Source organism: Ranitomeya imitator, chromosome 2, assembly GCF_032444005.1.
Source record: "Ranitomeya imitator isolate aRanImi1 chromosome 2, aRanImi1.pri, whole genome shotgun sequence".
Lineage (NCBI taxonomy): Eukaryota > Metazoa > Chordata > Amphibia > Anura > Dendrobatidae > Ranitomeya > Ranitomeya imitator.
This window is the reverse complement of record NC_091283.1, coordinates 789,697,160-789,769,248: the sequence shown is the minus strand read 5'-3', so window position 1 is coordinate 789,769,248 and position 72,089 is coordinate 789,697,160. Positions and strand designations below refer to the sequence as shown.

Sequence of the window (72,089 nt, the reverse complement as noted above, 5' to 3'; positions counted from 1 at the left end):
AAACTACAACAGCCCTGTTCCACCTTTTAAACTATTTCCCTGGACAATCTTGCAGTGAAAAGGCTGTTTTATCGTGATCAGCAGAGCAGTCCTACAGGTAAAAATGGTTTCCCTGCAAAATAGTGATTGTCCAGTGAGATGGTGGCAAGACGGCAGCGTTACTAACCTGCTGCGGTGTGAAATGCAGCCTAAGAAAGGATTTGCACTTATTATATTATTAGAAGGACAAGACCTGATGTTACGGACGTCTGATATGGCTCCTGTGTGTTATTCCCCAGACATGAAGATTTCTTTAGGATGCTCCCGGTACCAGAATACTGCAATCCAGATGGGAAGTTCAACCTTGCATCCCACATGCCATCATTCTTTGTACGTCCAGACTTGGGCCCCAGGTTGTGTAGCGCGTATGGTGAGTTTGGTTTAATTATAATAATGAAAATAATAATAATCTGCTAAAAAGTCTGTGAAAGAATTAATATCTGGATGCTGGAAATGTAATAGTAGAATAAGGAATGGTGAGGTTTCCTGCATTCATTTGCTTCACCTTGATGAGACTAGGACCCATGCCATCAGTATTAGATTGGGGAACGTGTCTCTGAGGAGCGTGCAGCTGTATGACCTGGCACATCTGCTACTAAAAAAAAATGTTGGAAGCGTACATGTCATTCTCCAGAGCGGTCAGACATATCCAGTAATGTGCAGATTTAGTTTTAACTTTTTTTCCTTCTTTTTGTACATTCAGGAGTGATTGCAACCAAGGAGCATGACACCGGAACAACAAACCTTCACATAGAAGTGTCAGATATGGTGAACATCTTAGTCTATGTTGGAGCCGTTAAAGGCAATGTGGCTGCTTGTAAATCTGGTATGTGACCATAGCAAACCAAATCATTACCTCTCTGATGTGTAACCCCTTTTCCAACACCTGCTTTAATAGGAGTGGTATCTCTGTCTATTGGAGCTTTTTTTTCCTTTTTACATTTTTTGGCTTCTAAATCATGCCAAGAACCATTACTCTACCTTCATATGTGATCACAAACTTAAAGGGACACTGTCACCTGAATTTGGAGGGAACAATCTTCAGCCATAGGGGCGGGGTTTTTGGGTTTTTGATTCACCCTTTCCTTACCCGCTGGCTGCATGCTGGCTGCAATATTGGATTGAAGTTCATTCTCTGTCCTCTGTAGTACACGCCTGCGCAAGGTAATCTTGCCTTGCGCAGGTGTGTACTATGGAGGACAGAGAATGAACTTCAATCCAATATTTCAGCCAGCATGCAGCCAGCGGGTAAGGAAAGGGTGAATCAAAAACCCCAAAACCCCGCCTCCATGGCTGAAGATTGTTCCCTCCAAATTCAGGTGACAGTGTCCCTTTAAGAGTTTCACAGGATTTATCCAAATGTAAACAATCTGTCATCAGATTTCACAATACAAACTGCATATGTTATTGACTCGCTCTTTAGGCCTGAAGAGTCTGATGTGCTTACTTTAACCCCTTAGTGACGGAGCCAAATTTTTTAAATCTAACCAGTGTTACTTTATGTGGTAATAACTCTGCAACACTTCAACAAATCCCAGTGATTTTGAGACTGTTTTTTCGTGACACATTATACTTTATGACAATGGTAAATTTAGTTCAATATGTTTTGTGTTTATTTACAAAAAATATCAAAAATTTGAGAAAAATGTTAAAAAATTAGCAATTTTCAAAATTTGAATGATTATCCCTTTAATCCAGATGGTCATACCACCGCCAACCATTACTAAATAACATTTTCCACATGTCTGCTTTACATCAACACCATTTGTAAAACATTATTGTATTTTGTTAGCATTTTAGGAGGTTTAAAAATGTAGCAGCAATTTTTCATTTTTACAAGGAAATTTACAACATTTATTTTTTTAGGGGACTATCCAGGTTTGAAGTGCCTTTAGGGGTCTCATATATTGGGAAACCCCAAACGTGATACCATTTTAAAAACAGCACCCCCTGACATATTGAAAACTGCAGTCAGGTAGTTTATTAACCCTTCAGGTGCTTTTCAGGAAATAATGCAAAGTGGCATGACAGAAATGAAAAAGTGTATGTTTAACACATAAATGCCGCTAACTTCTGAACAGGTTACAACAGCCAGCAGACTCTAAGGCTGCTATTTGGTCGTGAATTGCCATCGCAAACATCAGGACCACACAATCATGATCTGAGGGCACCAATTGGGATAAAGAGGAAGCGCCCACACTCTGTTAACCATTTATAATGATGTAGTCACTATTGACAGCAGCATCTAAGGGGTTAAACAGATATGGACAGTGCAAACACTGATCGTGGCTAATGCAGCAAGTTGTCACCTATAGTGTACAGCTGACAGCTGCTGGATTGTCACCTGTATGGGGAGGCTATTCTCTTATATCTCAGGTCAGTTAAAAGACGTATTGGCGGTCATTAAGGGGTTAAAAATCTATGTAAGACTGGCTGTATAATCCTTTGTGAATGTTCCTAATACTGCCTAATATTAAAATGAGCAAGCATGGACATTCAGGTATTGACTTTCAAAGTAAGTACACCAAGCCTCTTCATGTGCAAGATCTGTTTAATAAAATATGCAGTGCAGTTTGTAGTGTGAAACCTGGTGACTATTAGGGTACCGTCACACTATACGATTTACCTACGATCACGACCAGCGATATGACCTGGCCGTGATCGTAGGTAAATCGTAGTGTGGTCGCTGGAGAGCTGTCACACAGACAGCTCTCCAGCGACCAACGATGCCGAGGTACCCGGGTAACGAGGGTAAACATCGGGTTACTAAGCGCAGGACCGCGCTTAGTAACCCGATGTTTACCCTGGTTACCAGCGTAAAAAAAAACAAACAGCACATACTTACATTCTGGTGTCCGTCAGGTCCCTTGCTGTCTGCTTCCCGCACTCACTGACTGCCGGCCGTAAAGTGAAAGTGAAAGCACAGCACAGCGGTGACGTCACCGCTGTGCTCTACTTTCACTTTACGGCCGGCAGTCACTGAGTGCGGGAAGCAGACGGCAAGGGACCTGACGGACACCAGAATGTAAGTATGTGCTGTTTGTTTTTTTTTAGTTTACGCTTGTAACCAGGGTAAACATCGGGTTACTAAGCGCGGCCCTGCGTTTAGTAACCCGATGTTTACCCTGGTTACAAGCGAACGCATCGCTAGATCGGTGTCACACACACCGATCTAGCGATGCCAGCGGGAGATCCAGCGACGAAAGAAAGTTCTAAACGATCTGCTACGACGTACGATTCTCAGCAGGATCCCTGATCGCTGCTGCGTGTCAGACACAGCAATATCGTAACGATATCGCTGGAACGTCACGAATCGTACCGTCGTAGCGATCGAAATGGCAGTGTGTGACGGTACCCTTACACTTAAGCGATTCTCTTCTGCGTAGATGATCCCTTTCTGGGACCCCCCACTAATAGGTCTCAAGAACAAGGGGTCTGAAATATTCCCTGGTGAAATGGATGTTTTAGGACTGCTTGAGATACCATGATATGAAATACATAGGGTCCTATCCTCTGGTTTGGCGGATTTATATAAAACCTTAAAGAAGTTTCCCATCTCCAAGATCCTTTCCTAATATGTAGTAGGTGTAGTAGTAATAATAATATTAGCAAATGGCTTCGATTAGAAAGGCAGTATAGTTCTTCTGATTCGTTATGTTGCTTACCCCATGTGCAGGGCATTGCAGTAGCTTAGGTGTCCATGGTTAAGACCACCAAGGCTACGTTCACATTAGCGTTGCGTCGGGCGCAGCTGCGGCGACGCATGCGTCATGCGCCCCTATATTTAACATGGGGGCGCATGGACATGCGTTGTCTTGCGTTTTGTGACGCATGCGTCATTTTTGGCGCAAGCGTCAGGGCGCAGAGGACGCTGCAAGTTGCATTTTTTTTGCGTCCAAAATCAAGCCAAAAATGGACGCATGCGTCACAAAACAATGCGTTTTTGCATGCGTTTTGCGTTGCGTAACCGACGCAACACACAACAACGCAAATGTGAACGTAGCCTAACATAGTGACAGTTATCCATTAGAGGTCGTACCCATGGATATCAAAGCTACTGCAATGCCCTGCACATGGGGTAAGCAACATGGCGAATCAGAAAAAGTATACTGCGTTTTTAATTTTAGATATTTGCTAATATTTTTATTACATCTACTATATATTTGGATAATATCTTGGAGATGGGAATACCCCTTTGATCTACATAATGCAACAAGATGCTTTTAAGGCTTTTTATGAAGTCAGGAGGATGTACAACATATGGTGTGTGGTACAAGGAAGGAAGGAATCCACATGTGTAAAGATCTGATGGTAAAATATAAATGTCATTGATAGATTTCTGAAAACTATAGTGTTTTGACCATGCTAATCAGTTATCAACTTTTTCTGAGACTTCTTGAAAAACTAAAATTGGTACAAGATCGGTCGCCTCAGGCAGCTCCTTGATTCCTTCTTGCACTCGATTTGGCAAATGTGTTGCCAGTTATTTTATAACCACCTTTCCTGTTTCAGCTGTAGTCAAGAAGTTCGAGGAAGAAGACATGGATGAATGTTTGAAGAAAAGGCTGAAGGACCCCACTGAGGCTCCTGGTTCTCTCTGGCACATTTACGAGACTAAAGACGCAGACAAAATCCGAGAGTTTCTACATAAGGTAAAGGCTCCACCACTGTGGCACAGACTATGTTTCTATAATTGGGTGACTCTCCTATGGCATCTAGAAATAGAGGACATTTCCAGAAAACCAGTAGTATATTTCATTTCCAAAATCTTCTAATTAGAAATGAGTGGATTTCTTTGCTGACCCATGGATCATGATCCAGGTCAGTGCTCTGTGGCCGTGGACCAGAACTGCATGCTTTTCCTTGCCCTCTTGGAGCCCAGGCTTGGCTTATGGTTAGTTGTAGAGGTATCGCCAGTGCGCCATACAAAGGACTCCACACCAGGCGGTGTATGAAATGCTGTGGCAGGGTCCTCGGAAGCTCAGGAAATTTGTACAGTTCCCGATCACGACCAGAGAGCACTGATCTAGACCATCTGTACTTCCATTGTTATAACCTAACATTTAGCACTTGTAATGAGGGAATTCGGTGAGTAAGGCTATGTGCACACGTTGCGGAATGGGGTGCAGAAATCTGCAAAATCTCCTGGCAGAAACCACAGGTGCAGATTTGCCGCGGATTTTATGCAGAATTGATGTGGATTTTCTGCGGTTCTTACCACTGCGGATTTCTATAATGGAAGGGTGCAGAAACGCTGCAGATCCACACAAAAGAAGTGACATGCACGTCTTTTAAATCCGCAGCACAGCTTTTTTTTTCCCCCCATAGATTTACATTGTACTGTAAATCACAGTGCGGATCTGCAGCGTTTCTGCGCGGAAAAATCCACTGCGGATCCGCACTAAATCCGCATCGTGTGCACATAGCGTAACATGGAATATTTATGAAAATAACAACTGGAATAAGCATCAAGGAGGCAATGGAGTAAAATCTCCTTGTTCTAGAGCTGCTGAGCACGTGCCAGGGGATCTGCAGTGTGTCTGCCAGTGCTGCACTTAAGTATCTGCCATTGCTTCTGCTTTCCTTGGGAGTGTTGAGAAACTTTGTCAGATATTTTTTTTCCTATGACTACATCCTGTGTTAATTCTCAGAATTTCCATTTTAGCATAATTTTACACAAGCAAAATGTGGTCTTCACAGGGGACTACAGAGTAGAAAGGGATTCTGTTCTGTAAGTGTTTGGCACGAGTGCTAGAGCGGGGAAGAAGTATAAACTTCTATACGGCACGGATCTTTCCACAACAATAAAGGCGGATCTTTCTCTCTTCTCTTTTTAGGCCGCAAAAGAGCAATGCCTCGAAATCCTTCCTGACCATGACCCGATACGAGACCAGAACTGGTACCTGAACAAGAAACTCCGCCAAAGTCTCCTCGATGATTATGGTGTGAAGAGCCACACACTTGTCCAGTTCCTCGGTGATGCAGTCATACTGCCTGCTGGGGCCATTTATCAGGTGAGGTGGTGATAGGAAGTGTTAGTTTATGCCTCAGATTTGATGTAGATGGAGTACAAAGGTGGCATGTTCCAGCAGATGCCGAATTACTGCGATAATCTTCCTGGAAAGAATTGCTTCCATGGAAGAATATCGTCGTAATATGAAGTCACAGGGATGCCACGTGCCATCATACAAGGTTTTCAAAGACCTGATGTGAATTCTAGCCATTTATGGGGCAATCAAGGTCTCGTTGATATGATCCTGATACAGCCGGTGAATGGCGCTACGCATCCCCTCGTCAGCCGTGGAAGGTGACACTTACACGTTTTTCTCTTTTGTTTGCGACAGGTGCAAAATTTTCACAGCTGCATCCAAGTGACTCAAGACTTTGTGTCCCCAGAACATCTTGTTCACTCATTTCATTTAACTCAAGAGCTGAGGCTTTCTAAAGAAGAAATCAATTTTGATGATAAATTGCAGGTGAGAAGCGTACAGGCAGCGTGTTCTGCTGTCCTCGCTCACATTGGCAAGAGAGCAATGTTATTTTCTAACGATTATTCGACAAATATAAATGTCTGGCAAAAATGAGGTCAGGATTTTTAGCATAAAAACAAGTTTGATTCACGGTCACCGTGTCCATGGTCCGCTCTATCTCTGTGCTGAGGTCATATCAAATGAAAGAGGAAAATGTAGGTTAAGACGGAAATATAACAACATCCTCTATGTTGAAGATCACGAATTCCCACACAGGGGACTTGTCTACAATGACGTGCAGCAAAGCCTGGGGCTAGAACAATGCCACATTTACTGCATAAATCTCATCTCCTCTGCTTGAACAAGTGCAAATAAACATATCCATCCTGCAAACAGCAGTCTCCCAAGATCTGGTTGTCCCACAGCAAAAAGCCACAGCGTTAAGTCTGGTACTATTTTATAGAAAACAGTATCTATATGTGCGTTGTCCTTTGAACCCTAGTAATGAACACTGCACATCATAAATGGATCCTTACTGATGGTAAAGTCTTCAGCATCAATTTCTGCCACATAACTGATATAACACTAATGTGAACAGTGCCTATGGTTCATCCATAATGTGTGTAGTGTATAAACGCTTCTCATTATACATAACACTTATCTGTTGGCCCCCATTCAACTGTTAGTTTGCCCTATCCTATCCCTCAGGATCGCTGCCGGAAGCTGGGGACTGGCTATCTGTTTTGTTTGCAGCGGGTCTTAGCAACCAACTAAATACTAATGCTATGTGCACACATTGTGGATTTGGCTGCAGATCCGCAGCGGATCTGCCCAGTTTTCCATGCAGTGTACAGTACCATGTAAACCTATGCAAAACCAAATCCGCAGAGCACATGCTGCAGAAAATTCAGAAACGCAGCAGTTTATTTTCCGCAGCATGTCAATTCTTTGTGCGGAATCCGTGGCGGTTTACACCTATTCCATTATAGGAATCCGCAGGTGTAAAAACGCAGGCAAATTCTGCACAAAATCCGCAGAAAACCTGCAGGGAATCCACAACGTGTGCACATACCCTAAAGAGGTTGAAAGATTGAGATTGCAGTATTCCATACAAGTGGCATTTTGTGTTTAAAGGGACTCTGTCTGAACAGTCATTCTGGGCAGACAAAGTACATTATGGCGGGGCCAAACATTAATATACACCTTGCCACCTGCTTGTTTACCTTCTATTTCTACCTTCCTCTTTGATTGACAGCTCTGGCTTCATAGACTCAGCGAATGGTGGAGATGGAAAACAGGCAGGTGGGAAGGTGTACTGAACTGCTGGGCCCCGCCATGATGCACCGAGTGCCTGCACTTTTGTGAACAGTCATTCTGGGCTGACAGTCCCTTTAATGTAGAGAAACCACTTGTTATATTAGTTGTTTTTAGCTATTTAAATTGTTATTTATTTATTGCAAACAGCAGAATGTCTGTACATTTTGTTACTAAACAGAATTTGCAATGGGGGTAGAAAAAGGTTTCTGTGAGAGCGATTTGTTGTTTAAATACACCCTTACATTTTAGGGCCGGTGTCGGCAGCCTGTAGCGCCCGATGTGTTTTAAAAGTTCAACACTCGGCATGCTTGGCATCCTATGGTAGAGCATAATAACACCAGGAGAACCAAGAGTCAAAACTGGCCAGAATAATTCGTAAAAGGTAATATTTATTGAAAACTAAATTACATAAATACAATAATAACCAACAATAGTCAATGGTATATAGACATGATAGCAACTGTATCCATAAGTACATCCAATTGTCCAGGTACAAGACCACTAGAGTAACATGAGCGTATCCTCACAAGTGTCAAGACATGTATTTACCCACATATGAGCAATGTCCCTATGGATGTGTGGAAATCAACCCCAACAGTGAATTACTAATGGCCGTACAAAAAGGTGACCACACATCTCAAAAATCAGAGTGGTAAATTACCCATGTGTGCGGGAGGGTCCTGTTCGGGGAAGATCCGGCGTGTCACGTTTGTGCACCTGTTACATCACGTGATCGGATGTAAACTCCTTATAAACCGGATAGAGATTCTAGTTAAACCATGCCCCCTGAGGAAGCGGCAAAGTTTGAATGCGAAATGCGCGTTGGGGTACGTGATCCAGGACCGATACAGGACCCTCCCGCACACATGGGTAATTTACCACTCTGATTTTATTCAGATTATGCTGCCTGTCGTTTTTGAGATGTGTGGTCACCTTTTTGTACGGCCATTAGTAATTCACTGTTGGGGTTGATTTCCACACATCCATAGGAACATTGCTCATAAGTGGGTAAATACATGTCTTGACACTTGTGAGGATACGCTCATGTTACTCTAGTGGTCTTGTACCTGGACAATTGGATGTACTTATGGATACAGTTGCTATCATGTCTATATACCATTGACTATTGTTGGTTATTATTGTATTTATGTAAGGCTGCGTGTCCACGATCAGGATGGCCGGCGGTATCGTCGGAGCGGAAAACCCACTCTGCGGTAAGCCCCGCCCCCTTTCTGGGACGCGATGATGCCGGATGTGTTCATAGCACACATCCGGGATCATCGTTCCCCACACATAGGGCCCTGTGCTATATCTTGCGGCGACGCAGCGTCGCCGCAAGATATACGGACATGCTGCGATCTGAAAAGACGAGCAGCATGTCCGGAGTCGCAGGGCCGCCGCGTGCGTGTTACCACGCATAGTGGAGACGGGATTTCATTAAATCCCCTCCACTATGCTGTAACATCTGGACGCTGCCTGTCTGACGCTGCGGCTCTATGCAGCGTCAAACACGCAGCGTTTCCTGCACGTGGAAACATACCCTAATTTAGTTTTCAATAAATGTTACCTTTTACGAATTATTCTGGCCAGTTTTGACTCTTGGTTCTCCTGGTGTTATTATCTGTTCAATGAGTCGCCAATATTTAGATAGTATTTTTATACTGATGCTTTTTTGTCTATGGTAGAGCATGTTGGGAATTGTAGTTCCATAACAGCTAGAGTGCCATTCTCGTGTTTTGTTTGGCAAATAGAGATGTGATGGAGGGCTCCTGCTCCTCGGGGTTTTACTTGCAGAAGCAACTGGATATAATGACCCAGTTTTCTGAATTTTTTTGCCAGGTAAAAAACATCTTGTATCATTCAGTCAAAGAAATGCTAAGATCCTTGAAGATTCACGAAGAGGAAATGGAAGACATGGAAGAATCTTAGTTGTTGTTTTTTGTTTCTGCTGGAGATGAAAAGATTCTTGTGTCGGGAGAGAATAATTCAGATAAAGGGACACTGAGCGAGCCGCTGTTCTATCATCAGTGCCAAGAAACTCTTCTCCAAGTATTTCCATGTTACTGACACCACACCAGTATAAGACGGTCACAGCAGATGTGGTCGGCCTCCTCCGCAGGGCCGGACGCTCATTACAGGTCTCCCCAGCGCTGCAGCACGATCGGAGCCATCACACCCATGCTACAATGTAACATACTGTACATTAAGAGTTTGTGAAAAAGAAGAAAAATGTCAGATTTAAATGTATTTATTTTTTTGAAAAAAAGAAAAGAAAACAAAAAGTTCTACGCTTATATTGTTGATCAAATGTAAATGTGACTTGTATAGTTTGCTAAAAATATTTGGATATTTTTCACTACATTGACACAATAACTGTGAGGGTAAAACAGAAATCACCAGCTATTGCCTGCATTTGGAAGCATTCATAACATGATCTGAAAGATTACTGCCAAATACCTGTAAACTTTGTACAATATAAGATATAACACGGTATTAATAAGAAGACACTTCAGTGATTTATTGAAGCCTACTCAATGTATAATTAGACATTTAAAGAAGATGTAATTTATTTGAAACAAAGTTGTCTCATTTTTGGTAAAGAATTTGTGACATTTTGAAGCTAAATAAAACTTAATATGCTCTGTAAATATATACATATATACATTCAATGATGTATTTTTTTAAAACATTGGCTTGCTTTAATTTGTTAAAAGTGCAAGTGTTCCACATGCTTTGTACATTGAAGTTCAAAGGGGTTTTACATTTTCCATTAAAAAGAATTTCTCAAATGTTTACTTGAAGTACGTGTGTGTTGTGCAATCGGCGAGATCCCCTGTCCCATGGGATGTAATGTACGTAGCTGCAGAAAAAGGCAGGCGACAGAAAACCTTGGCAGCTTCATTTACGTTGTTGGGTAATGGGGTGTCTGCAGTTTTGTTTGCCCACTTTGAGTCCTACCATCTCATGAGTTTAGATTCGTGTAGCCCCAGTAATATAGCTGTAGTTACACATGCAGATTTTGAAGCAATAGAAATCACAAGCAACATAAAGTGCTGCCAAACCTGCATGTGTGAATGAAACGTAAACTTGGATTTTCATGCCACTAGAACTGGTATACAGCTGTGACTTGATGGCCCCATAGCGGCGGTGGCCCCAGGCAGCTCAGATGTGGGAAACTCATTGCTGGCTTTTTATTCTTACACAGTGATGGATCCATGGTGACCCCTTCTTACTGATTGAGGGATATCCGACCTCCCCCACCTATCAATATTATATTTATTTTTAGGGCCCCATTGATTACATGATAGATTGTACATGAGAAGGGGTTACATACAGGATACAAATATAAAATACGGTGAGCAAACGAACAATGACATACTGAAACCGAGGGGAGAGGACCCTGCTCTTGTGGGTTCACATAGGGTAATGGGGAAAGACACCGTAGACTTGGGAATTGCAGCAGCTCAGGTGGTGCTGATACAGCAGCGGGGTCATTGCAGGCTGTAAGATTTATTGAAGAAATGGGTTTTAAAGTTCGGTCAGAAAGGTCTTAATATTGTGGACAATCGGATTTGTTTGGGCACTGACTTCCAGACGTTGGGGGGGATGCTTGGGACAAGTTATGGAGGTGATTGGATGAGGAACATAAGAGTGTGGAGGAGAGAGACAGGGCGCTTGAGAGGACCAGAAAGTATGTGTTGGGTAGGTATTGAGAGATTAGTTTGAAGATATATGAAGGAGACAAATTATGGACGACCTGGTAGGTCAAAGTTAGTATTTTTAACTGTATTTGTTGGGGAATTGGAAGCCAATGAAAAGATTTGTAGAGGGGGAGAGGTGGATTAATCAGTCAGCAGAGTAGAGGGGAGACTGGAGAGGAGCAAGAGTATTAGCTGGGAGGCCACAAAGGAGGAGATTGCAGTAGTCAAGGCGGGAGATGATGAGGGTACGTACTAACATTTTAGGAGATTCAAGGTTGAGGTAGATTCAAGGTCGAGGAAATGACTGATTAGAGATTTCCTAAAAGAAAAAACTAGACACGACTCGTCATCCTGAAATAAAATATCTTTATCATAACTTTTAAATAGATAATGACGCCCCATCACCAAAAATGTCAACCCATTATAAAGTCCAACACGCTCTTTGTTCTTAGAATGACCCTAAAATGTCAGACTTGAGGCACAGCAATCCAAGAGAATAAAGATCCTTATCCCCTTTACCCCCAAAGGTGGTTTGCACGTTAATGACCGGGCCAATTTTTACAATTCTGACCACTGTCCCTTTATGAGGTTATAACTCTAGGACGCTTCAACGGATCCTGATGATTCTGACATAGTTTTCTCGTGATGTATTGTACTTCATGATAGTGGTAAAATTTCTTTGATATTACCTGCATTTATTTTTTTAGGGACCAAGTCACTTTGATGGTTCTATATGATAGAAAATACCCAAGTGTGACACCATTCTAAAAACTGCACCCCTCACTGTGCTCAAAACCACATTCAAGAAGTTCATTAACCCTTCAAGTGTTTTACAGGAATTTTTGGAATGATTAAAGGGAACCTGTCGCCCCGAAAATCGCGGGTGAGGTAAACCCACCGGCATCAGGGGCTTATCTACAGCATTCTGTAATGCTGTAGATAAGCCCCCGATGTTACCTGAAAGAGGAGAAAAAGACGTTAGATTATACTCACCCAGGGGCAATTTGTCCTGAGTACGCTGATACCCCATATGTTGGGGTAACCCCTGTTTGGGTGCATGACAGAGCTCGGAAGGGAAGGAGCTCCATTTGACTTTTCAATGCAAAATTGGCTGGAATTGAGATCGGACGCCATGTTGCATTTGGAGAGCCACTGATGTGCCTAAACAGTGAAAACCCACTAACCCTAAGCATAACCCTAACCCGGACACACCCCTAACCCTAATCCTAAGCATAACCCTAACCACACCCCTAACCCTGACACACCCCAAACCCTAATCCCAACCGTAAATGTAATTCAAACCCTATCCCTAATGGGAAAATGGAAATAAATACATTGTTTTTAATTTTATTATTTTTCCCTAACTAAGGGGGTGATGAAGGGGGGTTTGATTTACTATTTATAGCGGGTTTTTAGCAGATTTTTTCTCTTCGCCACGATAGCACCCACTTGAGAGAGGGGATCCGCCCCTAGGAACAGGAAACCCTATGGAGAGAATAAAAGGGGCGGTCCCCCTCGCTCCCACAGTTGGTTTCCTGTTCCTACGGGAGACCTGGAGAGAAGAGGATTCCCAGCCTGGACGCCGCTTGCGCTGTTTACCTGCATAGGGACGGCAAGGGCTCCAGAGCTGGAAGCAGCGTCGGGGGTCCTATGGCAGCTTCCCCCCTCTGCTGGCAGGTACCGTGAGGCCAGGATCGGGGAGTCGCCTGGCTCACGGAGACGCATCCAGCAGACCTGCAGGGCCGGACCGCTGGGGTAAGAGCCCTGTGTCGCCATCTTCGGAGGCGCACAGGCAGCGTGGGGCCCGGTGTTTTCTCCCCCGGAAGTATTGCCACAACTTCCGGGGTGACGTAGGAGGAGGACGGCGCCTGCGCGATTGCTGGGTGGACGCGCAGGCGCGCACAGCAGAGCCGCAACCCGGATGTGGAGTTACTTCCGGGTGCGGCAGGAAGAAGATGGCGGCCCCCATTTACAAAAGGACGCCGGCGCTGAGACCCGGCGTCCATCATGGCATCTCCTAAGGACACAGCGTTACCTTCATCTGAAGTCACCGCTGTTACACCTGGAAGCCGGACTAGCAGCAGCCGCAGATCATCGTCTAAGAGCGCCAGAGAAAAAAGATCGGACCGGTCAGCTCCTCCATCTGTGCCTCCGTCTCCTCCTCTCCAGCCGGTATTATGACTACAGCTTCAAGGGTGAGTGTTTGTCTACCCTATTTAAGCTGATTACACTCCCCTCTTTTATCTAATTCCCTAGGTTAAAAGAACAGGGAAATCTAAACATAAGCAATGTGCTTTATGCTCTCAGCCGCTCCCGGACACCTATTTAAAAAAGCTGTGCCATTCATGCATCGAATCCACCTTACGTGAGGAGTCTTCAGTAAGGTCGGAAGATATACGTAGCATGATTAGAGAGGAATTACGAGCCTTTCGAAGCTCGGACAAAGTTCCTGAGAGTAGTAAAAAATATACCTCTCCTACATCTGAACAGTCATCTGAGGATAAGAATTCAGACGATTCCCAAGAGGTTATATCCTCGGAGGGTGAGCAGGATACATGTTTCCCTACAGACAGTATTGACAATTTAGTTAAATCAATACGTAATACCATGGGTATAGAAGATACTAAAACCCTTAAGACACCACAGGACGTGATGTTTGCTGGCCTGTCTGAGAAAAAGAGACCCTCCTTTCCTATTATTTCAGCAATAAAGGACTTGGTTAAAAAGGAGTGGGAAAGCCAGGGGCAAAAAGGGTTGCCGTCTTCCTCAAAACGTCGCTATCCCTTTAGTGACGAGGATTTCTCCAAATGGTCAAAAGCCCCTAAAGTAGATGCGGCAGTAGCATCGACTTCTAGGAAATCTCTTCTGCCTGTAGAAGATTCTGGTTCTTTGCAAGACCCGCTTGATCGGAAAGCGGATTCCCTTTTAAAAAGGGCTTGGGAATCCTGCGCAGGAGCTTTAAAACCGGCTATTTCGGCCACATGCACGGCTAGGTCCATGTTGGTCTGGTTGAATGACCTTGAAGAAAACTTGAAAGGAGGCCTTTCCCGCAATAAAATCATATTATCTGTCCCGCTAATTAGAGGAGCTACTGCCTTTCTAGCTGATGCGTCAGCTGACTCCATCCGATTATCAGCCAAATCGGCAGGTCTGACCAACGCGGCTCGCCGCGCCTTGTGGTTAAAGGGGTGGAAAGGGGACCCACAAACGAAATCCAAGTTATGTGGTCTCCCATGCCAGGGTGAGTACCTATTTGGTACTCAGTTAGATGAAATCATTACCAAAGCGGGTGAGAGGAAGAAAGGGTTCCCCAATAACACTTATCTTCCATCTTATAGGAGAGCGTTCCGAAAGCCCATGTTCAGCAGAAGACGGGACTATAAAAACCAGGACTGTTGGGCTAATAAAGACTTTAAACAAAAAGGAGCCTTCTTCGGGAAACGCCCTTTCAAACCTGAGGAAAAACCCCGCTAGGACAGATCTACCCATTGGTGGTAGGTTGTCCTTCTTCTCTACACAATGGCTGGCAATAACCTCTAATCCATGGGCAACTAACCTCATAACTACGGGCCTAAAATTAAGATTTTCTCAAGTCCCCCCGGACTCATTTTGTCTGACTTCCTTAAAGTCACCATTACAACAAGAGGCATTGGAACAGGAAATAATAACTCTCCTGTCCAAAAGAGTATTGGTGGAAGTCCCTTTTCATCAAAAAGGAAAGGGGTTTTATTCCCCTTTATTTTTGATTTCAAAACCAGATGGGTCTTATAGAACAATAATTAACCTTAAGAGACTAAACGTCTTCTTAGAGAACCAAACTTTTAAGATGGAATCTATTCGGTCAACTATTAAGCTTCTGTTTCCCCATTGCTTCATGGCAGTTCTTGACCTTAAAGATGCATATTATCATCTTCCAATCTTCAGTGAGCATCAAAAATATCTACGGGTGGCAGTTATGGTCAAAGGTCAGATTCGGCATTATCAATACACAGCAATGCCCTTTGGTATATCAATAGCCCCTAGCGTTTTCACAAAACTTATGTCGGAGGTAATGTCATATTTGAGGTTAAAAGACACCCTCATAATACCATATTTAGATGACCTATTGATAGTCGGGAACTCTCTTTCTCAATGTCATCAACGTTTAGCTGATTCAATTTCGTCCCTACAGGGGTTAGGGTGGTTAGTAAATTGGGAAAAATCTAGATTGTCCCCCACAACTAAACAAAAATTTTTAGGGATTATTCTAGATTCTACAAATCAAATGTGCTTTCTTCCCGAAACAAAACAAACAACAATCATAAATAAAGTACAATCAGTGATTAACCACCCTTTAATTTCCCTAAGAGAAGGTATGTCCCTTCTTGGTTCCTTCACTTCCTGTATTCCAGCTGTTCCTTGGGCCCAATTCCATGGCAGGAAATTACAGTATACAATTCTTCGTGAAGAAGAAAGATTACATGGCCGATTAGATGGTCATATTCCCTTACCAACAGATGTAATACAATCCCTCACTTGGTGGTTAAATCCGGATCATTTTGTCAATGGGGTTCCCTGGGTGGTTAAACCATCAAAAACTATCTTCACTGATGCCAGTCCTAATGGTTGGGGAGCACACTTAGAAGATCAAATAGTGCAAGGTCTGTGGTCCCCTACAGAATCGGATGATTCCTCTAATAAAAAAGAACTAAAGGCTATCTATCATGCCATATCTGAATTTCTTCCGCAGCTACACGGAACGCATACAAGAGTCTTTTCAGACAACATGACAGCGGTAGCTTATATAAACCACCAAGGAGGAACGAGATCAGAAGCGCTCATGTCTATAGCCAACGACATTCTAACCATTGCAGAGGAGCACCTTCTGTCCCTATCAGCGCTACATGTGAGAGGAATCGACAATTCGAGAGCAGATTTCCTCAGTCGCCACATTCTCCACCAAGGAGAATGGGTTCTAAGTCGTCGTATCTTTTGCATGATAATAAAAAAATGGGGCACTCCCGAGATAGATCTCTTTGCGACAAGACAATACAGGCAAGTCAAAAAATTCGCATCATTGTTCCGATCTGACAATCCAGATATCTTCGACGCTCTACAAGTGCCATGGGTATTCAAGAAGGCATATGCCTTTCCCCCGCTGATACTACTTCCGACAGTGATCAGGAAGATAAGGGGGACAGAGCAAATGTGATCTTAATCGCTCCGTTCTGGCCCAAGAGGCCATGGTTCTCCTGGCTAAGAGCCATGTCAATCTCAGACCCATGGATCCTTCCGGAGGATCGGGATCTTCTTTTCCAGGGCCCCTTCAACCACCCTCAGGTGAAGGGTCTACGACTAAACAGCCTGGAATTTGAGAGGCAGCTGCTAAAGATGAGAGGGTTCTCAAACAAGGTGATTGACACTTTGTTATTAAGTAGGAAAAAATCCACTACCTCCATCTATGCAAGAGTGTGGAGAAAATTTCTAAACCTCTACCCAACGGCCCTATCAAACGAAATTCATATTCCTATGATTTTAGAATTTCTTCAAAAAGGGCGCGATTTAGGCCTGGCGGTCAGTACCTTAAAAGTACACATTTCTGCACTGGGGGCTTTATATGGTCACGATATCGCAGGTAATAAGTGGGTAGCCAGTTTTGTTGCAGCTTGCCAGAGGTCAGAGACAGTTCGAATTCCCCATGTACCACCTTGGGATGTTAACTTAGTTCTTGAGGTTCTTACAGACCACCCCTTTGAGCCACTACATTCAGCTCACATAAAACATGTCTCCCTCAAGACAGCTCTTCTCGTCGCCTTAGTATCAGCGAGAAGAGTAAGTGACATACAGGCACTATCGATAGATCCTCCCTTCATGTCAGTCTTCCCAGATAGAGTTGTCCTAAAAACAGACCCTTCATACTTACCCAAAGTATGCACTAAATTTCACAGATCACAAGAAATTTTCCTTCCCTCCTTCTATGATAACCCTACAAGTCAGGAAGAACAAAAATACCACACATTAGATGTGAGGAGAGCCATATTAGCCTATTTGGATAGAACTAGCGCCTGGAGGAAGAGCAGGGCTCTCTTTGTTTCCTTCCAGGGTCATAGAAAAGGAGCTGGAATCACGAAGGGTACTTTATCTCGGTGGATTCGAGATGCAATATGTCTGGCCTATTCATCCAAAGGGGAGAATCCGCCTGAGACCGTAAGAGCACATTCCACCCGAGCGATTGCATCATCCTGGGCTGAACGAGCGGAGGTTCCGATAGAGCTGATATGTAAGGCCGCAACCTGGTCTTCTCCTACTACCTTCTATAATCACTATAGATTAGACTTGTCTTCCTCATCTGACTTGTCCTTCGGTAGATCGGTCCTTAACACGGTGATCCCTCCCAAATGAATATCTCTGAAAGTCTCTCAAGTGGGTGCTGTCGTGGCGAAGAGAAAACACCGGATTACATACCGGTAATGCTCTTTTATAGAGCCACGACAGCACCCCTTCACTTCCCACCCTTATAGGTTTATTATTTAGGAGCACGGTTAAGGGTGTTTGGTTCTTGTAGTTAGCCATGCTTAAGTTAACTAATTATAAACGATGATATTGAATGACCTACTAAAATCTGGTGGGCGGTTCCTCGCAATCTCTGTAAACCCAACTGTGGGAGCGAGGGGGACCGCCCCTTTTATTCTCTCCATAGGGTTTCCTGTTCCTAGGGGGGGATCCCCTCTCTCAAGTGGGTGCTGTCGTGGCTCTATAAAAGAGCATTACCGGTACGTAATCCGGTGTTTGTGATTGGCAGCCGTCACACACTAAAAGACGCTTTTTATTGCAAAAAATTGTTTTTGCGTTTCCTCATTTTGAGAGCTATAATTTTTCCATATTTTGGTCCACAGAGTCATGTGAGGTCTTGTTTTTTGTGGGACGAGTTGACGTTTTTATTGGTACCATTTTTGAGCACGTGACATTTTTTGATCACTTTTTATTCCGAATTTTGTGAGGCAGAATGACCAAAAACCAGCAATTCATTAATTTCTTTTGGGTGGGGCGTTTATTTAGTTCCACGTTTCGTAAAATTGATAATGCAGTTTTATTTTTCGGGTCAGTATGATTACAGCGATACCTCATTTATATCATTTTTTTATGTTTTAGAGTTTTTATACGATAAAAACTATTTTATATAAAAAATAATTTTTGCATCGCTTTATTCTGAGGACTATAACTTTTTTTATCTTTTCACTGATGACGCTGTATGGCAGCTCGTTTTTTGTGGGACAAGATGACGTTTTCAGCAGTACCATGTTTTTTATATCCCTCTTTTTGATCGCGTGTTATTCCACATTTTGTTCGGCGGTATGATAATAAAGCTTTGTTTTTTGCCTTTTTTTTTTTTTACTGTGTTCACTGAAGGGGTTAATTAGTGGGACAGTTTTATAGGTCGGGTCGTTAAGGACGCGTCGATACTAAATGTGTGTTTTTATTTAGATAAAGAAATGTATTTATTGGAACAATATTTATTATTTTTCTTTATTTAGGATTTTTTTTTTTTACCATGTAAAATTTTTTTTTAAACTTGTTTACTTTATCCCGGGGTGGGGGGGGGGCATGACTATATAGTGTCAGATCGCTGATCTGACACTTTGCAATGCACTGTGTCAGATCAGCTTTCTGACAGGCAGATAGCTGACCCTGCGCAATGCTTCCCCATGCTGCCGGAATGCTGCGATCATGTTTGATCGCAGTGTTCTGGAGGTTAATGTGCCAGGAGTGGTCCGTGTCTGCTCCTGGCACATAGTGCCGGATGTCAGCTGACACCCGGCCCCGATTGGCCACGGTCCCCTGTGAGCGCGGCTGATCGGTGATTACGTACTATCCCGTTGGTGGTCATATGGGCCCATACCACCTCGACGGGATAGTACGTCATATGTCAGAAAGCTGTTAAATACCCCCATCACATCTTACATTTGGTCACTGGACCTGAGAATTGCTTTAACCCCTTCATGACCGGGGGATTTTTCGTTTTTCCGTGTTCGTTTTTCGCTCCCCTCCTTCCCAGAGCCATAACTTTTTTATTTTTCTGTCAATTTGGCCATGTGAGGGCTTATTTTTTGCGGGACGAGTTGTACTTTTGAACGACATCATTGGCATGTCGTGTACTAGAAAACGGGAAAAAAATTCCAAGTGCGGTGAAATTGCAAAAAAAGTGCAATCCCACATTGTTTTTTTGTTTGGCTTTTTTGCTAGGTTTACTAAATGCTAAAACTGACCTGCCATTATGATTCTCCAGGTCATTACGAGTTCATAGACACCAAACATGACTAGGTTATTTTTTATCTAAGTGGTGAAAAAAAATTCCAAACTTTGCTAAAAAAAAAAAAAAATTGCGCCATTTTCCGATACTCGTAGCGTCTCCATTTTTCATCATCTGGGGTCGGTTGAGGGCTTATTTTTTGCGTGCCGAGATGACGTTTTTAATGATAGCATTTCTGTGCAGATACGTTCTTTTGATCGCCCGTTATTGCATTTTAATGCAATGTCGCGGCGACCAAAAAAACGTAATTCTGGCGTTTCGAATTTTTTTCCCGCTACGCTGTTTAGCGATCAGGTTAATACTTTTTTTTAATTGATAGATCGGGCGATTCTGAGCGCGGCGATACCAAATATGCTTAGATTTGATATTTTTTTTTATTGATTTATTTTGATTGGGGCGAAAGGGGGGTGATTTAAACTTTTATGTTTTTTTTATTTTTTTCACATTTTTTTAAACTTTTTTTTTTAACTTTTGCCATGCTTCAATAGCCTCCATGAGAGGCTAGAAGCAGGCATAGCACGATCGGCTCTGCTACATAGCAGCGATCTGCTGATCGCTGCTATGTAGCAGAATTGCACGTGTGCTGTGAGCGCCGACCACAGGGTGGCGCTCACAGCGACGGGCAATCAGTAACCATAGAGGTCTCAAGGACCTCTATGGTTACCATTCACAAGCATTGCCGACCCCCGATCATGTGACGGGGGTCGGCGATGACGTCATTTCCGGCCACCCGGCCGGAAGCGGTAGTTAAATGCCGCTGTCTGCGTTTGACAGCGGCATTTAACTAGTTAATAGGTGCGGGCAGATCGCGATTCTGCCCGCGCCTATTACGGGCACATGTCAGCTGTTCAAAACAGCTGACATGTCCCGGCTTTGGTGCGGGCTCACCGCGGAGCCCTGCATCAAAGCAGGGGAGCCGGCATCGGACGGTATAGTACGTCCGATGCCGGTAAGGGGTTAAGTAAACTGTTAAAAAAAAAAAAAATGTTGGAAACACTTGCACATCACAGGAAACCTCCCTCCCAGTTATGAAAACGTCAGGAATAAAAATTTGCCCAGTTATCAGGAGCGATGGGGAATCATTGTTGCCTGCTTTGGTGCAAGTGCATGTGACATCAGGAGCGCTGGAGAGGGACAGTAAGATCATCCCAAAACGGGAATTGTTCTGCAGGTGGCATCCAACTGATTCTTCAGTTCTGCTCAAGTCTTTACCATTACTGGTAGCACAAGGTGATATGACAAAGGCATTGACAGTGCAGGGGTCCGCTGATACCCTGATTTCCTAGGACACTATCTGCCATATCCTTAGATGTGAGGAGTGTGTACAGGCCATGCGCATTACGGAGCCACAAAATTAGTGGTTGTCACATTCGCACAAATTGGATCAGTCTGTTTTTTCAAATTTTTACTTTGCTTTTCCGGGTGATGTAGAATCTGGCCCTCAATTAATGAGTTTGTTTTCTAATGATTATTGATACATCACATTGTTCTCAATAAAGTAGGCAATTTATATAAAAAATGTTGACCTCAGGATTCCATTATCTTGAGTGTTGTATATTCAGGTTTGAGAAAAAAGGCTCTGGGCAAAAGCTGGCAAAAAAAAAAAGTTTTCCTTGGTTTCTTGTGTTTTCTAAAACGCCACAAGTTTCACTTACCTGATCTGCACAAATCCTGAGATTTATATTCAAGAAGTCATCTTCTTGAGCGGGTTTTAACGTTACTGGCTGTATTGTGGGGAAAAAAAATAAACAACAAATACGAGGGGCGATCCAAAAGTAATGATAATCGGTTATTTCTATTGCACACAGAAATTAAAATAAAATGTTTTCTTCTCTCTTAGGTACCCACTAGTCCAGGAAAAAAAAATTACTTAAATAGACCACGATTCCCGGGAGCTACATTCATTTGAATATGAACTGCCGAGGAGTGAACATCAAAATGGAAAAAAACGAGCTCAGAGCTGTCATCAAATACCTCTGCTTGAAAAAAATGACTACCAAAGACATACACAGCGACTTGGTGGAAACATTGGGGGACTCTTCTCCATATTCCACAGTTGCACGCTGGGCCAAGGAATTTAAGCTGGGAAGAACATCGACGGAAAATTAACATCGTGAAGGACGCCCATCCACGTCCCTCAATGAAGAAAACGTGAAAAAAGTTGAAGTTGTATTGGCAGACCGGAGAGTGACTATCAGGCATGTAGCTGAGGTCACAGGGATCTCATATGGCAGTATTCAAAGAATCCTTGCAAAAGAATTGCATATGAGAAAGGTCTCCGCGCGTTGGGTGCCAAAAATGTTAACCGACGAACAAAAGAAGAAACGAGTTGACATTTCAATAGCAAATCTCGAAATGTTCCAAGCAGACAAGGAAAATTTTTTGTCACGTTTTTTGACCATGGACGAGACCTGGATCCACCACTTTGATCCCGAAACTAAACAACAATCGATGACATGGAAACGAGCCGACGCCGAAGAAATTCAAAGTGTCAAGCTCAGCAGGGAAGGTTATGGCATCCATTTTTTGGGACGCTGAAGGAATTATTATGGTGGACTATTTGGAGAAGGGAGCCACTATTACGGGCTCCTACTACGCAGAACAAATAAGAAGATTGCGGGAGGCTATTAAGGAGAAAAGGCGCGGCAAACTGCGGGCTGGAGTGCTGTTTCACCAAGATAACGCGCCGGCTCACAAAGCTGCTGTTGCCATGGCTACCATTCAAGAAGCGGGCTTTAAACTGGTGGAACACCCCCCCCCCCTATTCACCAGATCTAGCCCCCAGTGACTTCTTTCTCTTTCCTCGGCTCAAGGAACATCTCCGGGGCAAGAAATTTGACGACAATAGCGATGTGATAACCGCTGTTGGGGATTTTTTTGAGGGTCAAGATCAAGAATTTTTTTCGAAGGGAATTCTAAGTTTAGAAAAGAGATGGACTAAATGTATAGACTTGTTAGGAGACTATGTAGAAAAATAAATTTATTTTTTGACTATATTCATTGTGTTTAGTATTGATTATCATTACTTTTGGATCACCCCTCGTATATTTGGTATCAATGACCCCGGTTCATTACGACCGATGATTTTCTGATAACTGGAATGAGATTTCTTGAGTAGGGAACCGCCACAGATTGTTGTGAGTTAGACTAGCTGTGCTTTCCTGCTTTCGACTTGCCCCAGCTCCGCACATTTCGGCAGAGATGGGGAAACCTGGTGTGAAGACTGCAAAAGTCCCAAAGAATATCGGTAAAACATTCAACTCGCCATGCCAAAAAAAAGGGGCTCTCACAGCTAAAGGTCTTAGAAAGTTGTGATAGAAGCCAAAATTATTTTTTTATTTTATAAGTTTCTGATTTTTTATTTTTCAACACTTAAAAGAAAATTATGCAAGTTTGGTATTGTTGAATTTGCACCTGTAAAATCATGCTGTTGGGGTGTCTCGTTTTTTTTTAACTTTGCAATTATTAATATATGGCATAATTTTGTTGCGCGATCTCACGCCAGTCTGTGTGGCCAAAATAAGATTTTCAGATGATAAATAATTAGCCCTGCTTTATCATCCACGTGCTGCTCAACACCAAATTACCTGTGTTTTGGGCGAATTCCATATTTTATGATTTCCTTGTGATCAGAAGTGGCTTACCATGTATTCTATGAAACCTCTACACGCGCAAAGTAAAAAATCTGAGCATCACCATCTTACCGCTCCAGTAAATGACAGTGGTTAGTTGAAAGTAGGAAGCCAATTGTGGGGGCTGCATCCGATTTTGCTCGACTTTGAAGTGGGATGAAAGCAGCAGCGTGCGCTTGGCTGGATCAAAGTGTTACTTTTGTGACCTTTCAAGGAGACTTCCAGAGCTGCAGTACTTTCATATTCCAGCCAGCTCTATAATCATCGCTGCTATGTACCATGACACTCCACTGAGTAAAGGTGGTACCCTACATCTTCCTACGGTCTGTCACTACCCCATTATACCAGCCATCCACCGCAGTTATCGGGCCCACAGGAAAATCTTACAGAAGCACATTTCTGAGCTCTCGCTTTCTTCTAGTTCTGTTCCTGAAAGCTGTGCAATTCCTAAAAGAAATTATGGAGTAAGAGAAGAATTTCTCTATTGATATATTACAGAGCCGTTATCTGCATAACATGAAGTTCTTGGGTTACAGAATGGAACCCCCTATTGGGATGTTGGCTTGAACACTAGAAAACTATTTTAAATACTTTTTTTTATCCATGTAAATATGAAATCATGGATGTCAGAACGTCTGTATCCCTTACTCTCAACTCATTAAAGGGGTTGTCCAGTCCAAATTGAGAAGTCTGCAGTCCTGTGTGTCTGCAGACTTATGAATCCCCCAGCGCACACACTATGTGCTGCTGGGATTCGCTGGTGTCTGACCTTTGACCGGAGGGTATGTATACGTTATACATAGTGAGCAGCGAATTTGTTCGAAAAACGATCGCCAAACCTAAATTCGGCATGAATATGGCACATTTGGATTCATGACCGGAAACAATTGGGAAAAAATCGGAAACATTTGGTAAAAAGTGCTGAAAAATATTTGCGTTGCCGCTAAAGTATTTTCAGCACTTTGGCTACAATAATGATCTTGTCTTTGCTCCATTCAGCACAGAGGGACTGCTCTGTCCTGATGCTGGCACTGTTAGCAGCTAGATTTTAGTTAGTTAGCTATCCGGTTGTTTCTTACTCAGGTAGTTTAGTTGGGTAGTGTCCTGTGTGGCTGTGAAATCGACCTTCCAACAGATTTCTATTTTTTGTCATTACTGAGGTCCACAGACAGACAGCAGGGCACATGTCATTCAAGTGTGTTGTGCACTGCTTCTATTGTTCCCCATGCACGAGTATAGCTTTCCAAATCTTATTTTTTCACTAGCTAAATGTGAAACCGCCTGCTGTATCCCACCTTGTCACTTAGCGCTGTGGTGACATTGTTCTGTGATTCGTGAGCTGTTGTGCAAGAAAAAAATATTTTTTGTGCAGTTGCTACCGTGATTCACCCTGCCATATCTCACGTTATTTGGTGGTGGTGAAATTCCACTGTCTTCATAGCTCATGCACATAAAAAAAAAAAAAATTCTGTTCCAAAATGTGATACAGCTCGCCATGAAGCTGTCTGCAGATCTCACGTACATTAAAAAAAATATTTTTTCTGTTGCTAAACGTGATACACCCTGCCATATCCCGCTTTGTAATTTTGTGGCGGTGATATGAAGCTATCTGCAGAGCTCATGCACATTAAAAAATAAAATATTTTATTGCTAAACGTGATACAGCCTGCCATATCCCACCCTGTCATTTAGGCTACTTTCACACTAGCGTCGGTACGGGCCCGTCGCAGTGCGTCGGGCCGACGTACCGATGCATGCTGTGAAGTAAAATCACAACGGGGGCAGAGGATGCAGTTTTACAACGCATCCACTACCCCATTGTAAGGTCTGGGGAGGAGGGGGTGGAGTTCCGGCCGCGCATGCGCGGTCGGAAAAAGTGGACCCGACGGATAAAAAAAACGTTGCAAGCAACGTGTTTTTTTTTGTCCCGACGGACTGCAAAAACACGTCGCACGACGGATGCAACGTGTGGCAATCCATCGCAATGCGTCGCTAATGAAAGTCTATGGAAAAAAAACATCCTACAGGCAACTTTGCAGGATGCGTTTTTTCTTCAAAACAACGCATTGTGACGTGCATCGAACGACGCTAGTGTGAAAGTAGCCTTAGTGGCTTTGAAATTGTTCTGTGTGCAGAGCTGTTGCAAATTAAGTATTATTATTTATTTTTTTTACAAATGTGAAACAGCAGCCAAGATCAGAGTTTGAAATAGTTTTGAGCCTATGTTCTGGATGATACGGGCCCCATCCACACTAAAAACTTTTTTTTTATTACTAACGTGATACAGTAGGGGACATCTCATTTTGAAATTGGAGCATCTTGTCTATGTTATACAGGCGTCAACACCCCCAAAAAAGCCTTCTGTTACTAGCATCATACAGTAGGGGAGTTCTTAGTTTGAAGTTGTTTGGAGCATATCGTCTTTGTCATACAACCCTCATCCACATTGAAACAATTATTCTGTTACTAACATCATACAGTAGGGGAGATCTCCTTTTTAAATTGGAGCATATAATCTCTTATACAGGCATCGTCCACACTGAAACAATTCTTTAATCTGTGGCTAATGCAATTCAGCATACCACATTTTACCTTCTCATTTAGTGCTGCTGAAATTCAGCTGTGTGCAGAGGTGGTGCAGAGTTTAAAATCTAATTTTTAATTGCCAATACTGTGCTCCTAGCACACTATCTGAGCAACATGACTGGGAAAAAGTGAGGTCGTGGTGGAAGGGGGGGATCAGGCTTGGTGTTCAAGGTGTATGTGGGGTAGATGGTAATGTTTGTGAAAGCACTAGTGAACCAACAATGTGATGTCCTATCCAAAGACCTCTAACAACTTCTGTTGATGGATATGTAGCATTTAGTGTGCTGCATTGTTCTCGCATAATTGCAGTCTGTGATATCTTTAGTGGGGCTTCTGTGCCTGCTGTTGCTGCTGCAGATGTTAACACTAATTTGTGGAAATGTGAGCAGTCCTGCTTGGTACTTCTGCTGGCTTGGGTGTAGTGGAAGACTCATCGGTCCCTATTATACTATTTCTACTGTGGTGAAATTGATTTCACGTTGTTGGCGTTTGCTACTAATTTTTGGAAATGTGTAGACTACTGGTTGTGTCTCCTTCATGTGTGTTGCCTGTAGCAGTAGGCCTCCAATCCCGGCAGTCCTCCACTCTCTTTGAGTCAACTACCAGTGTTGCTATCCTTAGGTTTTTCTGACAGTATTACTCTATGGAACTGATATTTGTGCCACCTTAGTGTGGCTGAGCATCAATTTCTACATTTTTTTATCACTTATATAGCGCCATAATAACACTCAAGCTTTCTTCCTCCATTCCCTCCTGACAACCACGGACAACACAGAGGGAATCATTATCATCTTCATCTCCTAACTGTTGCGCTTCCGTCATCTCTTCTTTTTCCTGGTCCTTCTCCATTTGTTCCTTACATGGCAACTACTTGTGAGACAACAGACCTGAACTTAGATATTGTTAACCCTAAAGGTATCCTCCCCTGCTTCCTCCTCTTCCCCCGGGACCACAACCACCTCCTCACTCAGACTATTTAAAGTGTGCTCCAGCATGTAGATGATCGTAATAGTGATGCTGATGATGGCATCGTTAGCACAAACCATCTTAGTAGCCATTTCAAAAAGTGTAGAGGTCCGTCATCTGTGTCCACTCCGCAAGTGTGAATTGCATCACGTCCGTACTGCATTGTGCTAGACTATGCAAAATGTCATACTGCACAAGGTCTTGGTGCTGCTGCAACATATGCAGAGTTGAATTCCATGGTGTGGTCACATTGCATATCAACCGGTTAACCGATAGTCCGAAAGATCTCTATACCAACTTAAGTGAAATGGTGGAAGTGAGCACACGACAGTGGTTTCTGCAGCAGCACATCCAGGCTGGGACAGTGACTGAGAAATTGCTGTACCATCAGGTTGAGGACACGAGCCATGCAAGGCACTTGTGTGAGGTTGGCCCGGCATAGGGCCGCTGCCAGGTTTGCACCTTTATCGCACACGACCTTCCTTGGCTTCAGGTTGAGTGTAGATATCCATTGCTCAAACTCGGTATGGATAGCTGTCCACAACTCTTGATTTGTATGTCTGCGATCTCCAAGGCATATTAATGTAAACACTGGCTGATTATGGTGAGCCATGCCTGCACAGTATGAACGTGGGAGGGGATTCTCTGTGCAGTGTTGGAACGTATGTCTCTTTAAGGCAGTGGTTGAGGGTGTAGGTGGAAGCCCTAGAGGAAGTGGAGGAGGCAGAAGCACTGGAGTTAGATACAGAGGATTATTCCGCAAGCCCTGGGGATTCCAAGATATGCTGTCAAATGCTTAAGTTCCCCATGCTCTGGTATGTATTTGTTGTTTGTTCTTCCATCATAGCTGTTTAGTAGTTTAGTTCTCCAACCCGTTGTCTATTAGTTTAGTTATCCACCTTATTGCATGTAGTAGTTTAGTTCTCAATCCCCACTTGCCCTGCAAACCTTGGGGATTGAGAACACTTAAACAACAGAATATAACTCCAAGTAAATCAAACTTCTGTGAAATCAAACTGTCCACTTAGGAAGCAACACTGTTTGACAATCGATTTCACATGCTGTTGTGCAAATAGAATAGACAACAGATGGAAATGTTTGGCAATTATCAAGACACACTCAAAGGAGTGGTTCTGCAGGTGGGGGCCACAGACCACATCTCAGTACCAATGCTTTCTGGCTGATGTTTTGGTCACTTTTGAATGTTGGTTGTGCTTTCACACTTGTGGTAGCATGAGATGGACTCTACAACCCACACAAGTGGCTCAGGTAGTGCAGCTCATCCAAGATGGCACATCAATGTGAGCTGTGAAAAGGTTTGCTGTGTCTATCAGCGTAGTGTCCAGAGGCTGGAGGCACGACCAGGAAACGTGGAGGGGGCTGTAGGAGGGCAACAACCCAGCAGCAGGATCACTACCTCAGCCTTTGTGCAAGGAGGAACAGGAGGAGCACTGCCAGAGCCCTGCAAAATGACCTCCAGCAGGCCACAAATGTGCATGTGTCTGCACAAACGGTTAGCCACCTCGTGTGGCTGGCGTGTGTCAGCAGTTCCTGCAAGATGAAGGCATTGGACTGGCCTGCCCATGCCCCAGACCTGAATCCGATTGAACACATCTGGGACATCATGTCTCGCATCATCCACCAACATCACGTTGCACCACAGACTTCCAGGAGTTGGCGGATGCTTTAGTCCAGGTCTGGGAAGAGATCCCTCAGGAGACCATCCGCCGCCTCATCAGGATCATGCCCAGGCGTTGTAAGGAGGTCATACAGGCACGTGGAGGCCACAAACACTACTGAGCATCATTTCCTTGTCTTGAGGCATTTCCACTGAAGTTGGATCAGCCTGTACTTTGATTTTCCACTTTGATTTTGAGTATCATTCCAACTCCAGACCTCCATGGGATATTCATTTTGATTTACATTGATCATTTTTATGTTTTATTGTTCTCAACACATTCCACTATGTAATCAATAAGGACTTGCAACTGAAATATTTCAGTGATATCTAGGATGTGGTATTTTAGTGTTCCCTTTATTTTTTTGAGCAGAGTGTGTGTATTTTATATATATATATATATATATATATATATATATATAAACACAGCAGCACATGTACATGAATCAGGTCATGTGAAAACACAAATATTCAATATGAATTATGCTTCTCAAAAGTATTTTTTTCAAATTGTTTCACAAAAATTTTTTTTTCATAAAACTTACAGTAATAGATGAAATGAAGATTCTTAGAACATAAATTGGCCAATTCATGTGTGCCCATCAACCATGGCAAGGTGATCTCCTTCTGATGGGTCCTACTCTACCACACATGCCACTTTTGGGCCACAAGCCTACAACTATGGACAAAACATGTCACTCTGGGCTAAACCTACAATATATGAGCAGGTAAAGTTGATTACCACCACCTGCAAGGTCAGTGGGAGGAGTGCAAGATCAGTCTGGATGCAGCCAACATCCAAAAACTAAATAGAGAAAAAAAAAAAAACAACCAGCACTCCTAATGTGAACACGTGCAAGCTGTGTTCTTTTTTATCTATATTGCAGCTTGCACGTGTTCACATTAGGAGTGTTGTTTATATATATATATATATATAATCTTATTCTCTACTTCTGTGAACATAACTCGCCATCGAACTCATGCAGCCTTTATCTACCCCCCATTTCCTCAAGATGGTTGTACCATCATTGTAAATACGCACCTGTAATTGGTGTCACCCCCACCTCATTGTAGATTGTAAGTTCCGAAGAGGGTCGTCATTATTTTTGCTTTGTTTGATTATCTTAAACTTTAACATTTGACTTTTTAAATTAACTGCTGACTTATAAAGCTATGCGGAATTTGTTTGCGATATATATAAAGATTATTATTAGTAGATTGAAGATGGTGAAGTTCAAGCTGTTAGCTTTGCCATGCGTAGGAGGAAAGAATCTTTTACGTGAGCACAACTGCACAAACGAGAGTTTGCTGTTGTGCTGACACAGGGTGGAGTAGGGTGAACACGACAAGCTGCTGGAGAGGTGCAGGCGGAGATGTTACGGTGGATTAAGAAAGATGGGCTGAGCTTGGTATGTGAGATCAGTCAAAAACAGCAGGCATGTCCAATTCCGTATCAGCTGACAGGCTCTCAGTCACCCCAACTGTAGGGGTAAACAAGTGGAGATTCTTCAGCCGGAGACCTGTGTGACAACACTTGCCACGGTGAAGGAGATTGCCTTGTGCAGGCATGTACTACGGAGGACAGAGAATGAACTTCAATCCAATATTGCGGCCAGCATGCAGTCAGCGGGTAAGGAAAGGGTGAATCAAACACCTGAAAACTCCACCCATATGACCAAAAACCGGTCCCGCCAAATTCAGGTGACAGGTTGCCTTTAATGTGGTGGAAGAGGAGCAGAGTGCACTTGATGCAGCACTTGGCATCTACAGGAGCACATGTTCTTTATAGCCCTCATCTACTAAGATTTGTGGCGAGTAACACGTTACCTTTCCGACACTCCCGGATCAATAGGAGGGGTGCGCCTATTAATGAATCTGGAGCGTCTGACTCCAGCATGGCCCGTCAGCAAGACCGGCGTATAAACCACCGATCTTCATTAATTGGGGCCAATGTACATTAGCAAGATTTTTTTTTCTCCTGCCAATTACATTCTATTTATTAAAACTTCTTTGTCTAATGGCGTAACTTACAGCTCGTGGCCCCCCGGGAGAAATTCTCCAACAAGGTCCCCAATTATCACCCTTCTATAATAGTATTGGCCTTCTGATATGGGCCACAGGGACCTTTTGGACCTCGCCAGGCTTCAGGCCAGGGTATGACTACCACCGTTGCTCTCTCTATAGTTACACCGTAATACCCTTACTTGTTACAAACAAGACTTCAGAGTCTTAGAAGATGTATAGCTTTAAAAAAATAAATATAAAAAATTGAAAAATAAACAGCATATACTGTGGAACTGATCAACTGTATTGTACTTATCTGGTAAAACATTACAAGCTGAAAAATTGCATAAAAGTCTCGGTGGCTTTGCAATATAGAACATTGCTTTTAGACATTAAAAGACTAGACAACTAGAAAAAGATATATGCTTCCCCATATGTAGCCGACATATTTTTCCTTTTGTGTGATGGATTTGTAAAAATAATCAAAGAGGTGGTAATACTGCATGTCACCACTAGATGTCAGCACAAACTAAATTGTTAAAATGCGCCACCCATACAGTATATATGTAACTGCGCCAGCAGCAATAATTGTAAGGATCGAGAAAAGGATTAATGGGAGGCCACGCAAATGCCAAACCGGCAGAGATATCACATATTATTCCTGAGCAGACAACACATTGGTCGGATTCAGTGTTTTTAGCCAGACGCAATAATGTAATAATATGGAAAGTCGATTAGACTAGGTCAGTTTGTCTCAATGAAGGGGCTCCATTTGGTGGGAAATGTTTTGGGGGTTTCAGAAGGAAGACCCCTATGGTTAGCTGAACGGGGGATCCAGGTGTGGTTTAAACCCAGCCTTAGTTTACAGTCATTCATTGAACTTATATAATAACACAGCCATAATAAATTATTACGGTCAGCACTCAGCTTGTCAAGGTTTGCACTTGGAGCCGAGACGTTCCCAAGACTGCAGAAGAGGGATTTCTTGTCCACAAATGTCACAGCTGATAATGTCACTTGCTAGATAGACCAGCTGACGAGTGACCCGTTAGTAATGCCAGGGGGCCAGTGAGGACACGATAGACGGAGCAGGTTAAATGTTCATTCTCCAGAACCAGAAGAGTCCCTGTAATATCGTGTGACGATAACGAGCACTACAATTAGAAAAGACGAACCAACGAGCCGTCACTGCACTAGAGACCAAAACAGTAAAGAGAAGATGAACAATTCAGTGGTCCACTAAATGAGGAATTTTCAAATGTGACGTCTCGGTCGTATGACCTTTACCAAAGTCACATCTAAGTGCAACCGCGGAAATGGCACATCACACAGCGCAGCCCTCATTTCCCTCTTCAGGCCCTTAGATGCGTTCGTTTGATAAAGGTCTCATGATCGAAACGTCACACTTGTACATAGATCATTTGGTGGACCACTGAATTACAATTAGGCTAGGTTCAGATTGCGTTAGTGCAATCCGTTTAGCGCCTAGCGCTAGCGGATTGCGCTAATGCAATGTGTTGTAAAGGGGTCGCGTTAAACGACCCCGCTCTCACAGATCTCCGATCTGCGAGAGCGGGGAACGGACCGCGGGCGCGCCTCAAAACACCGGCACATCGCTAGTGATGCGCGTCCCCATTGCGGTTAATGGGTGCGCTAACGGACGCGTTGCACGGCGTTAATTTCGCCGTGCAACGCTGTCCGTTAGCGCGGTCCCATTAACGCAATGGGAACCTAGCCTTAGCATTCACCATACTCACTTTGAATGCCGGATTCGCTTTACGATTTGGTTTTACAGATTGGGATCCTATTGGTGCAGCTGCGCCCTTCATATAGGAGTGCCGTATTCTACTATATATAGCCAGATAGACCCAGTGCACAATCTAGTGTGCTGTCCAAAAAATTGCAGCAGATCCATCAATTTAAACCTTTAGGCTATGTGCACACGTTGCAGATTTCCTGCAGATCTGCAGCTTTCTTTTCCGCGCAGAAATGCTGCAGTTCTGCAAGTGATTTACAGTACAATGTACAGTAAATCAATGGCAAAAAAAAATGCTGTGCTAATGGTGCGGAAAAATCTGCACAGAAAACGCAGCAGATTCAAAAAGGACCATGTCAATTCTTTTTGCAGATCTGCTACGTTTCTGCACCCATTCCATAATAGAAATCTGCAGGGGTAAAAAAAAGGAAGAAATACGCACAAAAATCTGCAATGTGTGCACATACCAAAAAGAGGAGCAGACTCTGACCTGCATTTTCTGCCAAGAAATTCAGAATCTGCACAGAAAATTCCACAGTCAAATCTGCAACGTGTGCACATAGTCTTAAAGGGAATCTCTCAGCAGGTTTTTCCTACCTTATCTGTGAGCAGCATAACATAGGAAAAGAGAAGCTGAATCCAACGATGCATGACTTAGATTACTGGGTGCAGCAGTTCAGACACAATTAGAGACTCTAGATTTAGAATGAAGCAGAGCCGAGAAAGCTAGCTCCCCTCCCATCAAGCTCTCCATGTACAAACTCCAAAGATCTGACCAAGTTGTAAAGAGACGGGTTAATTTTTTTAGAACTTAAAGGCATCATTAGTGTTTGTACTGGGACATGAAGATGGTTCTGGAGGTTGTGACCACGATGAGAGCTTTGTGCAAGACGTACGTAATACTGAAGGTAAATTTTAGGGACATGCATCTCTCCTTATGAAGATCTGTGGTGGTGAGTGTTTAGCTTTCTATTGATAGGCAGTGAGGCAACGCTTATCTACTGGGGGCACAAAGTATCTGGACTATTACCTAACTCACGACCAAAACACTTTGGTGCCTAAATATCCAACAAAATTTTCATTTGTAGTTCAATGTAAAAAATGTGCAATACTACAATATATACATTGTGTATTCTACATCAGGGGTGTCAAACTGCATTCCTCGAGAGCTGCAAACAGGTCATGTTTTCAGGATTTCCTTGTACTGCACAGGTGATAATTTAATCACCTACACAAATAATGAGTTGGTGATTAAATTATCACCTGTGCAGTACAAGGAAATCCTGAAAACATGACCTGTTTGCAGCCCTCGAGGAATGCAGTTTGACACCCCTGTTCTACATCATTGCTGTAGCAAAAGTCCCCATTGTACTGTAAAGTGTCCCCTGCCACTGGCTGCCATATGTGCTCACTTTGGGCGCTATGTTTAGTGACAGTGATAAATCCAATCACTTTAATGGCAAAGAACTATAAAATAAGATTAAAAATAAGTGAACGTGCTCGAATAAGGTGTTATCAGACCATGCTCAGGTGCCAACCAGCTATCTTCCATGTGCTCAAAAAATATGTTCGACAGCAGCAACAAGTACAGGGTTTGCCTAACAGGTAATCCCTGCATGTATTGCAGCTGTCAAACAGCCACGAGACATGCAGCTGCGAGGAATCAAACACATTTTTTGAGAACGCCAAAAACATTCAGTTACCACCCGAGCGTGCTGCGATAACGACTTATCCGAGCAAGTTTGCTCATCACTAAAGATTAATCATTAAAGTGGTACAATTATGTATTTCCTATACTAGCTGCATGGTATATTGTCAATTAGCATGCGTCTGTATATGGCCTTAAAGAGGAAGAGTCAGAAATTTTTGTTCTTATCGTATTCCCACTGCTCCAGGGTATGGTTTTTTTTTTTTTAATCCGCCATGCGGATCCAGATATACAGGCCTTTTGTATTAGCGTTACTTTTTACAGTCATTACCAAGAGGGTGTTTGCAATGTATCTGTCCACTTGAATGAGGCAAAAGGAGTTTAAAATCTAAATTTGTGGACTCCGTCAGATCTCCTTTCTGGCAGACAGAATATTAGAAGATGGAAACTCCAGAAAGACCAGAGTCCAACATTTCATATTTTCGGGGCAACATACTGAATACCATTTTTTGGCCCCTGTCATGAAGTGATCAATGGAGCAAGCAATGCGAGATGAACCCACCCGGAAAGGAAATAACATCTGCTAATTCAATCTTCTCCACAAGATTTCTTTTAAGCTACCCACCCGATTACCTGGCACTCAGGTTGGCATCTTCTTGTTGTCAGCTACAAGTTACTGAAAAAGGAAGTAATTCCCCTCCAGAAATCTCCACTTTCCCCACAGAATCCACAGACACTCCAGATATAAACACTCTTTATTATAGTCAATCAAATACTGCCATTCGGCATATCTTGCGCCCATGCACTGTTATATCGAGATACTGACATCTTTTCAGCAAGTATTTGTGAACAATGCATAACCACATACTATAATATACAGCAACGTTACAATGCACCCCGATTTTTTTTTTTTGCAATTTTGTAAACTGATTATTTAGAAATATCATGTAATTTGGTTCCAGAAAAGAAAAAAAATGATCTACATGTGTCATCGTTGGTTTGAGGTTAAGATCTAGGAGTGCAGTGTGGCACGAGCAGTTGTATGTCCGCTGTACACACGTGATTTCCGAGTTTACAAAATCTGTGCATCCCAAAATGTGTCCACTCTGACCGCATGCGTGTGCGGAGAATACAGAGGTTCTGCTATCACAGATAGATGTCCTGCATCCTCGTTATAGAATCCCATATATAACTATATATATATATATATATATATATATATATATATATATATATATATATATATATATATACTGACACATATATAACATATATCATATATCACTTTCTGAAAAGTTTCTTTAAAAAGTTACTCCAGTCATTTGGTTTGGATTAAAAACAAGAAAACTAGTATTGTTTCACGAGCTCGCTTTTAACGCTCCTGCATGATTTCTTTTTCCATCTGTTCCACCTAGGACCTCGGATTTTATATTTCACAGTGACTTGCCTTCCGATGTACTAAAGTTCCTCCCTTTCTATGGTAAACTCTGGCAAAGGCGCAGAAGCCCTTCCGATATTGCTTCCAAGATGGTCTTCCCCGTGATTGTCCTCAGATTTAGTAAGTCACGTCCCTAGCTGTCCATAAGTCCTTTAAACTCTGTGATTTGCGATTGTATATCTTCTGGGAGCTCAAGGGGAGGAAGATCTGGTAAAGGAATGTCTAGAGGAGGAAGATTAGGTATAGGAATGTCCTTCACCTTCCCAGTATTTGCTACAAAATTCTGCCATGTAGACGAGGGGTTTGGAGAACTTGGAGTTGGTTGCTGTAGACTCCACAGTTCAGACTTCTCCACAAAATCGGTGTCCATGTCCAACTCCTTCTCTGGATTCTGCTGCAGTCTCGCCACCTCTGCCCGAAGCTTTCGATTCTCTTTTTTCAGTTTCTCATTTTCGGCCAGGAGGGTGTCCACCAATAGGTTCAGCTCTTTAATCTTGGTGGCCTGCTCCTCCAGTTTAGTTTTGTCATCTTTAGGGACTCGATTTGCCTTGAAAGGTTCCAGTGGTTCCTTCCTCTTCTGCAGCAGATAGAGTAGCGAGTCTGGTTCTCGGTCAAGGACACTGTGGATTTCCTGTACAGACTTCCCTGGGTTAGATCTGGTTTTCTGGCCTGCAGAAACGAGTGCATTTTGGCTGTCAATATCATCTGCAGATGATCTGCATGACGTGTGGAGATGCGCTAAATACTCCTTTTCCGCGGCTATTGCTTTTTGTTGAGCACGGAGTTTGTCTTCTCGTTTGGCTCTTTTCAATCTTTCCTGAATTAAGAGCTGTTGCTTTATATGACTCTCCCGCTGCAGCTCCAATGACAGCTGAGCCTGGAGCGGAAAACACATGTAGACAAGGTTTAATCAATGTAGCAGTCAACAACAACATGACCAATGCCCCAAACTCTCCTAGAAAATCAGTATATCTGTAGACACAATAAGACTTTAACCTTTTTTATATGTTATACCTTTGGGCACAATTCTTTGTAGACTCTCAACACAAGTCTTTCAACTAATGATTATTCGTAAGTTTTTAGACTATGAGCCTAAACAAGAATGTTTCCATTCACTGATAAGAAACAGATGTTAAAGTGAACCGGACATGCTGTCCCAAGTACAAGCAGCTTTAATCCGCCATGTCAAAGTGTAGATTTAACGCTGACATTTTACAGATAACATTTGGATGCCGCGTGGCGACCACGCGATTCGGGTGACTAGTCCAAGAGGCTGATCCCTGGTTACTAGTTCAAGAGGCCTATCCCCGGTGGCTAGTTCAAGAGGCCGATCCCTGGTGACTAGTTCAAGAGGCCGATGCCCGGTGGCTAGTTCAAGAGGCCGATCCCTGGTGACTAGTCCAAGAGGCCGATCCCTGGTGACTAGTTCAAGAGGCCGATCCCTGGTGACTAGTCCAAGAGGCCGATCCCTGGTGACTAGTTCAAGAGGCCGATGCCCGGTGGCTAGCTCAAGAGGCCGATCCCCGGTGACTAGTCCAAGAGGCCGATCCCTGGTGACTAGTCCAAGAGGCCGATCCCTGGTGACTAGTTCAAGAGGCCGATGCCCGGTGGCTAGCTCAAGAGGCCGATCCCCGGTGACTAGTCCAAGAGGCCGATCCCCGGTGACTAGTCCAAGAGGCCGATCCCTGGTGACTAGTCCAAGAGGCCGATCCCTGGTGACTAGTTCAAGAGGCCGATCCCTGGTGACTAGTTCCTGCTCTCTTTGAGTGACAGGTCTCTTCCCACACACACACGTAAAAAGATCTGTCATTCAAGGGGAGCAAGATCGGGAGACGCCACTGGGGACAAGTCAACACGGACGCATGGTCCCCTGCTGGATTTTAAATATACGTTATCTGTAAACTGCTGAATTGTTTCATAGTAGAGCACACTTGGATGAAATGACGGAGCTGGACTCCTGCAGCATGAATCACCCGTCAGGTTCTCTTTAATTACAAACTGTATTGCAAAGTGCATTCCATCATTGCATACTTTCATTATATGTAGTGATTAAAGGGTTATTCTCCCGTTGCTAGACAGCAGTGCACCGCTCCTCTACCTCCCGGCTGGCTTTGGCATCCTGACTAACAGACACACCTAAATATATCCCATATATAGGGCCATGAAGCAATATACCAATAAATCACCGAAAAAGAATACCTTCACATATGGCCAATAAAATTAACAAAATCTTTATTAAATATTTTAAAAACACATATAGCGGTAAAACAAGTACATAACCACAGGCACAGGTAACAGAAGGTGGGAACCCCTGGTAATGACTCCAAAAAGTGCAAAGAAGTATATATAATAGCTCACACAGGTACTATATAGTAGTTGACAAAAATACCATGTCTAACAGCTGTGTGACCATGCACAATAAGGCACAAGACGTAAAACAATGTACAATACAAGTGTATATAAGAATTAGTGTAATAGTATATTTACCAAGGAGCACTCCTGGGGACCCACCACACCCGACGCGCGTTTCGCATGGAAATGCTACGTCCAGGGGTCAGGGGTCCTGACTAACAGTTCAAACCAGCAGCACGTTTTTACCACTGGCCCGAACTGTCAGCACGACTATGCTGCAAGCAGAGGCAGATACGCCCCGTCAGCGTTGGAGGAGTGCAGCGTTACCAAAACTGGCAGTACCCAGAAATCCAGCCATCTGTAGAGCAGTGTTTGCAAGCTGTATAACAAAGGGTTTGTAAGCGCTCCACTCCTTGCCTAGCACATAACTTACTTATTTTATTAGCACTTTGCAATTTTTACCACTTAAGACGAGACAACCTCTATAAGCTTTACAAGAAATTGGATATTCCTCTTAGGTATAACAAAGGTGGAATTAGATTTTCTAAAAATGTGGCAATTAAAGACATGGTTACTGCTGTACCATCTTACCTGCTCAGACTGTGTCAACAGTTTGGCCTCCAAGAGGTAGGCTGTAATAAAGAACACAAATCTGTGAACATGGCCACGGTGTGCGGTAATGTAACGGCACTAAAGACCATCTGACATAAAGCACAGAACCTGGAATTACAGATGTCCCACTCATATTGACGTTCCTGTAGGATTAGGCAAGATCTCCAGCCGGCAGGATCCGCTCTCCTTCAGTCCACTGTCACTCGGTGTATAATATATCATATCTACACCATCATTTTATTAAGGTTACTAAAAAAAAAAAAAAAGTGGTCTGGACAGTGGAGAATCCATTTAGGCCAATAATGAGCCCAAACCATTGATACTAAAGCCCCCCTCCACCTTAACGGTCTGTCAACCAAATCATTGCTCGGCCGGCAGTCCTCTCTCCTGACGATACCATACACAGGAACAATTGGGGAGAGCAAAAAGTATCGGCAGGCTGAAATCGGATATGCTGGATACTTATCTTCCCGACAATCATCTGTCCGGGCTCCCATAGACATTAAGACTGCTGGACGAACCTGTCAGTATTGTCCTATATTGATCTAATGTGTATGGGTCGCGTTCGCACTACTGTACTAAAATTTGGGTAAATCACGTGCACATGCCGGCTCTGTTTGCTCTTCTGTGAGTAGATTGGCAGCTGCCTGATTTTGACAAGCACTAGCCTGGTCCATACAACCCAGACAAGTGCGTGTGTGACTACTCTCACACAGTATGTACGACACATTGCTCATATGGACCTGTTAGGTTTAGTGTGAGGGCCGGTGTTAGGATTGGGGGGTGGGGAGAAAACTGGCAATTGCTGAGCCACCATCCCCTAAGGGCCCCCTGCATGACCGTGCCCTGCCGGAGGATTGGTAGGCCAGATAGTCTCAGGGTTGCCTGACTTTAAAAAAACAGGCTGAGGTCCTTACCCTGTGGGAGTCTGGAGGAACAGAGCAGAGACTGGCGAGGCGCAGAAATTGGCCCATTATATTTAGTGTGCACTGCACATATCATTCTTGCGTGTATAGTGTATTATGTGCACAAATATATGTAGTATAATTTGTATAAAGCACAGCTTGGCTGTATATATATTAAGAAACTATATGCTTATACTATTTGTATATAATGTCAATTGTGCATATAGTACAACGTATGAACTGTGTGTATATACACTATCTGTATACAGTGTGTGTATATTATAAACTGCGTATATGTATATATATATATATATATATATCTATATATATAATTGTCTAAGGGTTTTTCCGTCTGTCTGTCTGTCTGTCTGTCTGTCTGTCTGTCTGTCTGTCTGTCTGTCTGTCTGTCTGTCTGTCTGTCTGTCCTGGAAATCCCGGCTCTCTGATTGGTCGAGGCCGCCAGGCCTCGACCAATCAGAGACCGGCACAGCATCGACGTAGAAATCCCGCGTCTCTGATTGGTCGAGGCCGCCAGGCCTCGACCAATCAGCGACGGGCACAGCGACGATGATGTCATAAAGGACGTAGACATCCTGCGTCTCCGATTGGTCGAGGCCGCCAGGCCTCGACCAATCAGCAACGGGCACAGCGACGATGATGTCATAATGGTTGCCATGGCGACGATAATGTCATAAAGGTTGCCTCGACCAATCAGCGACGGGCACAGTCTGCCGCAAATTCCGGAATCATCATTGTCCATATATTACAGGGACATGCATATTCTAGAATACCCGATGCGTTAGAATCGGGCCACAATCTAGTATATATATAATTGTCTAAGGGTTTTTCCGTCTGTCTGTCTGTCCTGGAAATCCTGGCTCTCTGATTGGTTGAGGCCGCCAGGCCTCGACCAATCAGAGACCGGCACAGCATCGACGTAGAAATCCCGCGTCTCTGATTGGTCGAGGCCGCTAGGCCTCGACCAATCAGCAACGGGCACAGTCTGCCGCGAATTCTGGAATCATCATTGTCCATATATTACAGGGACATGCATATTCTAGAATACCCGATGCGTTAGAATCGGGCCACAATCTAGTGTAATTGTGTGTGTGTGTGTGTGTGTGTGTGTGTGTGTGTGTGTGTGTGTGTATGTATGTATATATATATATATATAATTGTCTAAGGGTTTTTCCGTCTGTCTGTCTGTCTGTCTGTCTGTCTGTCTTGGAAATCCCGGCTCTCTGATTTCCAAGACAGGCCTCGACCAATCAGAGACCGGCACAGCATCGACGTAGAAATCCCGCGTCTCTGATTGGTCGAGGCCGCCAGGCCTCGACCAATCAGCGACGGGCACAGCGACGATGATGTCATAAAGGACGTAGATATCCCGCGTCTGATTGGTCGAGGCCGCCAGGCCTTGACCAATCAGCAACGGGTACAGCGATGATGATGTCATAATGGTTGCCATGGCGACGATGATGTCAAAGGTTGCCTCGACCAATCAGCGACGGGCACAGTCTGCCGCGAATTCTGGAATCATCATTGTCCATATACTACGGGGACATGCATATTCTAGAATACCCGATGCGTTAGAATCGGGCCACAATCTAGTATATATATATATATATATATATATATATATATATATACATATATACATACACACACACACAGTCATGGCCAAAATTATTGACAACCCTGCAATTCTGTCAGATAATACTCATTTTCTTCCTGAAAATGATTGCAAACACAGATTATTTGGTATTATTATCTTCATTTAATTTGTCTTAAATGAAAAAACACAAAAAGAATTGTCCTAAAGCCAAATTGGATATAATTTCACACCAAACATAAAAAAGGGGGTGGACAAAAGTATTGGCACTGTTCGAAAAATCATGTGATGCTTCTCTAATTTGTGTAATTAACAGCACCTGTAACTTACCTGTGGCACCTAACAGGTGTTGACAATAACTAAATCACACTTGCAGCCAGTTGACATGGATTAAAGTTGACTCAACCTCTGTCCCGTGTCCTGTGTGTACCACATTGAGCATGGAGAAAAGAAAGAAGACCAAATGTCTGAGGACTTGAGAAACCAAATTGTGAGGAAGCATGAGCAATCTCAAGGCTACAAGTCCATCTCCAAAGACCTGAATGTTCCTGTTTCTACCGTGCGCAGTATCATCAAGCAGTTTAAAGCCCATGGCACTGTGGCTAACCTCCCTAGATGTGGACGGAAATGAAAAATTGACAAGAGATTTCAACGCAAGATTGTGCGGATGTTGGATAAAGAACATCGACTAACATGCAAACAAGTTCAAGCTGCCCTGCAGTCCGAGGGTACAACAGTGTCAACCCGTACTATCCGTCGGCATCTGAATGAAAAGGGACTGTTTGGTAGGAGACCCAGGGAGACCACACTTCTTACCCCGAGACATAAAAAAGCCAGGCTGGAGTTTGCCAAAACTTACCTGAAAAAGCCTAAAACATTTTGGAAGAATGTTCTCTGGTCAGATAAGACAAAAGTAGAGCTTTTTGGGCAAAAGCATCAACATAGAGTTTACAGGAGAAAAAAAAGAGGCATTCAACGAAAAGAACACAGTCCCTACAGTCAAACATGGTGGAGGTTCCCTGATGTTTTGGGGTTGCTTTGCTGCCTCTGGCACTGGACTGCTTGACCGTGTGCATGGCATTATGAAGTCTGAAGACTACCAAAAATTTTGCAGCATAATGTAGGGCCCAGTGTGAGAAAGCTGGGTCTCCCTCAGAGGTCATGGGTCTTCCAGCAGGACAATGACCCAAAACACACTTCAAAAAGCACTAGAAAATGGTTTGAGAGAAAGCACTGGAGACTTCTAAGGTGGCCAGCAATGAGTCCAGACCTGAATCCCATAGAACACCTGTGGAGAGATCTAAAAATGGCAGTTTGGAGAAGGCACCCTTCAAATATCAGGGACCTGGAGCAGTTTGCCAAAGAAGAATGGTCTAAAATTCCAGCAGAGCATTGTAAGAAACTCATTGATGGTTACCGGAAGTGGTTGGTCGCAGTTATTTTGGCTAAAGGTTGTGCAACCAAGTATTAGGCTGAGGGTGCCAATACTTTTGTCTGGCCCATTTTTGGAGTTTTATGTGAAATGATCAATGTTTTGCTTTTTGCATCATTCTCTTTTGTGTTTTTTCATTTAAGACAAATTAAATGAAGATAATTCCAAAGAATTTGTGATTGCGATCATTTTCAGGAACAAACTGAGTATTATCTGACAGAATTGCAGGGGTGTCAATACTTTTGGGAATGAATATATCTATATATATAACTAGATTGTGGCCCGATTCTAATGCATCGGGAATTCTAGAATATGCATGTCCCCGTAGTATATGGACAATGATGATTCCAGAATTCGCGGCAGACTGTGCCCGTCGCTGATTGGTCGAGGCAACCTTTATGACATCTTCGTCGCCATGGCAACCATTATGACATCTTTCTGTGCCCGTCGCTGAATCAGAAACGTGGGATTTCTACGTCCTTTATGACATCATCGTCGCTGTGCCCGTTGCTGATTGGTCGAGGCCGCCAGGCCTCGACCAATCAGACGCGGGATGTCTACGTCCTTTATGACATCATCGTCGCTGTGCCGGTCGCCTGGCGGCCTCGACCAATCAGAGAGGCGGAATTTCCAGGACAGACAGACAGACGGAAAAACCCTTAGACAATTATCTATATATATAATTGTCTAAGGGTTTTTCCGTCTGTCTGTCTGTCTGTCTGTCCTGGAAATCCCGCCTCTCTGATTGGTCGAGGCCTGGGGGCCTCGACCAATCAGCGACCGGCACAGCGACGATGTCATAAAGGACGTAGACATCCCGCGTCTGATTGGTCGAGGCTGCCAGGCCTCGACCAATCAGCAACGGGCACAGCGACGATGATGTCATAAAGGACGTAGAAATCCCACGTTTCTGATTCAGCGACGGGCACAGAAAGATGTGATAATGGTTGCCATGGCGACGATGATGTCATAAAGGTTGCCTCGACCAATCAGCGACGGGCACAGTCTGCCGCGAATTCTGGAATCATCATTGTCCATATACTACGGGGACATGCATATTCTAGAATACCCGATGCGTTAGAATCGGGCCACAATCTAGTATATATATATCTATATATATACGGTATATATAATTGTCTAAGGGTTTTTCCATCTGCCTGTCTTTCTGTCTGTCTTGGAAATCCCGCGTCTCTGATTGGTCGAGGCCGCCAGGCCTGGCGGCCTCGACCAATCAGCAACGGGCACAGCGACGATGATGTCATAAAGGACGTAGACATCCCGCGTCTGATTGGTCGAGGCCGACAGGCCTGGCGGCCTCGACCAATCAGCAACGGGCACAGCGACGATGATGTCATAAAGGACGTAGACATCTCACGTTTCTGATTCAGCGACGGGCACAGTATCGACGTAGATGTCATAATGGTTGCCATGGCGACGATGATGTCATAAAGGTTGCCTCGACCAATCAGCGACGGGCACAGTCTGCCGCGAATTCTGGAATCATCATTGTCCATATACTACGGGGACATGCATATTCTAGAATACCCGATGTGTTAGAATCGGGCCACAATCTAATATAATTATATATATATATATATATATATATATATATATATATATATATATATATATATATATATATATATATATATATATATATATATATATATATATATATATATGCACTCATACTTGATACTGAGCAAATCGAGGTGTTTTGGAAAAGTTTATTTCCATTTTTTCATTATTTGCCTCTCAGTAACATGTCCATCCATCCTGCGATTTCCATAGTTCCAAGACTTTTTCGTCTTGGTGTTGCAAATCACAATATCCTGCACTTACACTTACTGCTATCAATGAGGAAATAAATGGATGCCGGAGGAATGTTCTGTCACGCTGAATGTACTTGAGCAAATCATCAAGATCTACTGCTGGCAGCTCCCTTTGCAATTACAGACCAATGACGTCCCAGATGTGCTCGATAGAAGACAAGTCTGGAGACGCTGCAGGCCATGGTAGTAGACTTGAGGCCACTCACAGTACACCCGGCATGACAATATTGTGTTAGATCACTGTTAATGGCACCATATTACCTCACATAAATGGGTAATGTTCTGCCAATAACATGATATTCTACATTAGGACAGTATGATCGAATTAATGATTTTTCTGTCCCCACCATCATTCATTGACCTGTTTGACCAGTCTAATAAATGTCCAATCAACTGTAATACAGTCAATCGGCGCTCATTTAATGACTCTCAAACCTTTTACGGCAGAAAACTGGCATAAAGGCCTTAAAAAGTAATAACATTTTTTGCACAATTGGGAGCTGTGCAAAAATGTTGTGACTTTTGGCATTTTCATGCCAGCATAAGCTCTGCTGAAACATGCGGCGCTGGACGGAACAGGATGTGTCCACACATCCATCAAAAGTGCTAGAATTTGTGCACCAGAAATGCTAACCCAGTCCCTGAGACGCGCGCCACTCAGAGGAAGCACGAAATTCATTAAACGCCATGAGCCTCAATGACTGCGGTGCCTTCTACACCAGTGGGTGTGCGCTATGCCAGTTTTGATCGTCTCCTATAGCTTTCTGTGTGATGGTGGTATACCCTAGCATTTGGGCCAGCACTTTTAACTTTGCCCAAGGACATACAGTTAGGTCCATATATATTTGGACAGAGACAACATTTTTCTAATTTTGGTTATAGACATTACCACAATGAATTTTAAGCAAAACAATTCAGATGCAGTTGAAGTTCAGACTTTCAGCTTTCATTTGAGGGTATCCACATTAAAATTGGATGAAGGGTTTAGGAGTTTCATCTCCTTAACATGTGCCACCCTGTTTTTAAAGGGACCAAAAGTAATTGGACAATTGACTCCAAGGCTATTTCATGGACAGGTGTGGGCAATCCCTTCGTTATGTCATTCTCAATTAAGCAGATAAAAGGCCTGGAGTTGATTTGAGGTGTGGTGCTTGCATTTGGAAGGTTTTGCTGTGAAGTAAACATGCGGTCAAAGGAGCTCTCCATGCAGGTGAAACAAGCCATCCTTAAGCTGCGAAAACAGAAAAGACCCATCCGAGAAATTGCTACAATATTAGGAGTGGCAAAATCTACAGTTTGGTACATCCTGAGAAAGAAAGAAAGCACTGGTGAACTCATCAATGCAAAAAGACCTGGGCGCCCACGGAAGACAACAGTGGTGGATGATCGCAGAATAATCTCCATGGTGAAGAGAAACCCCTTCACAACAGCCAACCAAGTGAACAACACTCTCCAGGAGGTCGGCCTATCAATATCCAAATCTACCATAAAGAGAAGACTGCATGAAAGTAAATACAGAGGGTTCACTGCACGGTGCAAGCCACTCATAAGCATCAAGAATAAAAAGACTAAACTGGACTTTGCTAAAAAACATATACAAAAGCCAACACAGTTTTGGAAGAACATTCTTTGGACAGATGAAACCAAGATCAATCTCTACCAGAATGATGGAAAGAGAAAAGTATGGTGAAGACGTGGTACAGCTCATGATCCAAAGCATACCACATCATCTGTAAAACATGGCGGAGGCAGTGTGATGGCTTGGGCATGCATGGCTGCCAGTGGCACTGGGTCACTAGTGTTTATTGATGATGTGACACAGGATAGAAGCAGCTGAATGAGTTCTGAGGTATTCAGAGCCATACTGTGTGCTCAGATCCAGCCAATGCAGCCAAACTGATTGGTCGTCGTTTCATACTACAGATGGACAATGACCCAAAACATAAAACCAAAGCAACCAGGAGTTTATTAAAGCAAAGAAGTGGAATATTCTAGAATGGCCAAGTCAGTCACCTGATCTCAACCCAATTGAGCAGCATTTCACTTGTTAAAGACTAAACTTCAGACAGAAAGGCCCACAAACAAACAGCAACTGAAAACCACCACAGAGTAGGCCTGGCAGAGCATCAAAAAGGAGGAAACACAGCGTCTAGTGATGTCCATGAGTTCAAGACTTCAGGCAGTCATTGCCAACAAAGGCTTTTCAACCAAGTACTAAAAATGAACATTTTATTTAAAATTATTTAATCTGTCCAATTACTTTTAGTCCCTTTAAAAACAGGGTTGCACATGTTAAGGAGCTGAAACTCCTAAACCCTTCATCCAATTTTAATGTGGATACCCTCAAATGAAAGCTGAAAGTCTGAACTTCAACTGTATCTGAATTATTTTGTTTCAAATTCATTGTGGTAATGTCTATGACCAAAATTTGAAAAATGTTGCCTCTGTCCAAATATATACGGACCTAACTGTACTGTCTAAAACAGGCCCTTGGGCGGCAATACTGCTGTGCAAGGGCATGTAAAAGCCACCAGCTCACCACCAACCACCAGTCCTTCTATTCTTCTACATCGGGGGGAGAACGGGGACCCTCTAACTAATGTGTGATGTCCCTGGCAGTGAGCACTGTAGCATTGTCCTCTTGTTCCCAAAGTAAAATAAATATATCTGTCTGAATCTATGTGTAATAATAAATGTGGACTAATACCCAGACAGTGGCAGTGTGGTACGCACCAGCAGCTTTCCTGTGACATGCAATGGCCTCTTCATATTTTCCTGTAGCCAGAAACCGGTCTGCTTTTCGGCTTTGTTGATGTGCCTGTGAACATGAAGAAATGATTGGATGATCAATAACTTGCTTCATGAAAGAGATGATTTCCTAAAACTAAACGTTCTCTCCACGTGCAGACGATATTGTACTTCTACAGGTGAGGTCTCTCAATATAGAGGCTAGCCGCCCAGGTAATATATGTCTGGGAACCGCAGTCTATAAAAGCTCATTACCCCCATAGCCTGAGGACCGCATTCAGGGGCGGCAATAAACGGTAAGGGGTGCTCATCTAAAACATGTCCTGTTGCCTTTTGCTTGTGGGATCAGGGTTTCTTTCCCACCACCATCACCATTCAGCAGCACGGCCATACACAGCTGAAGACATCTGCACATACATCTGGGGAATCATTACGATCATTATGCTGTGGCGTTATAGTCAGGGCATCCTTCCAACAGGCTTACGTGAGCAGATAAAAGTTCTGGATGACATGATACGAGGGCAATGTATTACATTCGTCTGGAGAATGCATAAATGATTAACCTTACCTAGCGTGACAGAAAGAAAACAAATGAGAAACGGCAGAGGAATGTCCTACACCTACACCGAGCGGGCGGAAAATGCATCCGCACCAACCCTCCGCCTGGAAAACACATGACGCTTCCTGCAAATAAATAACCTATTATTTACGAGCATAGCAGCACATTTTCTCCTGCCGTCCATTATAATAGTTGTGAAAGAGTCCCTCACCCCAGCCCTAATCCCAAAAATCCATAAAACCATCCCTGTCCGAGCCTCGTAAGTGAGAAGGCAACAATCCCAGAACTGCATGTCCTAATATACTATATACTGGGCAAATATTGGAGAGCTGGCCGGTCAGGCCTGTCCCCACGACTTACAGACAGTCACAAAAAAGGATTGGCATGTTGAATTCACACCTTAATTTTCCACAATATCCGGGAGAGGCCACGGCTGTGGCCAATGTTCATTGAACGAATAAGTATGGCCCCCTTTAGTTTTCCAGGTTTCTCCCAAGCATGGCACCCTCCTCCTCAACAGCAGTAGTGCCATGGTCCAACTCATCTACAAGATGATGTCTAGGAGATGAAATTGTTGAATAACGCGTCATAAGGCAGTTATGATTTTGATTGGTTGGGGAGCGGAGTTGGTGTGAATCGATCTATAGGATCAGCAGCCATGCCAGTAGTCTGTGGACGCTGGACAGCAGTCCTGAGCACCACCACCTGACCACATCTGTGGCTCATCTTTTGATTTTTCGGCCTGGCGTGATGTCACATTTGCAGTCACGCTGTAATGATGATGTTGTTCCAAGCCGGCTATTCAAAAGATGAGCCGTGGATATAGGGGGCGGAAATATGGCTTCTGTACAGACGTCAAATATTACTGACCTGAGTGCTTGACTGTGTCCTGCAACTCTACTCGAGAGCGATCACTTGGAGAGAGGCCCCCATACACAATAGATAAAAGCTGGCTGAACACGACGATTTTTGTGTATATTGTGTATGCTTGACTGTTCCCCGACATATGATGCCTGGAGAGAAGGATCTGGCCTGCTGAATTACGGTCAGCGCAGAGAAAATCCACTGCCAGAAGCATCTGTCGGCGGCCTCCCAGAGAGCGTTCCTGCAAATGGAGGAGTCCAGGGAGGTGGAAAACTAATTTGCACAACTTATCACAGTTTTAGGCTAAAGCTGGAGTCACACACAACGATATCGTTAACTATATCGTTGCAAAATCACGCTTTTGGTGACGTAGCAACGATCCCGCTAACGATCTTGTTATGTGTGACAGCGACCAATGATCAGGCCCCTGCTGGGAGATCGTTGGGGAATGATCAGGACCATTTTTTGGTCGCTGATCACCCGCTGTCATCGCTGGATCGGCGTGTGTGACGCCGATCCAGCGATGTGTTCACTTGTAACCAGGGTAAATATCGAGTTACTAAGCGCAGGGCCGCGCTTAGTAACCCGATATTTACCCTGGTTACCATTGTAAAAAAAAAAAAAACAAAAAAACAGTACATACTCACATTCTGATGTCTGTCATGTCCCCCGGCGTCCACAGGGTTAAAACTGCTTTCAGCAGGAACGTTGCTGCACGCGCTCCGGCCGAGAGTTTCCCTGCACTGTGTCAGCGCTGGCCGTAAAGCAGAGCACAGCGGTGACGTCACCACTGTCACGGCCGGCGCTGACATAGTCAGTGCAGGGAAACTCTCGGCAGCAGCGCGTGCATTAGCAGCGCTCCTGCCGAAAGCCGTTTTAACCCTGTGGACGCCGGCAGGGGACGTGACAGACATCAGAATGTGAGTATGTAGTGTTTTGGTTTTTTTTTTACTTTTACAATGGTAACCAGGGTAAATATCGGGTTACTAAGCACGGCCCTGCACTTAGTAACCCGATGTTTACCCTGGTTACCCGGGTGCTGCAGGGGGACTTCGGCATCGTTGAAGACAGTTTCAACGATGCTGAAGTCGTTCCCCTGATCGTTGGTCGCTGGAGAGAGCTGTCTGTGTGACAGCTCCCCAGCGACCACACAACGACTTACCAACGATCACGGCCAGGTCGTATCGCTGGTCGTGATCGTTGGAAAGTTGTTCAGTGTGAAGATACCTTAAGTCGTTTAGTGTAAAGGTACCTTAAGTTCAAACAAGCTGAAGTCACATCTGCTCGCCCACATAACAGACGGGCGAGGAGCTGCCTACGATTTACATGTACTAGCTTGGTTTGTAAATCAGGACAGATTAGTATATGCTGCGAGGTAAATGCGGAGAATAGACCACATGCACGAACACATGGGCTAACACTGGTCCGTGCGTGGTATGTTGCTCACACATGCGTCACATGGAGCGAAAATACGCTCATGGGAACTTGGCCTTAATCCAAACGTTCACCTGTCAGGGGTAAAAATGCTGCGTAAAACAACCACGTTTTACATGCATTTTTACTTGTGTTTTTTCCCCCCTTATTCCTTAGAAAGGGTGAAAAATGCTGCAAAACAGCTGAGAAAATGGAAGTGCTGCAGAGTTCAAAAAACGCCCAGCAGCTCCGAAAAACTCAAGGAACAAACAAAAACAAACAAGTGGGTGCGTGAGATTTTTAAAACCTCATTCACTTTGTAAGTACTGTAACAACGCAGCGTTTTTGCCGCAAAAAGAAACAAAGCAAAACACTGCAAAAACACCATGTGTGAACATACAGAAGAAGACAATAAGGGTAACTATTGCAAAAATGTGATCGCTGTGTTCCAAACTTAAAGGGAATCGGTCACTAGAAAAAACACTATTAACCTACAGAAATGGGGCCAATCTGCAGGTTAATAGTGTTACTCACCTGCCCCACGCCTGCACTTAGCTGAACGCTGCGGGAGAAAATGAGCTTTATTCCCTCCGGCAATGTTTGGATTTCAGTCACTGGGCTGTATATAGTGAGCGGTGACTGAAAGCGGGCCCTGGCTCTGACTGACACTGGCTCTGCATTGGGGCCGGGGCCCGTTTACAGTCACCGCTCAAAATACACAGAGCAGTGACTGAACCCGCGCCGGTGCCGCCCTCATGAAACCCATCGCTGCCAGGGAGAATAAAGGTGAATTTCTCCCAAAGTGCCAGTGCCGGGCAGGCTAGTAACGCTATTAACCTGCAGATTAGCCCCATATCTGCAACTTAATAGCGCTTTTTTTTCTGGTGACAGAATCCCTTTAAGGCTCGTTACGATGGTAATGACGCTCCTCCCGGTCTTTGGCTACAGACACAAAGGGACCTGCAGAACAAGAGCCATTCATCACCGAGCTCTATTGTTCACAGCCTTGCAATTAAATGTATCCGCATGATGGAATTTGTTCAATATGTTCTTAATTCAACAAAGTTTTATGCTTTTCCTGCTTATCGCGACAATGTGTTTGTCCAATTTAAAAGCAGAGTTTCCGCACTAATCTTCTTTACACTTTTTTTTCAGCATTTTAAGGATCTGTTCACATTTCATTTTTTTGTTAATTACACGCATTCATCCAGTAGCAAGACGCTAGGCGAGCACGCGATTTCTTACTGCCTAGGAAAGTGGAATCTGCTAATCAGCTAGATTTACTATACAAAGAGGACAAAAAAGTCACAAAGCGAATCACTTTGTATGTCGTGTGGTCTATACTTCACTATAGAATGTAAAGTCCAAAGTGAAATCCCCTAAGGCTAGGTTCACATTGCGTTAGCGTATCTGCGAAACAGTTTGCACTAACGCAATGTCCAAAAAGGGATTGCGTTCGGCAATCCCGCTAGCGCAGATGCCCGATCTGCGCTAGCGAAGAACGGACCCTGAACTCTGCAAGCAGCGTTCGAGGTCCGTCCGAAACTAACGGCACATCGCAGACGCATGCCAAAAATGGCATACGTTTGCGATGCGTTAGCACATTGCAGTCAATGGGTGCGCTAACGGATCCATTACATAGCGTTAATTGCGACAATTGCGCCATGTAACGGAGTCCGTTAGCGGACACCCACTAACGCAATGTGAACCTAGCCTAAGAATTTTTTCCTGACGTTTTACGGACATTTTTTGATCTTCATTAACCAATGACTAGACCAATAATGTTTTTTTTTTAGGTGGAAAAGTAAATAATAATGCTCGGGAGTCTTCTGGGTGTCTTTTTAGCCCCCAAAACATAGGGTGTACCTATCAGATCAATGGTGGCACTGGCGGCCGATTCCTCATAGACAATAGATTGGCAGTGGAGACTGTTTAGTGTAAAGATGGCCACACATTAGGTGAACACCGGACAACCCTGCCGACCCAGGTAAGACGGGATGACCATCTATTATGTATGGAGGAGTTTCGCCCCCTATGGCAGATCTTGGGAGAAGTAGGATCAGGCATGTTGGATTTGAACATGCCCAATTGGTAGAGGTGTCTGACAGCGGCATATAGCCTTATTCTCATTGAATGCACGACTGCTCAGCTGATCCGAGTGTATGGCGGCGTCAGATGACCGCTATTGATGGTGTGAGGCCAGATCTAGGCTTAAAAAGACTGAATACTCTCACCCCGATCTAAACAGAATATACAGTATACTCCATATCATCTGAAGAACACTCCACTCTTCTGTCTGACTAGGATGGTCATGCTGGGAGCTGTAGTCCTTTCAAGATGGTGAAAAGTTGCAGCAGCCAAAAACAGAGATGCTAAAACAGCTGCCAGTGAGCCGGTACGCCAAATCTCCATACACTCATTCATGCAAGAAATCCCAACTCAGGGGCGCGTCACGTCTCATTAATTCTAGAATTCAATCCTGATGATGTAATTATTCAGCCCAGAATAGTAGCGGAGCCGTTCTGCGGCACGTGTACACTGAGCGGGATATCCGGCACCGACGTCACCATGTCCGGTACACAGCTGCTAATAACCCGGCATATTCCAGCCGGTATCTATAATGCTCGGGGCAATAGGGCAAATAAGATATGAAGGTCTGAATAAGAAAATGGGCATAATAGCAAAACTAGGTCAGGGGTCTTCCAAGCTTATTATAACTCAGGCATTATATACCCCCCGGTCTCCATTTACTTCTCCGACGCCAGAGATTGGTCACATAAAGGCTCATTCAGATGTCTGAGGATCTCGGTCCAATTACGGACCACATTGCACGGACTTAGGCTACACTGACACTCGTGCCTCTTATGTGAAAATCATGAAAAAAATAAAAAATAAATCAGGATTGGGCATTCAATTTAAGAAAATGAAATCAAAGGGCGCTTTCACACTGTGTCCCCGTCGGGGCGTAAGTCCAAAATCCACCGCTAAATGGGCTCTGGACACATGCGGTGACGGGGCCATAGACTGTAAAGGTGATGGCAGAGCAAGCGTGCGCCCTGCTGTGTACTTTTATCAGGCGTGAACGCCTACAGGAGGTGGACACCCAGACACAGGCTACTACACCGGAGTGTCCGCCTCCTGTAGGTGTACGCTCCCAAAAATGATGCACGTCAGTACACATACTCGCTGTGTCGACACCTTTACAGTCTATGGCCCTGACGCTGCATGCGTCCGGACCACATTTTTTGCTAAATTTTGGATGTACACCCCAACAGGGGACACAGAACGCAATGTGAAAACAACCTAAAGAGTAGCATTTCTCTTTGTGGAGAGTGACAAGCCAGGCCTGGCATGTCAGAGTGAGGAGACTTATACAACACACCTTGCATGGTGTATAAGTCTCCTCACTCTGACAGGCCAGGTCTGGCTTGTCACACTCCACAAGGAGAAGCATTACTTCTTAGATCCCAGTCTTAAGACTCTTCCCTAGCCAAATCAGATCTCATACCCCAAAACACGTGTCTGCAAATTGAGATTCTGGTTTAGCTTTTATTCAAAGTTATATTGTAACTCTAGTTCGAGTCTATACTGACTTTTAGGATCACTACTTCCAATAGTTGGTGCTAAACTTCAGGTTGTCTTCCTCTCTGAAGAGGCAATTTGCTTAAAGGGAACCTGTCAACCCCAAAATCGAAGGTGAGCTAAGCCCACCGGCATCAGGGGCTTATCTACAGCATTCTGGAATACTGTAGATAAGTCCCTGATGTATCCTGAAAGATGAGAAAAAGAGGTTAGATTATACTCACCAAGGTCCCGGTCCGATGGGTGTCACGGTCCAGGGCCTCCCTTCATCAGATGACGTCCTCTTATTGTCTTCAGGCTGCGGCTCAGGCGTACTTTGCCCTGTTGAGGGCAGAGCAAAGTACTGCAGTGCGCAGGTGCTGGGCCTCTCTGACCTTTCCCGGGGCCTGCGTACTGCAGTACTTTGCTCTGCCCTCAACAGGACAAAGTATGCCTGCGTCGGAGCGTGAATACAAGAAGAGGACGTCATCGTAAGAACCAGACCAGACCGCGACGCCCATCGGACTGGGACCACCCCTGGGTGAGTATAATCTAACCTCTTTTTATCATCTTTTAGGTTACATCGGGGGCTTATCTACAGCATTACAGAATGCTGTAGATAAGCCCCTGATGCTGGTGGGCTTAGCTCACTTTCGATTTTGGGGGTGACCGGTTCCCTTTAACAAAATGGACACACAGACAGTAAACAACAGAAAATGGACGAGTGAATAGTTCTATTAAATTATATGAGTCCAAAATAAGCACATGGACAAGTGATACTAATTGTCTGAATATGCCCAATGTACTTCTCCAGAGACACCAAGAGCATCAATGTATGGCTATGCGTTTTAAATAGGAGAGTAAGCACCCCCCCCACATACCGAAGCCTCCTTTACCCTCAAAATCAGACTCCTCCGCCCACACACCCGCCTCTGACAGCCGCTGCCTCCACCCCGTTTTATCTGCTCCACATGTGCCTCCCTCTGCTTCCCCCACACGCATCTCCACTGCCCCCACACCAGACTCCTTCGACACTCTTCCACCACCCCCACACACCTGCCTCTTTAGTCCTCCCCCAAATCAGATTCCTCCATCCACCCCCCACATCAGAGCCCTCTCCACACATACACCGCCACCTTTGTTCACCCCCACACACCCCCACCCACAGGCATCTCCTCCGCTTCCCCTCCACACACCAGCCCCCTCCGCACCAGACTCCCCCTGTCCTCCCTCCCCTAAAGATGCAGCCGCAGGGGTTCAGGTTACGGACCTGCTCACATCCGCACTCTCACGGCTCATTAGACATCTGATTTTCACATACAAGTACTAGCTGTGGTTTTCAGATAGTGGTAAAAGAGTGACATAGAATAAATACATCCATGATAGGACTTCAGAAGACGGAGCATGCGTGCGGCCAGTGTCAGCACCTGGAGCATTGCCGACTGCAGGAATGGGCACACTAGGTGAAGTGGAGGAATGTTAGGGAGGAGAACCTGGGTGTGCAGAAAATTATCCATCCTGAGACTGCATGGGAGTCTCAGAATGGTGCTTTGTAGGTGGGGTGGTCATCACTGAGGGTGGAAGTGGGGGAGCTGCAGGACTGATCTAGCAGAAATGTAGGCTAAACGCACAGAAAGCTGGCCGGATGTAACAGATCACGACGGCTGAAGAGGGCCCTAGAAAGGAAATGTAACAGGAGCGTTGGGGGGCTCATTACACAGAAACCAAGATTGGTTTTTTTTTTGGCTAGTGCTCAGAAAATTCCTTACAGGGGATGTCTCAAGATGAATCTTCAGAAGCGCAGCACTCCTCTGACACCTGGCTTCCTGAAGATTGACAGGTCACACCAGTGTTGGCCCAAACTATGTGCTCTCCCAGGTGGCTGGCAGAGACAACGTTCCCTCTGCAGCACAGGGGACTGAAGACGGGACATAACCAGCTTCAAAGCGAAAGCAGAGACATTTTAATAGCTGGGACATTGCAAAGTTGATAGATTTTACAAGCTGTACTCAGTTTTACCCACATAAGAACTTGGCACAACCTCTGCAGGATTTTGCTATGTTATCTGAAGACAGCGGGAGATGGAGGCTGAAACACAGAATTCAGGGATGTGTCACTTGTCAAAGTGCATAGAGCAGTTTACTAACTGTGAAGGATTTAACATTACTGGACGAGTCCTGCAACTGAGCACCTCACTGTTTATGGAGTTTGTACATGGAGAGACTGGTGGGGGCAGGGTTACCTGTGGTGGGGGCGGGGTTAGCTGTGGTGGGGGCGGGGATAGCTGAGGTGGGGGCGGGCTAGCTTGCTCAGCTCTGCTTCATTCTAAATCTAACAGCTCTGATTGTGCCAGAACTGCTGCACCCAGTAATCTAAGTGACACATTGTTGGATTCAGCGTCTCTTTTCCTACATTACACTGATCTCAGATGAGGCAGAGAAGAACTGCTGACAGATTCCATTTTAGCCATATACTAGGTATGTCTATTACTTTTTGTGCCCCACTGACCACATTGTAGCAAAAGCAGAGCTGTCACCTGTGAGTAAATCTGGTCAAACAGAGGCTTGTCCACTAGGCGATGCTCACATTGAGGATTTTTTATTGGACATATCCAGGCTGAAAAATCAACATCTAATATCAAGTGTGATTTTGGCACAGTTTTGAAAAATAATCTACTTTTTTTTTGTTTTGTTTTACAGTTTTGATGTGCTTTTTTATTTGTATTTAACCCCTTCCCGACCTGTGACACAGCGTATGCGTCATGAAAGTCGGTGCCAATCCAACCTGTGACGCATATGCTGTGTCACAGAAAGATCGCGTCCCTGCAGGCCGGGTGAAAGGGTTAACTCCCATTTCACCCGATCTGCAGGGACAGGGGGAGTGGTAGTTTAGCCCGGGGGGGTGGCTTCACCCCCTCGTGGCTACGATCGCTCTGATTGGCTGTTGAAAGTGAAACTGCCAATCAGAGCGATTTGTAATATTTCACCTAAAAAAATGGTGAAATATTACAATCCAGCCATGGCCGATGCTGCAATATCATCGGCCATGGCTGGAAATACTAATGTGCCCCCACCCCACCCCACCGATCGCCCCCCCAGCCCCCCGATCTGTGGCCCGCTCCCCTCCGTCCTGTGCTCCGCTCCCCCGTCCTCCTGCCCGCTCCCCCCGTGCTCCAATCACACCCCCCCGTGCTCCAATCAAACCCCCCCGCACTCCGATCCCCCCCCGTGCTCCGAACCACCCCCCCTGCACACCGATCCACCCCCCCTGCACACCGATCCACCCGCCCGCACACCTATCACTCTCCCCCATGCTCCGATCCCTCCCCCGTGCCCTGATCTCCCCCCCCCCTGTACCCTGATCTCCCCCCCTTATACTTACCGATCCTGGCGGGGTCCCGTCCGTCTTCTTCCCCGAGCGCCGCCATGTTCCAAAATGGCGGGCGCATGCGCAGTGCGCCCGCCGAATCTGCCGGCCGGCAGATTCGTTCCAATGTGAATTTTGATCACTGTGATATAATCTATCACAGTGGTCAAAATAAAAAAACAGTAAATGACCCCCCCCATTTGTCCCCCATAGATAGGGACAATAATAAAATAAAGAATTTTTTTTTTTTTTCACTAAGGTTGGAGTTAGAACTAGGGTTAGGGTTAGGGGTAGGGTTAGGGGTAGGGTTAGGGGTAGGGTTAGGGTTAGGGGTAGGGTTAGGGGTAGGGTTAGGGGTAGGGTTAGGGTTAGGGGTAGGGGTAGGGTTAGGGGTAGGGTTAGGGGTAGGGTTAGGGGTAGGGTTAGGGGTAGGGGTAGGGTTAGGGGTAGGGTTAGGGGTAGGGGTAGGGTTAGGGGTAGGGTTAGGGGTAGGGTTAGGGGTAGGGTTAGGGGTAGGGTTTCGGTATGTGCACACGTATTCTGGTCCTCTGCGGATTTTTCCGCAGCGGATTTGATAAATCCGCAGTGCTAAACCGCTGCGGATTTATGGCAGATTTACCGCGGTTTTTCTGCGCATTTCACTGCGGTTTTACAACTGCGATTTTCTATTGGAGCAGTTGTAAAACCGCTGTGGAATCCGCAGAAAGAAGTGACATGCTGCGGAATGTAAACCGCTGCGTTTCCGTGCAGTTTTTCCGCAGCATGTGTACAGCGATTTTTGTTTCCCATAGGTTTACATTGAAATGTAAACTCATGGGAAACTGCTGCGGATCCGCAGCGTTTTCCGAAGCGTGTGCACATACCTTTAGAATTAGGCTATGTGCACACGGTGCGGATTTGGCTGCAGATTGGCCGCTGCGGATCCGCAGCAGTGTTCCATCAGGTTTACAGTACCATGTAAACCTATGGAAAACCAAATCCGCTGTGCCCATGGTGCGGAAAATACCGCACGGAAACGCTGCGTTGTATTTTCCGCAGCATGTCAATTCTTTGTGCGGATTCCGCAGCGTTTTACACCTATTCCTCAATAGGAATCCGCAGGTGAAATCCGCAGTAAATCCGCAGGTAAAACGCAGTGCCTTTTACCCGCGGATTTTTCAAAAATGGTGCGGAAAAATCTCACACGAATCCGCAACGTGGGTACATAGCCTTAGGGTTAGGGTTGGGTTGGAATTAGGGTTGTGGTTAGGGTTAGGGGTGTGTTGGGGTTAGGGTTGTGGTTAGGGGTGTGTTGCGGTTAGGGTTGTGGTTAGGGTTACGGCTACAGTTGGGATAAGGGTTAGGGGTGTGTTGGCATTAGAATTGAGGGGTTTCCACTGTTTAGGCACATCAGGGGGTCTCCAAACGCAACATGGCGCCACCATTGATTCCAGCCAATCTTTTATTCAAAAAGTCAAATGGTGCTGCTTCCCTTCCGAGCCCCGACGTGTGCCCAAACAGTGGTTTACCCCCACATATGGGGTATCAGTGTACTCAGGACAAACTGGGCAACAATTACTGGGGTCCAATTTCTCCTGTTACCCTTGAGAAAATAAAAAATTGCTTGCTAAAACATCATTTTTGAGGAAAGTAAAATGATTTTTTATTTTCACGGCTCTGCGTTGTAAACGTCTGTGAAGCACTTGGGGGTTCAAAGTGCTCACCACATATCTAGATAAGTTCCTTGGGGGGTCTAGTTTCCAAAATGGGGTCACTTGTGGGGGGTTTCTACTGTTTAGGCACACCAGGGGCTCTGCAAACGCAACGTGACGCCCGCAGACCATTCCATCAAAGTCTGCATTTCAAAACGTCACTACTTCCCTTCTGAGCCCCGACGTGTGCCCAAACAGTGGTTTACCCCCACATATGGGGTATCAGCGTACTCAGGAGAAACTGGACAACAACTTTTGGGGTCCAATTTCTCCTGTAACCCTTGGGAAAATAAAAAATTCTGGGCTAAAAAATTATTTTTGAGGAAAGAAAACGTATTTATTATTTTCACTGCTCTGTGTTATAAACTTCTGTGAAGCACTTGGGGGTTCAAAGTGCTCACCTCACATCTAGATAAGTTCCTTTCGGGGTCTAGTTTCTAAAATGGGGTCACTTGTGGGGGGTTTCTACTGTTTAGCCACATCAGGGGCTCTGCAAACGCAACGTAACGCCCGCAGAGCATTCCATCAAAGTCTGCATTTCAAAATGTCACTACTTGAATTCCGAGCCCCGACATGTGCCCAAACTGTGGTTTACCCCCACATATGGGGTATCAGCGTACTCAGGAGAAACTGTACAACAACTTTTGGGGTCAAATTTCTCCTTTTACCCTTGGGAAAATAATAAATTGCAGGCTAAAAAATCATTTTAGAGAAAATAAAATTTTTATTTTATTTTCATGGCTCTGCGTTATAAACTTCTGTGAAGCACTTGGAAGTTCAAAGTCCTCACCACACATCTAGATTAGTTCCTTTGGGGGTCTAGTTTCCAAAATGGGGTCATATGTGGGGGATCTCCAATGTTTAGGCACACAGGGGCTCTCCAAACGTGACATGGTGTCCGCTAATGATTGGAGCTAATTTTCCATTTAAAAAGCCAATTGGCGTGCCTTCCCTTCCGAGCCCTGCCGTGCGCCCAAACAGTGGTTTACCCCCACATATGGGGTATCAGCGTACTCAGGACAAACTGGACAACAACATTTGCGGTCCAATTTCTCCTATTACCCTTGGCAAAATAGGAAATTCCAGGCTAAAAATCATTTTTGAGGAAAGAAAAATTATTTTTTATTTTCATGGCTCTGCATTATAAACTTCTGTGAAGCACCTGGGGGTTTAAAGTGCTCAATATGCATCTAGATAAGTTCCTTGGGGGGGTCTAGTTTCCAAAATGGGGTCACTTGTGGGGGAGCTCCAATGCATAGGCACACAGGGGCTCTCTAAACGCGACATGGTGTCCGCTAACAATTGGAGCTAATTTTCCATTCAAAAAGTCAAATGGCGCGCCTTCCCTTCCGAGCCCTGCCGTGTGCCCAAACAGTGGTTTACCCCCACATATGAGGTATCGGCGTACTCGGGAGAAATTGCCCAACAAATTTTAGGATTCATTTTATCCTATTGCCCATGTGAAAATGAAAAACTGAGGCGAAAAGAATTTTTTTGTGAAAAAAAAAGTACTTTTTCATTTTTACAGATCAATTTGTGAAGCACCTGAGGGTTTAAAGTGCTCAATATGCATCTAGATAAGTTCCTTGGGGGGTCTAGTTTCCAAAATGGGGTCATTTGTGGGGGAGCTCCAATGTTTAGGCACACGGGGGCTCTCCAAACACGACATGGTGTCCGCTAACGATGGAGATAATTTTTCATTCAAAAAGTCAAATGGCGCTCCTTCCCTTCCGAACCTTACCATGTGCCCAAACAGTGGTTTACCCCCACATGTGAGGTATCGGTGTACTCATGAGAAATTGCCCAACAAATTTTAGGATCCATTTTATCCTGTTACCCATGTGAAAATGAAAAAAATTGAGGCTAAAAGAATTATTTTGTGAAAAAAAAGTACTTTTTCATTTTTACGGATCAATTTGTGAAGCCCCCGGGGGTTCAAAGTTCTCACTATGCATCTAGATAAGTTCCTTGGGGCGTCTAGTTTCCAAAATGGGGTCACGTGTGGGGGAGCTCCAATTTTTAGGCACACGGGGGCTCTCCAAACGTGACATGGTGTCCGCTAAAGAGTGGAGCCAATTTTTCATTCAAAAAGTCAAATGGCGCTCCTTCCCTTCCAAGCCCTGCCGTGCGCCCAAACAGTGGTTTACCCCCACATATGAGGTATCAGCGTACTCAGGACAAATTGGACAACAACTTTCGTGGTTCAGTTTCTCCTTGTACCATTGGGAAAATAAAAAAAATGTTGCTAAAAGATAATTTTTGTGACTAAAAAGTTAAATGTTCATTTTTTCCTTCCATGTTGCTTCTGCTGCTGTGAAGCACCTGAAGGGTTAATAAACTTCTTGAATGTGGTTTTGAGCACCTTGAGGGGTGCAGTTTTTAGAATGGTGTCACTTTTGGGTATTTTCAGCCATATAGACCCCTCAAACTGACTTCAAATGTGAGGTGGTCCCTAAAAAAAATGGTTTTGTAAATTTCGTTGTAAAAATGAGAAATCGCAGGTCAAATTTTAACTCTTATAACTTCCTAGCAAAAAAAAATTTTGTTTCCAAAATTGTGCTGGTGTAAAGTAGACATGTGGGAAATGTTATTTATTAACTATTTTGTGTCACATAACTCTCTGGTTTAACAGAATAAAAATTCAAAATGTGAAAATTGCGAAATTTTCAAAATTTTCGCCAAATTTCCGTTTTTATCACAAATAAACGCAGAATTTATTGACCTAAATTTACCACTAACATGAAGCCCAATATGTCACGAAAAAACAATCTCAGAACCGCTAGGATCCGTTGAAGCGTTCCTGAGTTATTACCTCATAAAGGGACACTGGTCAGAATTGCAAAAAACGGCCAGGTCATTAAGGTCAAAATAGGCTGGGTCATGAAGGGGTTAATTATAATGTGGGGTGTCAAAATGCATGAAAAAAAAAATCACACTTAATGACATGACAAAGTTGAGTTTGTCGCAGACGGACAAATAAGTCGGACCGCAATGCTCTGACTGGCCGGCGGCTCTCCTGATCTGAGCGTGATGGATTTATATATTTCTAGGCAGCTGTCACGCTCGGGTCGGGAGCTCGGCTGCAGTCTGAGCAATGTGGTCTGATTTCTACGGCCGTCTGACTGCCCTCTTACAAAAAGAAAACGAAGAAAATAGACACTAAAAATACACCTGAAGAAAATGCCCTGAGCAGGAGGCTTACTGCCAGCGGGTCTGAAGCCGGCTTTTTATGTGGATTTTGGCACATAATCTTTGGTAATAAACCCAAAAGAGTGGACGATCCACTGCTACTACTGCTCCGCTTCCTCTGAAGGTCACATGATCAGAATTATTAGAATCACTGACCACGTAGCGCCTCTAGTGGTCATCACAACAAATAACTTCTTAAAATCCCGTCTGGTGAATGCGGGAACCCAGGTGATGTGCGCCATATGGCGGGGGGCGGATGGCGGGACGGATCTAAAGGATAAGGGGGAAAAGCGCTCATAGGGAACCATTCTGATAGACAGGTACTGACAAGGGAACCAGAAGCCCCCTGTCAGTTGTGCTCACCCCAAAGGGTCGTGTTAAAGGGAACCTGTCACCCCCAAAATCGAAGATTAGCTAAGCCCACCAGCATCAGGGGCTTATCTACAGAATACTGTAATGCTGTAGATAAGCCCCCGATGTATCCTGAAAGATGAGAAAAAGAGGTTAGATTATACTCACCCAGGGGTGGTCCCGCTGCGGTGGGCGTTGCGGTCCGGGGCCTCCCATCTTCTTACGATGACGTCCTCTTCTGGTCTTCATGCCGTGGCTCCGGCGCAGGTGTACTTATCTGTCCTGTTGAGGGCAGAGCAAAGTACTGCAGTGCGCAGGCACCGGGATAAGATCCCCCTATGATCACACAGGGAGTGGACGGGAGCCCCGCGGCCGGCTGTGCTGCCATTTTCCCAGAAGGGGGCGTACAATCACATACACATCACTACATGTACAGATGCTGCAGACACTGGGACATCCTGGTGCCAGCACCGGGGGCCGCGGACACTGTGCTCCCTCACACGATGGCCGTCACCCCGCTAGGAGCGCAGATATAGACAATGTTCTGGATTACAGCAGAGCCAAGTACATTCTCATTATGGAGCAGGGGCCCCCACGTGCAGCGCGCACAGCCGCCAGGGGCCCCATAACAAGCACAGGGCTCCCAGAAAGCAGCGGCAGCCTCTCCTGATTGGTGGGATTGGTCTGATGACATCTCCTCGGAGTGTTCTCCTGCCCCATCATCAACCCTTGACGCCCTGTGCACTCACCTTCCCTGGTACCCGGCTGCCCATAGAGGACTCACTACTGGGGACACCATTCTGTGCCGGCTATTAACATCGCTCAACTTAAAGGGGTTCTCCAATCACAAAATATGCACGACTGACCCTTTAATAAGGTGAAATGGTTCATTAAAGGGGTCCTTATGTATACACGTCCTGCTGGTGGGGGAGGGAAGTGACCCCTGGGATCTGCACAGTAATGAGGATTAGACCTGGAGATCCTTTTATCCAGACGTCTGATAATCCGGCACATATAATCCCACTCCAGATTACTGGTGACCGTGCTCGACCCTGTGCCCTTCCTCCTCTGCAGAGGGGCCCCACATGTGGCTACAGGAGGACGGACCCCCATGTCCTGGGGTCCTACAAGGTGGTACCTGACCCCCGCCGTGCCAGGGAGGTGACAAGCAGGGAGGACATGATGGACGTGCTGCAGTGCAGGGAGAGGACACTCACCAGGTTCAGTGGACTTTCCATCACTTCCATAGAGGCCGGCAGGACGTGTGCGCGCGGGGAGAGCTAGGCCGGAGGCGGCGGCCGGGGTGCAGTCATCAGGCCGCGCTGCGTCCTGTGCTCCGGGAGGAAATCCCGGCTCCGATCACAACAAGCAGCTCCTGCTGCAGAACAACTTCCTCCTCTAGCCCCGCCCCTCTTACGTCACTCTCCTCGCAGCCAGGACGTAGCGGAGGCGGCGCTGGTTACCGGGGAGACGGCTTAGAGCGTTATCTTGCCAATCACTTATCAACCAGCAGAGGGCGCAATATTCATATTTTGCTGCGGCGGTGCCGGCTTGATAATGACATACTGACCAGCAGATGGCGCGCTGCAATATTCATATTCACATTCAGCTGCGGCGGTGCCGGCTTGATAATGACATACTGACCAGCAGATGGCGCGCCGACTTGGTATTTACGTACTGACCAGCAGAGGGCGCGCCGCAATATTCATACTCACATTCAGCTGCGGCGGTGCCGGCTTGGTAATTACTGACCAGCAGAGGGCGCGCATCATTATACAGAACGCTGACCCTAGGGGCTCGCTCACACTGGCGATGAATTCGGAGCAATGCAATTCAATAAAAAATCGGATTGTATTCGGACCAACGTTAGTCAGTGATTCAGTGCTCATTTGCGATTTTTTTATCAGCACTGATCAGACTGACAAAAAAAATTGCCGCATTCTGTGACTGGATGCGAATTTCGGATTGCAATCCCCAAAACAAGTCAAGAGAAAAAAATAGCACGCAACATGGACCAAGCGAATGCAATCTGATTTTTACGCTCCCAATCTCCTAGAAAACCCGACATTTCTTCAGCCGAGTACAATAAAATCACAGCGTATTAGTGATGAGTGAATATACTCGTTACTCGAGATTTCTCTAGCACGCTCGGGTGACCTCCGAGTATTTTTTAGGGCAGTCCCACACGTCCAGATAATTCCGGAAAAAATCGGTACCGGAATTATCCATGTCCGTTTGCCCCTGCGTTTATGTGGCACATCAGTGTGGCACACGTGCGGCACACATGTGCCGCCCTTGTGCCCACTGGGTACCACACGGAGCGTGCAGGAGACAGCGCTAAAGTTTAGCGCTGTCCCCTGCATCGTGCTGAAACCGCGATTCATATCTTCTGTGCAGCAGCGTTTGCTGCAGAGAAGATATGAATAATCCTTTTTTTTAAAGTTTATCATGTATAAAATAAAGGTCCCTGTCCCCACCCCCTGTGCGCCCCCCCCCCCCCGCTGTTCTGAAAATACTCACCCAGCTCCCTCGTTGGCTGTCGCTGCTTCCTCTCTTGGCCGCACCTTCTACTGTATGCGGTCACGTGGGGCCGCTCATTTACAGTAATGAATATGCAGCTCCACCCCTATGGGAGCTGGAGCCGCATATTCATGACTGTAATCGTCGGCACCACGTGACCACATACAGTAGAAGGTGCGGCCAGGAGAGGAAGCAGCGACAGCCAATGAGGGAGCTGGGTGAGTATTTTCAGAACAGCGTGGGGGGGGGGCACAGGGGGTGGGGGGTGAACACAGGGGGTGGGGGGCGCACAGAGGGTGGGAGGGCGCACAGAGGGTGGGAGGGCGGGGGGCACATAGATCTTGATTTTACACACAATTATTCATATCTTCTCTACAGCAAACGCTGCTGCAGGGAAGATATGAATCGCGGCTTCAGCACCAGTGGGGGGACAGCGCTTAATGTTGCGCTGTCTCCTGCACGGCACATGGACTGCACACGGACAACGTCCGTGTGCGGTACGTGTTTTACAAGGACCCATTGACTTTAATGGGTCCGTGTAATCCGTGCGCTCCCACGAACACTGACATGTCTCCGTGTTTGGCACACGGAGACACGGTCCGCAAAAAATCAATGACGTGCACAGATGCATTGATTTTAATGTGTGTACGTGTGTCAGTGGCTCCGGTACGTGAGGAAACTGTCACCTCACGTAACGGAGCCACTGACATGTGAAACCGGCCTTAGTGCTCGGAGATTTAGTTTTCTTTGCCTCAGCTGAATGTAGAGCACCCCCAGACACAGGGCCACGCGTTCTCTGTACCGGGCCTCTCTGATTCGATTCTGAGGCTGTCACGGTGGCTAGACCCGGTCCGCGACCCTGCTAAGGGGCGTCCAATAAAGGTGGTACAGTCTGTCAGGGGTTCGTGACGCCACCTGTGGTGTTCGGTCAGGGTGACCGACGCTGCTGTGGGGTCCGCTGGGGTGATGGAATTGCAGCCGGATGGTATACCTTCCCACAGGTGAAGTATGTCCCCAGGGCTTCCCAGTAAGGTGGATGGTGATGGTGTGAGGTGCAGTCAATAATGAGGACACAAGGTTGCAGTCTCTTTACCTCTTTACTGAAGGCTTCAGGATCCTCAATCCAGAGCACGTTTAACAGGGCTATCAGAGACCGGCCGGTGTGATGGGCACTTCCAGAATTCCCTTTGCAGGTGGAAATCATTGCCTACCACTAGCGCCTGTGTGTTGTAGTCCTACCCTGCTGAGCATTCGGTATAGTCCTCACAACTGCTGTTCTCGTTTCGTTCGTTCTTCATACAGCTCTCTCTCTCTCTTTAGTTCCAGATGTTGCTAGTTTCTCGTCCCCCAGTATGTTTTGGCTAGGACGCACCCGTATGACGGGAAGGCTTGGAGGTCTTCCGGGACCCTAGAGACGCCCCTCTCCCAATGTTGCCCCCTATGTCTTCTTAGGAAATTTAAGGTAGACAGCCAACATATAATTAACTGTCCTGCGGAGTTTGAAGTAAGGCCTAGAGTCAGTTACTCCCGCGGTGTTCCGGCCACCGGCTACGCGCCTCAGTAGGATGTTGCCTCCGTCTCACGGCACGACTCCTACTGGTACTCCTTTTTGCTAGATCTCGTTTACACTGTTCCACAATATCCTTCCTTTCTTGTCCCTTTCTTAGGATACCGCCGCAAGGAGGTGCAGGCGTGGCTCCGTTACATTCTGCTCTGTTTGCTAGGCACCTGCCAGGTTCCCACGCCTGACAGGGACCCCCCTGTGTCTTCTCCCTGCACCACCCCCTGCCACGGGATGTTGCCTGAATCCAACCCAGTCAGCTTCTGACTAACTTTCTATCCTACCCCTAGTTTTACCAGTGTGAGGAGTGGCCCAATAAATAAAGCCTTTTGCTCCCCCTAGTGGCCGGAGTGTGAAGTGTAATGTGTGCTGGTGATACCTGGTCAGTAGAATTCTTTCAGTGCCATCAGACGTACCATCACTCCCCTTAGTGGCAGAGTGTCATACTGCAACGACCAGATCTCTGGGGCGCTGCAAATGATTTAACCCCTTCAAGTCGCGGCCCTTTTTCGTTTTTGTGTTTTCATCTTTCACTTCCCTCCTTCCCAGAGCCATAACTTTTTTATTTTTCCGTCAATATGGTCATGTGAGGGCTTTATTTTTTGCGGGACGAGTTGTACTTTTGAACGACACCATTGGTTTTACCATGTCTTTTACTAGAAAACGGGAAAAAAATTCCAAGTGCAGTGAAATTGCAAAAAAAGTGTAATCCCACACTTGTTTTTTGTTTGGCTTTTTTTCTAGGTTCATTAAATGCTAAAACTAACCTGCCATTGTGATTCTCTAGGTCATTACGAGTTCATAGACATCTAACATGTCTAGGTTATTTTTTTATCCAAGTGGTGAAAAGAAATTAAAAACTTTGCTTAAAAAAAAAAGTGCCATTTTCCGAAACCCGAAGCGTCTCCATTTTTCGTGATCTGGGGTCGGGTGAGGGCTTATTTTTTGCGAGCCGAGCTGAGGTTTTTAATGATACCATTTCGGTGCAGATTCATTCTTTTGATCGCCCGTTATTGCATTTTAATGCAATGTCACGGCGACCAAAAAAACGTAATTCTGGCGTTTTGGATTTTTTTCCTTGCTACGCTGTTTAGCGATCAGGTTAATGCTTTTTTTATTGATAGATTGGGCAATTCTGAACGCGGCGATACCAAATACGTGTAGGTTTTTTTTAAAATTGTTTTATTTAGGATGGGGCGAAAGGGGGGTGATTTAAACTTTTATATTTTTTATATTTTTTTCATATTTTTAAAAACATTTTTTTTTACTTGTGCCATGCTTCAATAGCCTCCATGGGAGGCTAGAAGCTGGCATAGCCTGATCAATCATCAGATCGCTGCTATGTAGCTGAAATGCAGGTATTCTGTGAGCGCCGACCACAGGGTGGCGCTCACAGCAGGCCGGCATCAGTAACCATAGAGGTCTCAAGGTCCTCTATGATTACCTTCCTGATGCATCGCCGACCCCCGATCATGTGACGGGGGTCGGCGATGATATCATTTCCAGCTGTCCGGCCGGAAGCGCCGGTTAAATGCCGCTGTCTGAGTTTGACAGCGGCATTTAACAGGTTAATAGCGGTGGGTGAATAGCGATTTCACCCGGTGCTATTGCGCGCACATGTCAGCTGTCACCGCCGGAGCCCACATCAAAAGGGGTGACACGGCATGCGCAGTAATAGTACGGCACATGTAGTGAAAGGGTTAAAGCTACTAGCCAGGCTGAGTACATGTGTGGGATGCCTGGTTGCTAGGGAATTCCCACATGTAATCAAGCTGGCTGATAGCTGTAAATCATTCAGCTGTGGCGATGAAAACTTAATCTCCGAACACTAACAAATACTTGGAGATCACCCGAACGTGCTCAGGAAAACCCGAGCAACGAGTATATTCGCTCATCACTAGTTATAATAGATAGAATATCTGAATGACATATATATCATATTTTGCGGTTTATAAGACGCATCGGATTATAAGACGCACCCCAAATTTTGAGGAGAAAAATAGGAAAAAACTTTTTAAAATTAAATGGTTGTGCTTCTTACAATCCTTGCCTGTTATTGCTTACCGAGGGTGGTGGCTGCGGTGAAGCGGGGTCCCAGAGTTGCTACTGGCGGAGGCAGGAGTGGGGCGATGCCAGACTGGGAGAAAGGGGTGTTCAGATGTGCGACGCTGAGAGTGTTCAGTGCTGCGGGGGCTCCGCCGACATGTGAAAGCCCGGAGTCCCCGTACTTCCATGGTTTACTTTGCGTTGGACTCCGGGAAAATGCCAGGGAAGGCACATGCGCAGATGGAGATCTTGGTGCTGAGATTTCATCTCACGAGATCTTGGTCCTGAGATCTCCATCTGTGCATATGCCGCCCCCAGCAACCAATTTTCCGGAGTCCACCACAATGTAAACCATGGAAGTGCGGGGGTCGAGAGCTTTCACAAAATGTCGACAGGGCCCCGCACCTCCAAACACCTGCAGTGTCACACGTCCAAACACCTCCTCATCCCAGCCTGCAGCAACGCGCCACTCTTGCCTCCTCCAGCAGCAACCCTGGGACCCTGCTACACTGCAGCCAGTAAGATATATTCGAATTTTCCCCCAAAATTTTTGGGTAAAAGTGCATCTTATAATCTGAAAAAATGCGAAAATTAGTGCAGTGTGTGTGCATTGTACTGTACATATATTTAATAAATCAATATGTTTCAGAAAAATATTGCATGGGGTCCCTGTTATGATCTGGTGGTTTAGGAACAACATGAGACAAGCTCTGAAGGAGGTGGTATCTGTACCGACCGCAAACCCTGAACCTAGCAGCACAACTAAAAATAGCCGTGAGGGGTACCTGACGCTCCCTAGACCCCTCGACACAGCCTAAGATCTAACTTCCCCTAAAGATGGAAACAGGAAACCTATCTTGCCTCAGAGAAAATCCCCAAAGAAAGATAGCCCCCCACAAATATTGACGGTGAGAGGAGGGGAAAATAACATACGCAGAAATGAAATCAGATTTTAGCACAGGAGGCCAGTCTAGCTTGATAGGCAGACAGGAAAGGATACTGTGCGGTCAGTATAAAAACTACAAAAACAATCCACACAGAGTTTACAAAATCTCCACACCTGACTAAAGGTGTGGAGGGTAAATCTGCTTCCCAGAGCTTCCAGCTAACAGAAAAAATCCATACTGACAACTGGACAAATATAGAATGCACAGAACAATAAGTCCACAACATGTGGACTGAAATGAGCAAAGCCAGAACTTATCTTTGCAGAACTGGTCAGGAAACCAGGAGAATCCAAGCAGAGATGTGAATCCAGCCAGGAAACATTGACAAGTGGCACAGGCTGAATAAAGAGCCAGACTTAAATAGCGGACAATAAGTGGAGGCAGCTGATGACAGCTAACTCCAAGGAGCAGCCATTCTACTAGAAACCACAAGAGGGAGCCCAAGAGCAGAACTCACAAAAGTGCCACTTACAACCACCAGAGGGAGCCCAAGAGCGGAATTCACAACAGTACCCCCCCCCTTGAGGAGGGGTCACCGAACCCTCACCAGAGCCCCCAGGCCGATCAGGACGAGCCAAGTGAAAAGCACGAACCAAATCGGTAGCATGAACATTGGAGGCAACAACCCAAGAATTATCCTCCTGGCCATAACCCTTCCACTTGACAAGAAACTGAAGCCTTTGCCTCGAAAAACGAGAATCCAATATCTTCTCAACCTCATATTTCAACTCTCCCTCAACCAACACCGGGGCAGGAGGGTCAACCGAGGGAACAACGGGCACCACATATCTCCGCAACAAAGATCTATGGAAAACATCATGAATAGCAAAAGAGGCAGGAAGAGCCAAACAAAAAGACACCGGATTAACAATTTCAGGAATTTTATAAGGACCAATAAACCGAGGCTTAAACTTAGGAGAAGAAACCTTCATAGGAACATGACGAGAAGACAACCAAACCAAATCCCCCACACGAAGCCAGGGACCAACACGCCGACGGCGGTTAGCAAAACGTTGAGCCCTTTCCTGAGACAACGTCAAATTGTCCACCACATGAGTCCAAATCTGCTGCAGCCTGTCCACCACAGAATTAACACCAGGACAATCAGAAGGCTCAACCTGCCCAGAAGAAAAACGAGGATGAAAACCAAAATTACAAAAGAAAGGTGAAACCAAAGTAGCCGAACTAGCCCGATTATTAAGGGCAAACTCGGCCAACGGCAAGAAAGACACCCAATCATCCTGATCAGCAGACACAAAGCATCTCAAATAGGTCTCCAAGGTCTGATTAGTTCGCTCAGTTTGGCCATAAAGGTACCGTCACACTAAGCGACGCTGCAGCGATACCGACAACGATCCGGATCGCTGCAGCGTCGCTGTTTGGTCGCTGGAGAGCTGTCACACAGACAGCTCTCCAGCAACCAACGATCCCGAGGTCCCTGGTAACCAGGGTAAACATCGGGTTACTAAGCGCAGGGCCGCGCTTAGTAACCCGATGTTTACCCTGGTTACGATCGTTAAAGTAAAAAAAACAACCACTACATACTTACCTACCGCTGTCTGTCCCCCGGCGCTGTGCTTCTCTGCTCTGGCTGTGAGCGCCGGGCAGCCGGAAAGCAGAGCGGTGACGTCACCGCTCTGCTTTCCGGCCGCTGTGCTCACAGCCAGAGCAGAGAAGCAGAGCGCCGGGGACAGACAGCGGTAGGTAAGTATGTAGTGGTTGTTTTTTTTACTTTAACGATGGTAACCAGGGTAAACATCGGGTTACTAAGCGCGGCCCTGCGCTTAGTAACCCGATGTTTACCCTGGTTACCAGCGAAGACATCGCTGAATCGGCGTCACACACGCCGATTCAGCGATGTCAGCAGGGAGATCCAGCGACGAAACAAAGTTCTGGACTTTCTTCCCCGACCAGCGACATCACAGCAGGGGCCTGATCGCTGCTGCCTGTCACACTGGACGATATCGCTAGCCAGGACGCTGCAACGTCACGGATCGCTAGCGATATCGTCTAGTGTGATGGTACCTTTAGTCTGAGGATGAAACGCCGAAGAAAAAGACAAATCAATGCCCATCCTAGCACAAAAGGCCAGCCAAAATCTAGAGACAAACTGAGAACCTCTGTCAGACACAATATTCTCCGGAATGCCATGCAAACGAACCACATGCTGAAAAAACAATGGAACCAGATCTGAGGAGGAAGGCAACTTAGGCAAAGGTACCAGATGGACCATTTTAGAGAACCGGTCACAAACAACCCAGATAACAGACATCTTCTGGGAAACAGGAAGATCCGAAATAAAATCCATGGAAATATGCGTCCAGGGCCTCTCAGGGACCGGCAAAGGCAAAAGCAACCCACTAGCGTGGGAACAGCAAGGCTTGGCCCGGGCGAAAGTCCCACAGGACTGCACAAAAGCACGCACATCGCGAGACAAGGAAGGCCACCAAAAGTACCTAGCAACCAAATCTCTGGTACCAAATATCCCAGGATGACCAGCCAACACTGAACAATGGACCTCAGAAATTACCTTACTTGTCCATCTATCAGGAACAAACAGCTTCCCCACTGGACAGCGGTCAGGCCTATCAGCCTGAAATTCCTGAAGCACCCGCCACAAATCAGGGGAGATAGCAGAAAGAATCACCCCCTCCTTAAGAATACCAACCGGCTCCAGGACTCCAGGAGAATCAGGCAAAAAACTCCTAGAGAGGGCATCAGCCTTAACATTCTTAGATCCCGGAAGATACAAGACCACAAAATCAAAACGGGAGAAAAATAGGGACCATCGAGCCTGTCTAGGATTCAGCCGCTTGGCCGACTCGAGGTAAATCAGATTCTTATGATCGGTCAGGACCACAACACGGTGTTTAGCTCCCTCAAGCCAATGTCGCCACTCCTCAAACGCCCACTTCATAGCCAACAACTCCCGATTGCCGACATCATAATTGCGTTCCGCAGGCGAAAACTTTCTGGAAAAAAAAGCACACAGTTTCATCAAAG

The 72,089-nt window shown here is 45.2% G+C and overlaps 2 protein-coding genes across 4 annotated transcripts in view; one reads left to right on the top strand and one right to left on the bottom strand.

The window, feature by feature from the left end:
• Nucleotides 1-10,619, top strand: part of JMJD1C (jumonji domain containing 1C) — a 262,318-nt gene extending 251,699 nt beyond the window's left edge. For both annotated transcript variants that reach the window (XM_069753629.1, XM_069753630.1), the window contains 6 exons: nt 279-409; nt 743-865; nt 4,552-4,691; nt 5,877-6,053; nt 6,384-6,515; nt 9,666-10,619. In XM_069753629.1, the coding sequence (XP_069609730.1) occupies nt 279-409; nt 743-865; nt 4,552-4,691; nt 5,877-6,053; nt 6,384-6,515; nt 9,666-9,755 (793 nt within the window). In that variant the 3' untranslated portion in view covers nt 9,756-10,619. The remainder of the gene's footprint in view (nt 1-278; nt 410-742; nt 866-4,551; nt 4,692-5,876; nt 6,054-6,383; nt 6,516-9,665) is intronic.
• Nucleotides 10,620-34,824: 24,205 nt separating this feature from the next.
• NRBF2 (nuclear receptor binding factor 2) lies at nt 34,825-63,417 on the bottom strand. 2 transcript variants are annotated; one of them, XM_069753628.1, is made up of 5 exons: nt 63,230-63,417; nt 47,004-47,088; nt 38,598-38,738; nt 38,469-38,509; nt 34,825-36,402 (listed from the first exon to the last, which is right to left on the bottom strand). In XM_069753628.1, exons 3-5 carry the CDS (start codon nt 38,620-38,622, stop codon nt 35,659-35,661), a joined length of 810 nt encoding a protein of 269 aa, XP_069609729.1. In that variant the 5' UTR covers nt 38,623-38,738; nt 47,004-47,088; nt 63,230-63,417; the 3' UTR covers nt 34,825-35,658. The 2 variants fall into 2 exon arrangements, with proteins under 2 accessions (XP_069609729.1, XP_069609728.1); XM_069753627.1 differs by lacking the exon at nt 38,598-38,738.
• Nucleotides 63,418-72,089: the final 8,672 nt, after the last annotated feature.

Bases quoted from the DNA above. Each gene is read 5' to 3' on its own strand.
- NRBF2 (XM_069753627.1), bottom strand. From the start codon at position 63,259: ATGGAAGTGATGGAAAGTCCACTGAACCTG. The intron at 47,089-63,229 runs GTGAGTGTCCTC...TCATGTTCACAG, and splicing joins TGGAAAGTCCACTGAACCTG to GCACATCAACAAAGCCGAAA. The intron at 36,403-38,468 runs GTAAGATGGTAC...TTTCCGCTCCAG, and splicing joins TGTTGACACAGTCTGAGCAG to GCTCAGCTGTCATTGGAGCT.